The sequence below is a fragment of the Wolffia australiana genome, chromosome 6 (genome assembly GCF_029677425.1).
Source record: "Wolffia australiana isolate 7733 chromosome 6, ASM2967742v1".
Classification (NCBI taxonomy): Eukaryota; Viridiplantae; Streptophyta; class Magnoliopsida; order Alismatales; family Araceae; genus Wolffia; species Wolffia australiana.
The window spans coordinates 6,397,553-6,469,373 of NC_135840.1; the positions used below are offsets into that span (position 1 = coordinate 6,397,553).

The 71,821-nt window shown below is 41.0% G+C and overlaps 4 protein-coding genes across 5 annotated transcripts; 1 reads left to right on the top strand and 3 right to left on the bottom strand.

Annotated features, from left to right (window-relative positions):
- Nucleotides 1-10,140: 10,140 nt before the first annotated feature.
- Nucleotides 10,141-13,889, bottom strand: EMB1006 (Pentatricopeptide repeat (PPR) superfamily protein). The gene is made up of 3 exons (XM_078576794.1): nucleotides 13,030-13,889; nucleotides 10,783-12,216; nucleotides 10,141-10,495 (listed from the first exon to the last, which is right to left on the bottom strand). The coding sequence occupies exons 1-2, from the start codon at nucleotides 13,860-13,862 to the stop codon at nucleotides 10,911-10,913; spliced, it is 2,139 nt and encodes a 712-aa protein (XP_078432920.1). The 5' UTR covers nucleotides 13,863-13,889; the 3' UTR covers nucleotides 10,141-10,495; nucleotides 10,783-10,910.
- A 526-nt stretch (nucleotides 13,890-14,415) lies between these two features.
- On the bottom strand, nucleotides 14,416-20,257 carry LOC144704138 (Regulator of chromosome condensation (RCC1) family protein). The gene is made up of 6 exons (XM_078576401.1): nucleotides 20,090-20,257; nucleotides 19,322-19,584; nucleotides 17,901-18,250; nucleotides 16,141-16,530; nucleotides 15,084-15,456; nucleotides 14,416-14,912 (listed from the first exon to the last, which is right to left on the bottom strand). Exons 2-6 carry the CDS (start codon nucleotides 19,526-19,528, stop codon nucleotides 14,673-14,675), a joined length of 1,560 nt encoding a protein of 519 aa, XP_078432527.1. The 5' UTR covers nucleotides 19,529-19,584; nucleotides 20,090-20,257; the 3' UTR covers nucleotides 14,416-14,672.
- Nucleotides 20,258-31,747: 11,490 nt separating this feature from the next.
- Nucleotides 31,748-34,616, bottom strand: LOC144704384 (uncharacterized). The gene is made up of 11 exons (XM_078576800.1): nucleotides 34,548-34,616; nucleotides 34,290-34,353; nucleotides 34,145-34,206; nucleotides 33,996-34,056; nucleotides 33,820-33,868; nucleotides 33,170-33,259; nucleotides 33,042-33,094; nucleotides 32,899-32,959; nucleotides 32,664-32,755; nucleotides 32,204-32,416; nucleotides 31,748-32,044 (listed from the first exon to the last, which is right to left on the bottom strand). Exons 2-11 carry the CDS (start codon nucleotides 34,326-34,328, stop codon nucleotides 31,892-31,894), a joined length of 873 nt encoding a protein of 290 aa, XP_078432926.1. The 5' UTR covers nucleotides 34,329-34,353; nucleotides 34,548-34,616; the 3' UTR covers nucleotides 31,748-31,891.
- A 2,449-nt stretch (nucleotides 34,617-37,065) lies between these two features.
- LOC144704197 (E3 ubiquitin-protein ligase RKP) lies at nucleotides 37,066-42,137 on the top strand. Of its 2 annotated transcripts, none has more exons than XM_078576509.1 (11): nucleotides 37,066-37,220; nucleotides 37,371-38,950; nucleotides 39,018-39,809; nucleotides 39,873-40,033; nucleotides 40,108-40,246; nucleotides 40,334-40,417; nucleotides 40,517-40,792; nucleotides 40,993-41,124; nucleotides 41,197-41,387; nucleotides 41,445-41,649; nucleotides 41,727-42,137. In XM_078576509.1, exons 2-11 carry the CDS (start codon nucleotides 37,529-37,531, stop codon nucleotides 41,991-41,993), a joined length of 3,669 nt encoding a protein of 1,222 aa, XP_078432635.1. In that variant the 5' UTR covers nucleotides 37,066-37,220; nucleotides 37,371-37,528; the 3' UTR covers nucleotides 41,994-42,137. The 2 variants fall into 2 exon arrangements, with proteins under 2 accessions (XP_078432635.1, XP_078432636.1); XM_078576510.1 differs by having other exon boundaries at nucleotides 41,448-41,649.
- Nucleotides 42,138-71,821: the final 29,684 nt, after the last annotated feature.

Genomic DNA, 71,821 nt, shown 5'->3' on the forward strand with positions numbered 1-71,821 from the left:
ATTAGTAATAAGCTATATGAAAATAGGAAGTGGATATCAGGATAATTATATTAAGACCTTAGTTAGATAGGGAATAAGGAGTTATAATAATGAGATGTATGTAGTCAATTAATAAGAATAGTTTTTGCAATAGGAGGTAAGAGGAAGAATGAAGAATGGGAGTAGGAGTTTGATAAATAGGGAGAGAGTGTTTAATTAGGTGTACATAAGTGTGCTAGAGAAATATTTGTATATGGTAAGAATTTAAGATTAAATTTAAGAGAGATAGATAAAGAAGAAGTAATTATCTAATTTACACTACTAAGTAGCTAGATAGAAAGAGATAAAGATTAAACGCAAATAGAGAGACTAAGAAGAGTAGTAAGAATGACTATATATGATTAATAATGTGATTATACTGGTAGACTATGACTTATATAGGTTTAGTAGTTATTATAGAGTTATATGTATGTATTTATATATTTATATATAAAAAATTAAAAAAAATCCGAAAGAAATAAAAGTAATTTTGTTGACACCCGAGAGGTGTTTGACAGAGTGCCCGACAGAGACCGAAAATAAGTGGATATGTTTATGAATATTTTTTTAGGCTTTTATAAGGTTGAATAAATAGGAACTTAGATAATATGATTGATATCTTTGAATCCACACTACATTTTTTGAAGAAATGCCTAAGCAAAAGCTCATGAAAATTTAATGAAATGGATCTTCTCTTTTATTCAAATCAAAATGAACCATATCAATAGTGTGTATCAAATGATTTTCTATCGGATTCAGCAGAGATACAACCTGATTCGCCTTGAGTCGATGAGCAAGAGTGGTGGCGCCAGTCGCCATTGGCTAACCTTGGTTTGCAACCCCCCTAGATCTTCTACGTCATTGTGGCACAAATCTTTGTCTCCCTAGGCTCTCTCTTGTGCCACCCTGAATGGCTGGAGTTGCTGGAGCAGTGTCACTATCCTCCTCTTGCTCTTGTTACCACTGGAAGTGTCCTCCAATGTTGCTTTTTTTCTTTAGATTAGAGATACCTCATTTAGTCTTCAAAATCTCCCTTTAAGGGATTGAGAGAGGTTCTCTAGGCCCCTCAAGGGATCAGGCTTGATCCAACGGCTCTCCAGGGGTTGTTGGATCAGCCTGTGGTCCCCTTCTCGGTGGCCTCCGCCGACTGACCAACAAGGATGACGGCCAGGGGTGAAGAAGGATGAGATTGCCCCTGGCCATCCGTTCCCCATTAGAATGGGTTCCACGGCTGCAAGTAAATCACAGCTGTGCACCGTTCTCAATGGTGTACCCCTTTAGCCATGTCAGCTCCCTCATCACCCTGCCATGTATCCATTCCTCCTTGAGATTGCCCAATGCGTGTGGCGCCTCCTCGGCGTCAGCACCCTGCAACCAGTCAGAACTCTATAAAAGATAGAAAATATTCAAAATTTGTGTGCATTAAATCTGACCATCTGATATTTTTTAAGAAGATTGGACAGTTGAGATTAGATCAACATCTTTAAGAAGGCCGGTTATGACTCAGGCTTCAAGCCAAGTCGGCTCGAGGCCTATTCAATATTTCTTCTATTCTTCTTAAGATCACGGCCCAAGGGAACGCAATCAATCTTATCCTTATCAGCCCAGCCCAGTGTGGAGCTGAAAGAGGTAGTTAGCTGCAATCCTATATCAAAAAAAGTAGGAATCATTATTCGATAAAACTTTAGCATGAAATTTTAGATAAAAGACTCCCCTCTATTGCACGTGCTGAACTTTCTAGTCCTATACTGGCATGTTGTTAGGCCTTCATGCGGGATAAGTGTGCCAGCAATTGGAACTTGTGTGATGGTGCTCGCTGGCTGCTGGCCAGCTTGAGTGTTGTGTGCTCGCTGGCTGGAGGCTAGCTTGAGTGCCGCAGGCTCATCCTTAGTTAGGGCACTTAAAAACTCTTTTATTATTATTATTATTATTATTATTATTATTATTATTATTATTATTATTATTATTATTATTATTATTACTATTATTATTGAAAACACTTAAAGTTTAAGGCTATAATAGTTTCAAAATATTTTCTGATGGGACAAAAAAATGGCATTCAAGCGCTAGATATGATTTAAGTCAGAAAAATGCCCATGTTGAAGATTTTCAAGAATTAATGCATGGACAAAATATTTATAGTAAAATAAAGGTATAATTAATAAATTATGCATATAATAAATATTAAATGTGTCTATTTTTACTACTACAAATCCCTCTATCAGACCCCTTCATTAATGGTGTACCCCTTATTGCCATGGCGGCGACCCCATCAGCAACCCCATTCGTCCGTCGCCCCATCACCGACTTGTGCTCTAATCGTCTCAACACTTGGCCCCACTGTCTGCTTCATTGGTCATAACCACTCAGAGACCTGACTAGAAAAACAAAAAGTAATTAAATATTATGAAAAAAATCTCACTGTGCAACCATCCTTAAGATGATCGAGCGTGCTATGATCCAGGCTTCAAGACAAGTCTGCTCGAAGCCTGGTATGGCTTCTTTGATATTTTCTTCAGGCATGTCCCATGGGCTCGTGATCGATCTTTCACATTGACAGCCCAGCATGGTGTGAGGCTGAAAAAAACTGTTCTTGAGAATCCCTTATTGAAAGAATTGAAAATAAAAATTACTATATAACAACCACTTTTCTCTAACCTTTGAATTACCATCTTCCCCATGTGTGTGCGGCCCTCTGTGCAGGCCTTGTGTGGGCCCTTAGCTGAGATCTATGAGCCAACCATCAAAGGCTACATGTGTCGTGGCACTCACCGGCTGTTTTTCATATTGAGTGTTGTGCACATGCTAGATGGCGGCTGGCTTCTACGGCTCCCTCCTTCAGCTGCCAGTTCTCAGCCCCTAGAAGACCCCCCATTTTTTGTTTCTCTCACTCAAATTTTTGTTCCCAAAAATATAGAATAACTTATAGAAATAAATTAGCCCATTAATAATTTTAAACTTATTTAGCCTGAAACTAATTGTACGTGTGATTTATGCAAAAATTACATAAAAATTTATTGTTGCAACCAATGACTATATTTAATGAAGGATATTAAAACTCATATAAAGATGAAGATAATTGAGATAAATGATCTAAAAATTGGCATTAGAACATGCATAATTTCATGATGCATTAAGAATTCATCACCCTACATCAACTTGCCCCATTCCAACAGCTCCACCAAGCCAGTGGATCAGCATATGGTCCCCGGCATCACTGGTCCTTTATTGGTCGGCCGACGAGAACAATAGCTGGTGGTGACAGATGGGTTTACCCCCAACCATCCAATCTCCCTTGGATGGTTCTAACAGTTGTGATTAAGTCACAGCCATGAACCCCTTGATTTACCATGTACCCATATGTGCCCCGTTAGCACCGTTCCTTTAGCACGTCCCCCACTAATTGGTCCATTGGATGGCCCCACCATATTTTTTAGCCATCGCCAACAAATCAAAGGCTACCAAAAAGGAAATAACATAAAAAGAATATGACTTATAAAATATATTGTCTAGTCTCCTTATAAATATGGAATAGTCGAGATTGAAACCTTACTACAAAATTGGGCTGTTATAATGCGAGCTTTGGGCTGGGTCAACTCGAAGCCTGTTCATATTTCCTTCAGAATTTTCTAAAGATCCCAACCTGTTAGGTCGCAATCCCTCTTGGTGTTTCTTGGCCCAGCCCATTCACAATGATGAAGGAATCCATTAACACACTATCCCATATCAAAACTTTAAACAAATAGAATTCCTGTATAAATATTGGGTAGGAATTCGAGTGAATTAAGAAAATTTCCCTCTAGTGTGTGTGCACGTGCCTTGAGTGTCTGTGTGTGTGCCTTGAAAATGTTGACATTCAATGAGCTCCTTGTGCGAACCTTTGGAGGTTCCTTGTGCGATGATGCTCTCAAGTTGTTGGCCAGCTTGAGCACTTTGTGCTTGATAGCTTGCAGCTGGCTTGAGCACTACTAGCACCACAGTCTACTACTGGCTCTTGGCCTCTTACAATATTTTCTAATTGAATTTTATTCCCTGCCAAAATGCACAACACTTAGTTATGTGAGAATTAATTCTATTAAAGAATAATTTTGAAACATGTTATAAATGAGAATATATGAATTTCAAAAATTAGGTGGAAATTTCATTAACAACTGTGAAATAAATCTTACTCCAAAAAAATATATGAAATGAGAATTTATATTAAAATGAAGATAAGATCAATAAAATGATGCATGGAATGACTCTAAGATATGTATGTTTTCATGGCTCAAAATAGGTTCATCAGTGCCCTAGAAACATGGTAAAATTTGAACAGGATTTTAACAGTATTTAATAGAGCTGAAGTGGAATGCAAATTTTCAACTAAAATTAATAAACTAGGGATAGTATGTGAGGTTAAGAGAAACAATTTTGGATTCGAAGAAGATAAAACGTAGAAGATGGCAGATAGGGAACGTAATGCAAAATGAAGGAAAAAAGGGGAAACGGATGGGGATGATAAAGCAACTTTCAATCTAGGTTCCTAAAGTGTTGAGTCTCATGTCTTTAGCCCCCAATGTCTCTTCATAAACTTGTATACTTATATTTTTTTAAGATCATGTATTTCTCTATGCAAGAAAAGGATGAACATAGGAAGAACACTTCAAAACACCAGCTTCAACCAGGTTAAAAACTTGTCCTTCTGGACAGCCATTGCTAGATCATATCCAGAATAAGTTAAAGAGAAAGAGAGAGAGGAGGAGACTATTTATACATAGGTCATGATTTATAATCCCCGTCTCTTTTTCTTATTTATTCTCTGTGCCATTTTTTCTACTTTCCTATTGATTGAATTTGAAATAGAAGTTAGAGGAAATTATGGAGGGATCTAGGATGTGGCCCACACCTCTCTAACGGCTCATGTGAAGCCCAAAACTAGAAGTTCTCCTATTTGGCCCAACATCCTAAAGAAATATCTATAAAAATCACATTGAATGTTTTAGGTCATTCATCATCACAAATTTTAACTATTTTTCATTTATGCATACATAGGACTTGCCAATATTTATTATTAACAAAAAATTTTGATATGGAAGTCAAGCAATGTAAGTTAAAAATGGACACAACGTACACAATGTGATGTTTATAACCACTAAAGATGTTAGTGATTACTCCCATGGTACAAATCACATGACTATATAGTATGAATTAGCTATTAATTTTAAATCCAATTAAAAACTTTCTCTCATGTTCACCTTATTTCCTAGTTTAATTCACAAGAGGGAGGGAGTGTTAGAACAGGAAACAGAGGTGAAGTGAATATTTATGAAAAAAGTTTCAAGAATCAGAAGAAAAGGGGGTTCATTTTAATGGTGAATCGATGATACAATGAGAGTTTCTCATCACAAAAAAATTTGTGTCCCATAATTATGTTAAACTCTCAGTGTATCATTCTCATGTCTTTACATTGAAGCATTTTTACTTATATATCCTTGACATTCGTCCTAAATATCCACTCCACCTCTGGTTGTGCCCTCTAATGTCCCCTCCCGGTGTGATTAAAACCAAGAAAGATAGAAAAATATATCTGTATCATTCTCTCACCAAGATATGGCCTTATTTTGCGATGTACTTCACCATAAAATCTGATGCAGGCTCGCCACGAGCTGCCTTCATAAAGAAGCTTGACCAGTCTTTACACACTTTTCTTTTAATGTCAATATATGAAAAATAACATAACCTTAAAAAATATTCATATCAAGTTTTGTTTGACCAAGTAAGACCAAATACTATAAGCCTACCAAATTAAAACATTGGGGTTATTTTAGTTATCTCCTTCATGCATAAATCATGAAACTTTCAGGAAAAAATGAGAATAAATCTATAATATGTGAATTAAAACATGGGTTATTGATTACAAACCAAGAAATAGGAATCAGGTTTTTTAAGACATGATAAAACTTTTATAATTCTTAAAATGGCATGCATAAATTTGATGTGTCAAATATCCTCTCCATGCTAAGGCGGCATTGATAAAGGAGACCCTCATGAATCCCCCTGTGCATCCGCTGCCTGACATTGTGGGTGTGTGTGCCTATCACTAATCCCCTGCATAACTACCATGTTGAAGATCCATGCAACATTGTGCTGCCACTGCCACCATTTGCCAAACATCAAATGATATCAATCGCCTCCAACCCCCCATCAAACACCACCAAGCGCTGGCAGCTACATTTAATTTATATTCCAGTTTAATTAAAAAGAAAACACCAAAAAGTATGAAATTTTTTTCTCGTTGCTCTTTTTGAAGTTTTCGTGGGATCAAATGGAATACATAAAACTTATAAATGGTACCAACTTCCTTCTTCTAATAATTTACTATTTCAATGCATTTACTTCCCATATTTTAACCCTTCCTCTAAACTATGTAAGAGAATTTATAATTTGTTGCATGAAATTTTTAGCTCAAAAAATATTTTTTCACCAAATTGATTTCATCAGGCACAAATCCCCATATATACAGATGCCTAGGGATCTAAAAGACTGAAAATTTAAATTCTAAATAATTTTATAGTTTACATACAGTCATTTGTAACACATACGCACAAACTTGTCTCATAATTATTATTTAAGAAATTTCATCATTTCTCAACACTCGTTCTTAATCAGATTGCCTCATTGCTCCCTATCCCCTTCAGGTCTGCCTTTGTCTCTAAGGACCTTGTGTATTTAACACCTCACATACATCCTCAAGTATGTCTTTGGACCTGAATGGGGCCCTTCCGTGAGACAAGTACTGAATTCTGACACAGTCTAGTTTTCTAAGTTCCAACTCCTTGAATCCTCTCACGTCAAAACCCTAATTCTTTACGAGTCTCCTCCGAACACATAATTGACAGCTTTAAGACTCCACAAATCAATCACAAGGCTCTTCTGAGTCAACAATTATAACATGTGATTATAATATTTTGCAAATTATAATTACATGTCTAGGTTTCTAAGCTCAACTCCTTGAAACCTCAAGTATGTCATTTACCATTATTTGAAGAATTCAACTGATTTCAATCATGCATAGTATCATGTATTTCATACATATGTAAAATATTCATGTAGTTTATAATTTAAAATTAATTTATATAAAAATATCCACAAAATCCAAAAATTATTATGGAAATTTCCCTGAGTCATTGTTTTTCTAGATTATACAGATTTTCCAAAAAAAATGGCATTTAGTTTGTAAGAAATTATTTTTGAGAAAAAAGTTATATATGTTTGTGTATTGAGTCACAGAGCAGGCTTAGGGAGCTTAACAGGTTTACAAAAAAGATGTGTAGTGCAGAGCATGTTAATGGGTCAAATAGTGTGGAAGCATCTTGATGGGCTATGTTGTATTTTGGCCAGTTTTGCTTAACTGGTCGGTTTTACTCAGTCGCAATTTGTCAACCATGACATATGTAAGATGTGGGGTTGATAATATACAGTTTTAGTAGCTTAAATAGAACTTATTTGCATTAAATTAATTATACATCCATGTTATCAAGATTTTAATAATTAGATTTATTTAGAATGATACTCTGAATTTTCTGCATTTTTATCTATATTTGGGGATTTTTATGACATTAAATTATGAAATACTATAATTTTTTGAGTTCGAATATAATTTTTATGGAATTTTTTGACATAAAATTCTTAAAGATATATTTTTCTAACTCGTGATATATATTTATTTATATCTTTGGGGATTTATTTTATTAAATATGAAATTTAAAACATTTAGTAGCATATATATTTTTGTGATGCCACGTGTCATCGTTTGATTTGTCAAAGAAAGACCTACCAGAGTAAGGGATTTGTCAACAGCCAATCATTCTGCTCAATTATTGGGAGTCATCAAATCATTTTACTAAATTGTTAAATGATTTAGTTAAATCGTCAGCCAATCAATTATGGCATCGTAATAAGTGATGCCATAATTGCATTTAAGACTGAAGAATTTGCCTTTTGACTTTTACTAGCAAAGGGTGATGTGGATGAATTGAAAAAAAGCCACTCTATTTTTGCAATAAATGCACATGGAGACCAAGGGTCGAATTTTTAAGAGATGTATTTTTTTATTCAAGATGACTGATCAACAATTATGGCGGTGCCGACGTGTCATGTGTACACATGGCATCACATGTACATGTGGCACCATGTGTACACATGACACGCATGTGTCAGCCCGCTAACTGGATTAAAAGGGGAAGATGCTGGCATAGCACACGCTGACACAACACCACGTCAGCTGCGAGCTAGATATTTTATAATATACATAAATAGCATAGTATTATTCTTCTCTGTTTGTCTTTTTCCCAAGGTGACACATGGCGCGACGAGAGTCATCAATTGCCGATGATGCGAAAGAATCTCAACCAATCATTGCATTAAATACTATGAGGAGAAAAAATTCTTACAGAATGACACGACAGCATTCAAGAGAACGAGGGGAGATAAATATTTTGAATAAATCATGGGCAAGGAATCGTCCAACTTCCAGCATTGATATCCAACAATCCAGAATTGGAATTGGGCTGAAATTTTAAGGGTAGCTTCATATTTATGTCCTATATCAACCATATGTGTTGGATCTATATATTGAGCATCTGATCTTTGTAAAAAAAATCTTTAAGCTCACTTCCTCCTATAGAGGCAGATTGAAAGAAAATGAAGTTTTGAAGGTCCATCAAGTGTTTCTTGGTGTCTCTAGTGCTTGGAGAGGTTCAACATACAAGTAGGGAGGTCGATCTGCATCAGGAAGACGCCTTGATCATAACTGAATATAGGGATCTAAGGTTAACCTCTTGCCTTACGTTAAGTCTTCTAATGTAGATGCCTTGATCATAACTGAATATATGGATCTAAGGTTAACCTCTTGCCTTACGTTGAGTCTTCTCCAACATACTTCAGTAGTTCATCTGTCATCATTATCCATCATGTTCATCCATCACTATCACTAATCCACATCCATCTTCAACCGTCATCTTCCCTATCTATCCTCATCTATCATTCACTTCACGTCCCCCCCTACACTGTAACAATCTCATCACCTACCTCTCTCCTTCCCATTTTGTTTAGGAAAACATACATCACCTACCTCTTCCATTTTAGTTATCGTTCTATCTCATTCTCACTATCCATATCACTATGCCTTACACCCTATTCTTCGTTCCTTCTCTCCTCTCCATCCTTGTCTATCTTAAACCCTAACAAATAAAACCCAAATTTGCCATGTCTTGTCTTGTCATCCACTCCCATCTCGTCTCACATCCTCATCTGACATCACCATTCATGTCTCCCTTCATCCTCTCATTCTACTCAACAATTCACCACACTAGAACTAAGACGCTACTCATCCTTCTTCTTAAATTCCTCTTAACTCTGTATCATAATCACTATCGTTACCCATTCACTAGCTCATACAGTAGATGTAACTCTTCTCATATTCTTAAATTTACCTGATCAAGAGTTTCTTCCCTAATATCAAGAGTTCCCTAGAGACAACCTTCTTACTCGTCACTAGCTAACTAAATTATTTTACAAGTATAGGTTTATAAATATTATTGAGTAAGCTCAATTTCACAATGACATAAATTTACCGTAATTTTGAGTTTATCTGGGGTACGTGTCCAAGATTATCATGATTTATTCAAGAGCTTGAATTATTGCTATCATCAGATTACAATTTGATGGCTTGATAAATATGTACTTTGAATTTTCAGTTTTCAATCTCGTCACGTTTCAGAATCTTATCTAACGTTTCGAAATCTTATTTTGTTCTCCGTATGTTATGATAATAAATAACATATGAAAGCAGTCCCAACCTCCTTCAAGACGGACACCTTATTTTCCTTCAATTTAATTCAGAGTAAATGAGGTGAAAAGTCTTACCAATATTGTAGTTAAGTCTAACTTAAAATAACGACAAAATAACAGTCCTCATTCTAGATAACCCACAACACACTTTGATAAAAAAAAGAGAAACTTGGTGATGAATCCTCTAGAATTTGCTGATGAAAAGTCTTATCAATATTGTAGTTCAGTCTAACTTAAAATAACGACAAAATATCAGTCCTCATTCCAGATAACCCACAACATACTTTGATAAAAAAGAGAGAAATTTGGTGATGAATCCTCTAGATTTTCCCCAAGGTTCAGATCAAAAAAATTATGGAAACATCAAGGAGATGTTTGACCTCTGATGCAATGTTGTTCAGTAAGATACATTAAGAATGCTATCACAAGCAAAATTTTGAAAGTTTCGCATAAAGAAACACCACTCAAGTGCATTGCAACCTGGCGGCAGCGGAGAGAATCCAATATAAGCCCCTCCAGTAAGTAGAAGGAAAGAGCTGAGCTACAAACTGAATTATCCATTCCAAAGAAACCACATCTTGAAGCAAACTTGGGGGCCAATTCAACCAGCCGAATGTGCTCAAATTTTGCCCCTAGGCATCTTCAACTGCCATAAAAATTTCATTTAAATAATGGATTTAATTTGCCTTCAGTATGAGAAATCATCAAATCTATCACATTTGGCCCTCAGATCTTTAGACTGAAATCTATCAAAGGTTTATAGATATCCACGAATAGTTTCGAGTCAATCCACTTTCCCATGCCCTGTTGCGATCATTCATGTTTATTGCATATTATTAGTTGATGGGTAAATTGCATTTACGTGAATGAAACATTTTTTTAAAAGGGAAGCTACATAAAAATATAATACAACTTTTCTCAAAAAAACTTCACCTGACACCAAGTCGAGGATATTACTCCATGGCTGCATAAAATCATCATATCTGGACGCATTTCCGGGGCTTTCATATACAATGGAGCTTAGGAAAAAGGGTAACGCCAAATATTATTTAGGGTTCCCTTCACCTGTCAACAGAACTGCTCGTCCCAGGTCGTTTCTTCTTATGCTTCCAAAATTCATCTTTCTTAACTTTCTTCTTTTTGAACAGGCCTATACTACTGTTAATTATTCCCAGCATGGCACTCTTGTCCCTACGATTCTTAACTTGGGCTTTGTCCTCCAATATTGCACGGAGCTTCCTATAAGATTCCGCATCAGGAGCCAGTCCACTTCTCACCATTTCCTTGTGATAGAAGTGCGCCTTTGAGAAATCTCTTACCCGAACATAGGCATATATCATGGTCATATAAGTGATTGAATCGGGCTTCAAACTAAGTGCCGACATCTCCTTCAGCAACTGCGGCAGCTTGTAATGCTGCCCCCCTCTTCCATACGCATTCATCAACATATTATAAGTCATAACTGAAGGCGGTATACCAATCTGTTCAAATTCTGAAACAACATCCCTCGCCAGCGCGTAGAGACCATTCTTAGCTAACCCATCAAGTACAATGTTGAAGGTTACCCTCGTGCCTTCCACCTTGTCTTTCATCATCATTCTCCAGATCTCCACCAACTTATTTGAATCTCCGGCCCTCCGAAACGCATCAAGAAGCGCAGTATATGTCTCTATGGAGGGCTCTAATCCATCTCTCTTCATGCTCTCAAAAGCTGAAAATGCTTTTTCATGCCAGCCGCCAACAGAGAATGCATGGATAAGGGCAGTGTAGGAATGTGATGTGGGCTTTATTCCAGACTTCTTCATTTTAAAGAAAGCATCAGCAGCCATGTCACTTAGCTTTCTTTGGCGACCATATGCGCTGATAAGACAAGTGAAGGACCTCACGTTTGGCTTCAAACCTGCAGACTGCATTTCTTGCATCAGATCTTCGATGATGTTTGGTTGCATTCTTCTACTGTACCCGTCCATTAAAATGTTATAAGTAGCTGTTGACGGGTGCAGAGACTTCTCTCTCATTTCCTGGAAGAGACCTTCAGCCTCTTCTATGTTATTAGACTTCACATAAGCATCCATCAAGGTGTTATAGATCAATGTATTTGACGGAATTCCTCTCTTCTCCATCTCTGATTGCACGATGAGGGCTTCTTTTTTTAGACCTGCGTCGCAGAAGCATTTGATAAGGGCACCAAATGCCTCAATTCCTATCTTTACTCCTTTCTTGTTCATCAGTTGGAAGAATTCCCAGACCTGTTTTGTACTGCGCTCAGACTTCCCCATTATCGTGATCAGAATGGAACAAGTGACGTTATCTGGTTTGACATTGTTTGCTTCCATTGCCTCGTACGCAGCCCAAGCATCATCATACCTGATAATTAGATATAATTCATCACAGAGACGTGAGGAAATTGTTGAAATAATGCATAGATTAAGCTTGATGGGATAAAAATAATAAAATTACTCGGTTCAAAATCCTTCATCTGAAGAAGTGCCAGACTTATGGTTCAACAATCTCATAAGATTGTTCAGATCGAGACTGGATTGATCGAATATGTAATCTTTGGATTGAGCAAATTCTAGAGAGAGAGAGATCCTTCCCAAAAAAAACAGAGAGAAAGAAAGAGAGTAAAATCTTGGAAGAAAGAGAAGTTTCTTTTAATCCTTATCTATCAATAAAGGATAGAGAAACAGATAATCGATCAAATATGGATTGGGTCAATCGATGAGTGGACCGATTGGTTGATCTGATCGATCATCTGTTCTTGATCATGATAGAAACTAACCCTCTTCTTGTTCTTCTCTCTTCTCCATGTTACCTCTTCCTCGATAGATCTCCATGAGGCATCTATATGGTTGACAGGACTAAAGTAAACCTCCTAAGTTCACAGATAAACAACTTTTGGTGATTTCAACTAAAACCTCACCTTCGTACTTTTAATAGGATATGCTACAAATATTTCGCCCTTTACGATCAATATTTATTGTCTAGTTCTCGATGATAAAAAACTGTGTAATTAATACCACGACTCTATCCATCAAGAATAAGTTCTTGCTACATTCATACTAAAATATAGGCCTTGAACGTAGAAAAACAATTCAAGATTCACATGATTCAGGTGAAGAGCTTGCAAATAAATTTTTTTTTTTAAAACAAGAGCTTGCAAGTAATAATCAAGCATACCTTCCAGATGATGCCAATCCGGAAACTGCCGCGTTGTAGACATGAACATCCTTAAATCTCTTCGACTTGGGGAGATTCTTGAACAGGGTGACCAGCTCCTTCCACTTCCCTGCTCTGCCGAGCGCCGGAAACAGAACAGAACACGACCTCGGTGTCACCAAAGACGGCTGTTGAAGACCCATCCACTCGAACAAATAAAGACATTGTGAAGTCAATCCCTCTTTCCCCAATCTGGCCAGAAGACGAATGCAGTCCCCTTCCTCCAACTTCCCCTCAAAAGGGCCCAACAGTTCTCCCAAGGTAGAATTCTTCGGAATATTTCGAGAAAGCCTCAGAATTTCACCGACGATTCCTTCATCCTCCGAGGGCAAAACTTGGGTTTCAGGTTCGAAGTCCAGCCCTAACGTTATCCCCTCCAAGTCTTCATCACAGGCGTCTAAAGAACCGGCCATCCGCCATGAAGTACGACGGTTCTTCTGAAGGAAAATCGATCCCTCCTGCGCCGGATCCGGGGTTAGGGTTTTAGACTCAAGGAAGCTTCGAATGGGGTCATCGACTCGTTCATCATCATCATAAAAATTCAGCACAGCTTCATCGGAATCTTCACAAACTTCTACTTCTTTATGCAATTCTTCTTCGACCAGTTCAAGATGGCGGAGGAAGACGGGACTAGAAGACTCCGCGCAAGGATTAGAAGAGGCGAGAGGAGAAACGGAATTCAAAATCGAGCTAGAGAGGAGAGTAGGAGAGACTAGACGAAGCGATGGCCGCGAACGCGCCGTGGCGGGGAAGAAGAAACGAAGGGGCTGCCATGGCTGCAGCCGGACCGCCATTAAAACCTCGCTACGAGCTACGCTACCCAATTAAGACAATATTATAGTTCCGGATCGTCCCGGAGGTGGACGATGGACGGGACGGTGATGGTGACGGGCCCCGGACGAGTGACGTGACGGCCGTCATGCCATAACTGATTTTTAAAAATGACCAAAAAAGCTTAAAAATAGTTAGATTTAAGCTTTTCGATGACCAAGATTTCGCCAAAAATGGTGTTGATTTCTTGGCATTTCGCAAAAAAGTCCTTGCATTTATTCACGTGCACAAAAAGATGCCGTCCAAAGATATGCCCCTCTACTTCTCTCTCCTCCGCATGGTTGTTTTTCTCCTCACATGTGAGAGGGACACCACAAACCATGACCGTGATGCTGACGTGACGGATTTTTCTGAAATCCTGGGACGTGTGACAGGACGGTGACGTGACGAAGTTTTTGCCACGTCACCATCCGTCACGGGTCGTCATCCATCCCGTCACGTCCCAGGCATGTCGTTCCCTAATGGACAGAGAGATGAAGAGAGAGAGATAATATAGCTGATCACGAGTCGAGGAGATAGACATAAAGTTCAGATGTAGCATTCAGGAAACGTCTAAGATAGAAAGAGGGGTTGAGGAAGATAAATAGCTGACCAAGCAAAGCAGATGATCTACAAAGGCTAGCAAGCAAAGAATTTGACAGCAAATAATTCCCCCTGGTAGGCCTTGCCACCCCCACACTCTGCATATTTACATGGACAGAGAGAGAGATTGATAGATAGATAGATGTATGGACAGAAAGAGATGGATGGAGATAGTGAAAGAGAGAGGAAGGCTAAGAGAGATCAAGTTGGACCCTCTCCGGCTTGGCTCGCTCGGTCTGGTCAGCGAGCTCGACGCCGAGCTGGCCCTTGTCGCCGGCGCCGAAGGCGTAGAGCCCGCCCCCCTCAGTCAGTGCAAAGGTGTGGGCATTCCAGTATATGGAGTTGGTCAAGCTGATCTGCACCACCTTCTCCTTCACATCCTTGAGCGACTGCACCAGCTCTGGGCTCAGCACATTCGCCTGCCGATTCCCCTGCATTGCCTCAACTCAACTCAAATTTTAAAGGCTGCAACTCAGGTCAGACTCTCTTCGTCTATCTCTCTCTCTCTCTATCATCTCCATCTCGTCGTCGGAGATACTGTTAGTGAGGTCGTGCCAATTCAATTAAATTATGAGAGAGAGAGAGAGATGGGAGAGAGAAACCTGGTCGTGATGGCCGAGGCTGGAGGACTCGCCGCAGCCGAAGGAGTAGACGTCGCCGGAGTCGGAGACGATGAAGGTGGTGTAGTCACCGGTGGCGACATGAACAGCCCGGATCTTGAGGAGAGAGTCGACGACCTTGGGCACAGACTCGCAGTCCTCATTACCATGGCCGAGGCAGCCGTAGCGGCCCCAGCCCCAGGTGCAGACCCGGCCATCCTGGCCCACCACCGCCGCGTGCCACGCCCCCGCCGCCACAACCCTCGGCTGCAGTCTGAGCTCCCTGAACTGCTCGATCCGCCTCGGGTACCTCTCGTCTGTCCTCGTCCCATGCCCAAGCTTCCCCCCCAACCCACACCCCACTGAATACACGGACCTGCACCTCAGACCATGATGATGATGATGAGTCGATGAGTCAATGATTTTGATCATGATGATGATGCTGACAATAATGATGGTGGTAATGATGGTGAAGATGATGTCATTGATGACAAAATGCTGATGATGATGATATGGTAGTAATGATGATGAAATAGTTGATAATAATGATGATGATGATGACAAGGTTGATAATGATGTTCCTGTATGATGATGATGATGATGATGAGAAGGTTGATAATGATGTTTTTTATGATGATGATGATGATGATGGTTGATAATGATGCTTTTTTATCATGATGATGATGGATGATAATGATGATTTATGATGATGATGGGTGATAATGATGCTTTTTTATCATGATGATGATGGTTGATAATGATGATTTATGATGATGATGGGCGATAATGATAATTATGACGACGACGATGAAATGAAATGATGATGGTGAGGAAGAAGAATAAAATGATGATGAAGCAGACAACAATGATGATGATGGTGACGGTGATGAAGAATGAGAAGAAGATGTTGTTGGTAATGATTATGATTATGACAGAGATGAATAATAATAATAATAGAAGAAGAAGATGTTATTGATGACCACAATGAAGGAGAAAGAGAAGAAGATAATGACGCTGTCACTGATGATGACGATGATGGTGATGGTGAGGATGGGCTTACATGCCGGTGGGCTCGCAGGCGAGGAGGAGAAGGTAGCAGTAACCGGCAGCGATCTGGACGACAGGGACGTTCTCCAAGGGTCCGAGCAAGGGGTAGGGCTCAAGGTCAGCAGGTTCGGTCTGGTGCCCGAGTCTGGCATCACTGCCCCAAGAGAAAGTATAAACTGTGCCCTCCCTTGACAGAACAGCAGTAAAGAAGTTGCCAATTGCAGCCTGCACGACGAAGACATCCTTCAATGACTCCACCTTGCGGGGAGTGGTGACAAGTGTGGACCCATCCGCTTCTCCAAAAGAGTCCTTTCCAAAGGTGAACACTTCGCCCTGATCGCTGATAAGCATCGTCCTCCCTGCGCCAGCAGCCGCTTGGATGATCCGGACACCGGCCAGGGACCTAAGGCCCACAAACCAGAGCCCATTATCAATCTTGAACTCGCGGATCGAAACAACCCACTAATCATCGGTTAGTCAACCATCATTAAGGACGACAATTAGGAACGAAGGAAACAGGATGACAGAACAGATGGTGGGATGATTGTGAAACAGACCAATAGAGGGGTGTTTGATGGCGGAACAGAGCGTAACGAGACAGAAGGGGAGTGGTTAAGGGTTTTTGGTCTGTTTTCGTTCCAAGATCACGACGGAAGACTGATAATATACTGGAATCCATCGCGGTGACAGGGACCTCAAGACCCACATACCCGAGCCCATTATCAACCATGAATTGGTCAGTAAGTTTGAGGAACGGAATGGATTTTTGTCAGTCAACCGTCTCAGAGTCTTCAGTTTTGTTCTGTTTTGTCCCAAAGGCATGACGAAACAGGCAACAGAGAGAGACAATTATAGTTCCGGATTGTCCCGGACGTGGACGACGGACGGGACGGGATGAATTTTGTCCCGTCCGACATCCGAATTCAGTGTAGGGATGAAGGACGAGACGAATTTTCGTCCAAAGGTACGAAAGCCATCCCGTCCAGTCCTCCCGGGATGAATTTTCGTCCCGTCCGCAGAAAAAACCGTCCCATCCCTCGTCCCGAACGAAAAAAAACCATTAGATATTTTTAATATATTAATACAGATTTTTCTAAGTTTTTTAGGGAAATGTGGAGGAGAGAGAACCCAAATGGACATATGTACAATTATTTCTGAGCAGCGTCAGTTTGCACGCGCGAAACAATACAGGGACTTACAAATTGTCATAGCAAGGCCACGTGGCTACATCTCAACCGTCGGATGTGAATCCGCCGGTTTTGCGTCCACATTCGTCGGTCCATCGTCCGAGACCTCCAGACGGACGGTTTTTTCGTCCCACGGGACGAAAACCGTCCCGTCCGCTGGTCCCCCGGTCGAATTTTCGTCCATACCATTGGACGGGACGATTTTTTCATCCCGGGATGGAAAAATCGTCCCGTCCGTGTCCCTGAACTATAGAGACAATGGACGGTTTTAAACCTAGAGTAAAACACAAGCAAACCCATGAAAGAAAGTAACAAAACGATACAAAACTGCAGACTCTATGCGGGTTGACTGTCAAAAATCGGTCCCATCCCTAAGCTTTACTGACTAATTCAAGGCTGATAATGGGCTCTGGTTTGATGGGTCTTGAAGTCCTTGACAAAATTCCGTTTTGTCCGAGAGAGACGGTTGTAAACCTAGAGAAAAACACTGCCAAGTGCCAACCCATGAAAGAACAGGACAAAACGGGACTGAACGGAACGAAACGGGACGGAAGATACGAAGACAAGAGAAGAGAAGAGGCCTTACTTGACCAGGCGGGGGCGCCACTCCTCTTCGAGAGTGCCATGGCCGAGCTGGCCCGAGCTGTTGGAGCCAAAGGTGTAGACTTGGCCGCCGGAGGTGACAGCGATGCTGTGGCCGGGCCCAGCCAAGGCCTGCGACTTCTCTCTCCTCGTACAGGCCTCCCCGGCCAGAAGAAATCTAAGGACCAGCTTCCACGAGCCACCGCACCGGCGCTTCAGAACCTCCCCTTGCTCCCCCGTAATGGGCCGGAATATGGCCCTTTTCCGGCACATGTCCAGCGCCGCCAGCTCAGCTATGGACAGGTCGCTGTCTGGAGGGAAGTTTGCCGGCTTGCGGAAGAAGGAGCAAGTGGCCTGAAGAACAGAACAGACGTCAATCCATACTGTTCCTTCATCATCTCTAAATTTTCTATTTAAGTTTATATATTTTCACTTATTGCAGAAATACATCATCAGTCAACAGGAAAAAGTCATCCCACTTAACCCTCATACGTTATACACCAGCTACGTCTATCGATAAAAGTAGAATATGTACGTGCCTTTTATTACAAGATCTAAATTGCTGTCAATAATCGTATAAAAATACTCTAATTCTACTAGGAATAACTCCATTATCTATTTTCACTCATGCAGAAATACATCATCAATCAACAGGAAAAAGTCATCCCACTTAGTCCTCATACATTATATACCAGTTAGGTACATCGATAACAGTAGAACACGTACATCTCTTTTTAATTACGAGATCTAAACTGCTGTCAATAATTGTGTAAAAAATCTATTAGAATAACTCCATTTTTTTCACTCATTAAAGAAATATATCAACAATAAACATGAAAGAGAACTGTCAACTCTAAATACTAATCCCACTTATTTCACATATATTATATACCAGTTTGGGTTTATAGATAAAAGTAAAACAAATACATCTGTTCACTTATAGTATCCAAATTGTAGCCAATAATTATATAGGTGCTCTCTAACTCTTCAAAAAAGTAAGCATCTTTTCATTCATTACAGGAAACACAAAAGAACAATAAAATCTAAATCGTAATCCTACTTAATCCTCATGCATTACAAAATACTCAGGTAAGGATATAAAAGTAGGACATCTAAATCTGTTATAACTACAAGATCTAAATTGTTGTAAAAAATTGTCTGGATACTCTTTAATTCTACAAAAAATAACTTCATAATCCACTCTCTCTCATTAAAGAAATATATCATCATTAAACAGGTAGAAGAACTCTAAACTCTAAACAAGAATCCAACTTTATACATATCCATTATGTAGTATATGAGCAAATCGATAAAAGCGGAACATATGCATATATTTAATCTTTGAGCATTAGAGATACTACCCTTGAATTATTATGCATGAATCATAGATAAAATTAGAAGGATTAGGAAAGATTGGGAACTGGCCTCAAGGTTGGCGAGGTCTTGAGGGTCGAGATTGCAGCCGGTGAGGACGTGAAGAACAATAGATGGCTTAGCGGCTAAGGGGAATTCCCCCGGTGAAGAGTCGCCGAAGCAGTGCCGTTGCTGTCGTTGGAATGTAAGAGACAGCGGCTTGTCGACGATGTTGTGGTACTGCACTTGATGGCCGGAGCCACTCGTGGTGGCGTCCATGGCCTAATCGCCGCTGCCAGCAGAGTTCTTCCCCTCGAAGCTCAAATGGCGGCCTTCTGTAGAAGCCCCTCGCGCGTTATCGGAAAGGACGAACGAAGAAGGATGGGAGACCTCGGAACGGAATCGGAACGAGAAGAGGCAAATACGCGAGTTGAAATTTCAGATCTAGAGGGAAATTTCGCAAGACATCGAGGATCAGAGACTGATCATGAGAAAGGGAAAAGGAAATAAATGAGGAACATGTGGAAATTTTTTCGTTACTCGCGGGGGAAATAACAGAAAAACCGTCGCATTAAATCACGATCGGTGGTTCATTTGAGATCGGAGTCATTTAACAACGATCGGACGGGAGAGGCAGATCATCGCCGGCGGAAACATTGGGGGGAAATCAATGATTCAATTGTAAAAATGTGAGACGAAGGATGTCATCCATAAAAGCTTCGCAGATCCCGAAGAACCTCAGATCGGCAAGGGAAAACGATCACAGAGTGGAGAAAAATCGGGAAACGGAGAAGAGAATCGATCATAGTTGATAGCGGAGTGATCGTAGCGGGGAATTACCGTCGGATTACGATCTAAGAGGGGGATCTTGGATCGATCTGCTGTTCATCGGCCCCTTTTTTGCTTGTTGGCTTGGTTTTCCACGGGCTTTTTGCCCTCTCCCTTGACGTCTCAACGTCGGCGTGAGGCTTCTCTCGCTCCTCTGCAATCGCCGTATTTAAAGGAGAAAGGGAGGGGTGAGATGATGAGGGGGCCTCCAAAGAGAGGCACAGACGCAAGCAAAGCAACAAGATCCTTCAATTCATACACGTAGAGCGTCCGCCACGTCAGAATTCCTATATACGCATTATATATCTTTCACATACTCTCTCTCCTCTCTCTATACCTCTGCCCCTCTTTCTCTCTCCTCTCTCAGTCTCTCTACCTATTTCCCTCTCTCAGTCTCTCTACCTCTCTCTTCTCTCTCTACCTCTGTCCCTCTCTCAGTCTTTCTACCTCTTTCCCTCTCTCAGTTTCTCTACCTCTCTCTTCTCTCTCTATATCTGTCCCTCTCTCAGTCTTTCTACCTCTTTCCCTCTCTCAGTTTCTCTACCTCTCTCTTCTCTCTCTATATCTGTCCCTCTCTCAGTCTTTCTACCTCTTTCCCTCTCTCAGTTTCTCTACCTCTCTCTTCTCTCTCTATATCTGTCCCTCTCTCAGTCTTTCTACCTCTTTCCCTCTCTCAGTCTTTGATGCAGGACAACTAGGGGAAAGACGACTGTGGAGATAGGTTGGATATCGACGGGGGAGGATACAGGACAGGTTTGGATGGATTGGATAAAACAGACCACAGAATCCACACGATCGAATTCGAAACTTAAAACCGATGAAATACTGGTAGTGCAGCCCCGTTCCTCGTCGAGGGCGGGAGTACTGTCTTCAACCACCACGACGATGCCGAAGCACCAAATCGAATACTCGAATTCACGTCCACAAGAAATCTCACGAAAGGGGGAATTTTGAGGAAAGAAAGAGATATTCAAAATCAAGTCTGACGGCAGTGGACGAATTCTCGAGGAATACTGGACAGAGAACACTCGACACCAAAGAGTTCAGGCGTACCTCTGCACGGGGGTGCGTGATGAGGCTGCGGGAAATTTGGGTCGTGACGTGACTGGGCGATCCGGGCGTTGTAAGGCCCACTAGACGAAATATATGGACGTTCCGGGTGTTGAGCGGCACTGGCAATGAGACGGTCAGATTAAGCCTGATTGCTCAGTGGCTGGAGTGCTTGGGTGTGGGGCGTCGTTGGTGGGATGATTGATATGCGCTTCGACAGGGTGTCGCGGATCCACTTGCGCCGTCAGTTGACGGGGGGTCAAAGGGGGAGTTGCCCCCTTGCGGGATTTGGGGCAGTGCCCCGAAACCTAAACGGTATGCGCCGTGGTAAGAAGCCTCGAGGGCGTCTGAAAGCGCAGCAAGTTGCTTCGAGGGCGTCCGGAGGCGCGGGCGGCCGTGCGCTGGCGTCGATGAGCGCTGGCCTCTGCTGGCACTAGCGCTAGCGGTTGCGGGTGGTCGGCGCTAGGGCACGGGCGCAGGCGGCCCAGGGCAGGCGGCCTGCGCGAGCGCTGGCGCTGGTGACCCTGTGCGGGTGGCCGGCACTAGGGCGCAGGTGCGGGCGGCCTTGAGCGGGCGGCCTGCGCTGGCGCTGGCGACTCTGTGGGGGCAGTCGGCACTAGGGCGCGGACGTGGGCGGCCTTGAGAGGGCCGCCTATTCTGGCGCTGGCGCTGGCGGTTGTGGGTGGGCGGCGGCTACTGGACGCCCTTGGGCGGGCGGTTGGAGCCACGTGGCCAAACCCTAGGGCAAACGGACCAAGAAGAAGAGGGGGATGGCGAGAGAGAGAGAGAGAGAGGGAGAGAGGGGTGACGAAGGAAGAAGAGAGGGAAGAGCAGGAGGGAGGCCGGCGACAACGACGATGACGGCGGCGGCAGCGGTTGGGAGAAGACGGGATAGGGGAGGCTGGGCAATCCTCCAAGAAGAGATAAAACAAACTCAATTCTTGAGTAATGACTGCATAACTGTTTCTTAAAACAATGGCCTATACATATAGGCCTTGGAGGAAAGAGAAAATACAGTTAAAAGAAATGAAAATAAAGACGAGCGACGTGACGAGCGGCATGGTTTCGTGTCACGTCAAGGGGCAGTTCTGGATCTGCCTTTGGCGACGTGTCAGGACGCGCGAAGGGGTGTGCGTGGGTGGAGACGTGCCTGACGTTGGCTCGTTGATTTGATCCGGTGACGATGGTGGCATGTCTTCAGCAGTCGTGTTGACTTCAGATGACGGTGGTGACGCGTCCCGTGTCACTGCGTTGACGTTGTCGCCACCAGTCTCTCTACCTCTCTCTTCTCTCTCTACCTCTGTCCCTCTCTCAGTCTCTCTACCTCTCTCTTCTCTCTCTACCTCTGTCCCTCTCTCAGTCTTTCTACCTCTTTCCCTCTCTCTCTACCTTTGTCCCCCTCTCAATCTCTCTGCCTCTCTCTTCTCACTACCTTTGTCCCTTTCTCCGTCTCTCTACATCTCTCTCCTCCCTCTACCTCGGGCCCTCTCTCCACCTCTCTATCTACTCTCTCTACTTCTGCCCCTATCTCTCTCCTCTCTCTACCACTGTCCCTTTCTCTATACCTTTTTCTCCTCTCTCCACCTCTCTCTCTCCTCTCTACTTTTGTCCCTCTTTTTGCATCTCTCTCTATCCTCTCTCTACCTCTGTCCCTCTCTCCACTCCTCTCTCAACCTCTGTCCCTCTCTCTCGTACCTCTCTCTACCTCTGATCCTCTCTCCCCCTCCCTCTATCAACCTCTGTCCCTCTCTCTCCTACCTCTCTCTACCTCTGATCCTCTCTCTCCCTCCCTCTCTCTACCTCTGTCCCTCTCTCTACCTCTCTCCCTCCCTCTCCCTCTCTCTACCTCTCTCTCTCCCTCTACTTCTCTCTCTCTCCCTCTCTCTACCTCTCTCTCTCCCTCTCGCTCTCTCTCTCTTCCTCTCCCTCTCTCTACCTCTGTCCCTCTCTTTGTACCTCACTCTCCCCTCTATTTTTCTCCCTCTCTCTACCCTTCTCCCTCCCTCTCTCCCTATTTTTCCCCTCTCTCCCTACTTTCCCTCTCACATCCCTCTCTCCATCTATCTCTCTCTCTCCTATCTCTACCTCTGTCCCTCTCTCCACCTCTCTTTACTCTCTATGCATCTGTCCTTCTCTCTACCTCTCTCTCTCTCTCCCTTTCTCCCTCTTTCCAGCTCAGTACCCCTCCCTTTCTCTCTAATTTTCTCTATCTTTTTATGATGTAACACTATGGACGCCGAGATCAAACGGCTCGTGTTACACCACAGGGAGGGCGCTGACAGTCATGTCATGTAGTGGAGAGGACTAATGTGGACATAATGTGAGTGTTGATGATGCATCGATGAAATCAATGAGAAGTACAAATCTGGCATCGACGGACACCAACAACCATTAGGCTACGATAAGCGTGACCTAGGAATGCTACAAGGCTCCCGATGATCCGGACATCAGGTTGACCATTAGGTACGTGCTCGGCTACTGCCACTTTTGTGCACGCCTTCGCCGGTCTCAACCAAGGACGCACCAAATGAAATCCTAATCCTCATAATGTGAATCCTATCTTTCACTAATCTAACCCCCGGCGGTGGAGAAAACATTTGGAGGCACTGAAAGAAATATATAACGTCGAGAAGGAATTGATGAGCGTACGAGGAACGGTAGACTCGGGCGGTGTCTGATTTAGCAGTAGTGGAAGGTGAGCAGCATGTAGACGCGATGACGATGAAGGTAGGTGCGGCAGCGCAAGTAGGCGTGGCGGCTCAAGTACGCGTGGTGGCGCAAGTAGGCAGTTATGCACGGAGACGCGTGTGATGGATATTATGTGACCGTCAAGCCAATCACAGTACCATGTTTATTTAAGTTCATTGAATAAAATATTTGCGTCCATTATTATTCCATGTGATGTTTATAATGAAGTCCATGAATACGTGCAATGACTTAGTGAATTATGATGAGATCATAATACAGTGATCAGTAGTCTTTAAATATGTATTAAAAATATTCCTATTCAATGGATAGTTGAGACGGACATCAAATTATCCGGATAGAATAACACTAGCTGATCCTACTTATACGATAAGTATAGCTGATAATGTAACTATTAGTGTGACGACACTAAGGACAGATAATGGGTGCTCTTTAGAGAAAGAGTTGACTAAATTGATCCATAGAATCCCTAAATGGTATTATACATAAATGTCAATCAAGTTATTCAAGTCACAGTTGTATAAGTGATCCACTGACCTGAGACACCAAGAACATCTCGTGAGTGGACGACTACGTTTTGACTATGACTTACGAGCCTCTAATCATGGGATTCAAATAAGTTATAGATCGGATGTAGCAAGAAGCTTACGGAAACGATTGAGTGGTCAAGATGGGATCATCCGCCCTCTGTATAAGTGGAGATTGACTCGAGGAAGACAGTGTAGAAAAATCCCTAGCCAGGGTAGTGAGGATATTGGAGAAGGCATTCTCCAATGATCCCCGTTATACATCAGTACTAATCGAATGATGAATTAGGATTTGACAATAAACCATACCCTAAGTCATTCGAGAGTCTCGCACGGATGATGGATTATACATATACGGTAACCGATGACGGTAAAGGTTCCATGAGAGAGTTTGAGACTACTCGGTATCTTCTAGAGCACGAGGTGTAGCTTGGCACCCCAAGGGCTGGAAACTTAACCTATCGATTGGGTTAAATCGATACTTATTTAATTAATATATATGTTGATATAGTTAAATAATAAGGTTGGTCAATAAATGTTATTGGGCCATTAAATTTATTAACTAGAATGATACATGGGTCTAGAGGGTCACACGCACAAGGTCATAAGGGCATTGGTGGATATATTTTACTTTGGAGGGTTTTTGATAAAAACCTTAAGTGAAATATAAAGAGGAAAAGCGGTCTCATTTTAAGCACCCATGCAAGACTGATTTGAGAGCCACCTCCTTTCTTCATTCTCTACTTCAACTAATGAGAGAGTCTCCAAGGAGAGTTGAACAAGAAGAGGTGGAGATCCAAGCGCCGAGTGATCGCGTGGATACTTCTAGAGGTTGGACGCGTGAACGGCTTTAGAACAATCTTGGAGCGGCAAAGACAAGGGTGAAACGAGTTCCCCCAAAAGGTAATTTCAATGTTTTGTTTTAAAGATCGATTGAAAATTGATTGACACCGTTCCACATCTATGGAACGTGTTTTCCATGGACGAACCAAGGCACCGAACCCAACAAGGCGTGGCGACGATGAGTTCGGTGGCAATGGTCGCGACTAGCGTAGATCGAGATGGCCAAGCAATCTGCGGCCCAGTTGTCGACCAGCAGCTACAATGGGCCGCTACAGCAGTCTCTAGGATTGGTGCAGGCGCAATGGACTGCGGGGACTACTAGGATTGTTGGAGGCCGCAGCGGACTGCGGGGGCCGCTAGGGTTGCGACGACCACGGGCTATTGCGGCGATCGCATATGCAACGGCTTCGGCGGCTCCGGCGGCCGCGGGTGGGCTGCAGTGGCCATGGGCAGCTGTGGCGGTTGCTAGTAGCTGCGGCAACCGCGTACGGCTCTGTTGTCCACAACTGCTGCGGTGGCCGCTGGTTGCCGCGGCGGCTATGGGCTGTTACAGCGACTGCGGCTACTACGACGACGACACGAGCGACCCAGGGGATGACGATCACGGGCAGGAAGGTCGTAGGAAACGGCGACCGGAGCTCCGACGAAGGCAGCGGCGGTGGCGGTTTTCGCCTAACTCTAGGATTTTTTTGTCTCTCCTAACTTTGTAGTGGCATTTTTGTAAATTTTATGAAAATTAAAAAACACAAAAAAATCAGTAAAAATCCTTAAAAATCACACTTTTTCAATATTTCTTCTCTCCTCTTCCTATGGACGGGCCTCACTTTTTATAGGGGCAAATATTGGCGTCCCCCCTAGAAATAAAGGGGAGAAGGCCTAATTAAAAGTAATTAGGGCCCCCTAATAGGAAAGAGAGACACACTAACATGCCCACACATGCGCTAACACACGCGCAAATGTGTAGGTCCGTACATCGGTCCAAACACGTGTGAATAAACAAAAACAAACACATACCCGGCCCACATACATGGCTTACTAAACGAAGAAAATATAAGGATAGATAACGTCAAACCTTTGTGGCTCATTGACGAGGCCCGGTACTCCGAAGGCTGGGTCTCGCGCGTGAACCCTCGCTCGACAAACTGGTTTGATGGGGTCTTTGAAGCTGGCTGGTCCCCCATCACTCTACCTCACTCTCCCTCTCCCTCTATTTTTTTCCCTCTCTCTACCTTTGTCCCTCTCTCCACCTCTCTTTCCTCTCTCTGCCTTTGTCCCTCTCTCTACCTCTCTTTCATCCTTTAACCCTATTTCTAGCTCTATCCCCTCCCTCTCCCTCTATTTTTCTCCATCTCTCTACCTCACTCTCCCTCTTCCTCTATTTTGTTTCCCTCTCTCTACCTCTCTCTCTTCCCCCTATCTCTGTTTTTCCCCTCTCTCCCAGTTTTGCTCCATCTCTCCCTCCCTCCCTCTCTCTTCAGCTCCCTCTCTTTCTCCTCTATTCTTCTCTACCTCTCTCACTCTTCCTTTCCCTCCACCTCCCTCCCTTCCTCTCCAGCTTTCTCTCTCTCTCACACCCCTTTCTCTTCATATCTCCCCACTCTCCCCCCCCCTCTACCTCTCCCTCTTCCTCTACCTCTCTCCCCTCTATCCCTCTATCTCCCCCCCCCCCCCCTCTCCCTTTCTCTACCTCTATCCATCTTTCTCTCCCTCTCTCACACACTATCTATCTCTCTCCCTCTTTCCCTCTCTCCCTCTCTCTCACACGATCTATCTCTCCCTCTCTCTCTCTCTCTAATATTTCCCTCTCTTTCTTTCCCAAACTCTCTAATGTTTACCCGTCTCTTTTCATCTCTCTCTTATGTTAGTATATCTATCTTTTCATATCTCTATCTTATGTTTATTTATCTTTCTTTCCCTCTCTCTCTTATGTTAATCTATCTTTTCCCTATCTTTTTTAGTTCTACAGATGTATAAAACATATTTATCTCTATATTTATTTAAACATCTCTCATTATATTTGCCTCTATTTATCAAGACAATCTATCCATATTGATCTATCCTTGTAAATATCAGTCTTTTAATCATCTGCATATCTGATTATATCCTTTTATTTATCAAACTGTCCATCATTTAAATTATAATTTTAGAGGTATTGAATTGTATTTTTGAATTAAAAATTAAACGGCTGCCCTAGAGTGGTGTAACATGCTGCTTAAGACTAAAATAAAAATAATTGGCCCCGGAGATATTCTATTTAAGCTGGAAAAGTGAAATTTGAAGCACATGCCACCTTCCTACATGATAGATGTGTATGATGGTACCTTTAAAATGCATTAAAAAATTAACTAGTGGGAAAATAATATCTTGATATAAGGTGATTTATGATGGTTGGCGCAATGATTGAAATTTATGGTTGATGAGAAGTTCAAAATTTTGAAATGAACCATACCAAGCCGCCCATTGCCCTAATGCCCAACTCAGGACCAACATTACTTTGAAGAATCACAACACTGTTTTTGGGTGATTCAAATGAAATAGATGACCAATTAGTTTGGAACATGGGAGGAAAGGTAACATTAGTTCGTAGAAAGGATTTAGATTTGAATTCAATATATGTTAGAATAGATGCCTCTCAGTTTGACCTTGAAAACTGAAATTGAATTTTCAGTTTTACACACAATAGTTGATAAATGTTATATTTTTCTAGTCCATTCCGGAGGGTTTTTAATTTTGCTCAAATTCATGTGTCATACTGACGTAGGACAACTAAGGAAAAGGTGACTGAGGGGATGGATGGATGGATGATGATGGGTAAAGGGTAATAGACGGGTTTGTAGGGAGGGATAAAACAGCCACAGAAATACACGCGGTCGGATTCAGACTTTAAAACTGATGAGAAATTGGTGGTGCAGCTCCGACCATTTTCGAGGGCGGGAGTACTGTCTTCACCCACTGCGACGATGCCTAAGCACCGAAATCAATATCCGAATTCGCGTCACGAAGAAACACTCGAAAGAGATAGAGGAAGTGGGAAATCCAAACCAAATCTAATTCTGACGGCGGTGGAAACTTCTCAAGAAAACACTGGACGGAGAACACTTTCAACACCAAAGAGTTCAGGCGTACCTCGGCACCGTAATGTGTGAAGAGGATGCGGGAAATTCCGATTGTGACGAGACTGGGCGAATCCAGGCGTTGAGCGGCCCACTGGACGAGGAAGATTCTGGGCGTTCTGGGCGTTGAACGGCCCTGGTTGAGAGTAGATGTCATTGTCGCAGAGTCAGGCGTAGGCGAATACCCGCGCGCAAAGCGCGCGTAGGGTGCACGGAGCACGCGAAGGAGCGCGCGCGGGCGCAGAGCGTGCGGAGCGCCGGCACGCGCGTGGAGTGCGCCTCGAAGCGTTGGATGGCGTCGACGACGAACCATCGGATGGCCTCGACAACGTTGGTGGCAGGCGTGCGGCATGTGCGGGCGTGTGCGGGCGACCGCGTGCATGGCCCGGGCAGGCGATCAGCGCGCGGCGTGCACGGGCAGCCGCGTGCGCAGCGTGGGAAGACGGTTGGCGCGCGGTGTGCGCGGGCGGCCGCATGCGCAGCGCGGGAAGGCGGTCAGTGCACGGCGCGTGCGGGTGGCTGTGTGCACGGCACGAGCAGGCGGTCGGCGCGCCACATGTGTGGGCGGCTGTGAGGCTGGGAGAAGAGAGAGAGAGAGAGAGAGAGAGAGAGAGAGAGAGAGAGAGAGAGAGGGGGGGGAAGAGGTGGAAGGCCGGCGACACAATGTGGCGGCGGCGACGACGACAACGGCGGTGGTAGGGTTGAGGGAGGATAGGGAGGCTGGGCAGTCCTCCAAGAAGAGTTAAACAAAAACTCAATTCTTGAATAATGACTGCCTAATGTTTCTTGAAAACAATGGCCTATATGTAGGCCTTGGAGGAAAGAGAAAATGACGAGAAATTAGAGACGAGAAAGTAAAGACGTGCGCAGTGTCACACGAAAGGGCAGTTGTGGATCTGCCTCTGGCGTCGTGTCATGACGCACGTAGGGACGTGCCCGGGTGGAGACGTGCTTGTCGACGGCTGCAGCGTGTTGACTTTGGTGTTGACTTCAGTTGACCATGGCGGGTTGACTTCGGTTGACTTCGTCGTTGGGTCCATAGCAGGCGTGTTGACTCCGGTTGACCGTAGCGACGCGTTCGACGGTGATGTGTTGGCGTCCTCGCCATCACATACAATCATGACTGGAAAATTAATCCGTGCACTTTAATTGGGAATGCAGAAGAAATGTAAAATAACGTCTTTTGAGATGAAAAAATAAGTAAACACATTGATGTTAATATGTATAAAGATTTTACACAGAACCCTAATTTCCTTGATTATTTACCCAATAAATGCACATCTCACAGATGCTACCATCTGAAACGTTAAGTTCCTTTAAAAAACTCTTGTGATTAAAATCGCTCATATGTTGATACACAAATTAAATTACCCTAAAAAACTGAAGAAGAGAGAAGCTCAAATCAATTCACTAATGAGAGACATTTTCTGTTTATTCTAAATTATAACGAGTGACATTATTCATAATGTTTTTCATTTATAGATTTATGACACATTTATTTGATATCTGGTCTTGGTTTTTCATAGTGGATGCATTCATTTTTTTGTGGTAATTTCACTTTATAGTTTTATTGTCATATATTTCTTATTTGTGGACTGACAATACCAAATAAGTGTTAATATTTTTGTGCTTTTATAAGTCTACTTTGGAATCAGAAAAAAGATCAGGCATAAAAACATGTTTAAGGTTGGATTTCGAGAGATATCAGCCCCTCAATTCCCAAGAATTAGATCTGAAGGCTAAGAACATTAGGGGTCTTGTATTTAAACTCTCTCCTCCTGCTCTATTTATCACATCTTGAGATCAAAAATGATTGGCCGAATGAAATAGAATTTCCTTAAGATCCATCCTTTCTCCTTAAGAGTGTGAAGTGGAGTAGAGGCTTTCATTGGGAGTGATAATGAGGATGGTTAGATTTTCCCTTTCCCCTCTTTTTTCCCCTCTTTATTCTAGGTTTCATTCCTGGAAGATATACAAGATCTTGGGATTTACAATGCCTTAAGCCCCCTTAAAAAGCTCATGTATTTAACATTACAACTGACTTCTTGCATGTTACGCTGAGGCCCACAAATTCGGCATCCCACTTGCGCAGCTGCATAGAGATCATGCTACTGCCCACACGATCCATTTTTGGTTCAAACTAAACAGAACCAAACCAAATTTATTTTTATCTACTTAATTGACCTAGAGCCAACCCATATTTCTTCAGTGCCTAGTGATCTCAACAGTTGCATTGCTATATTTAAAGTTGACAATGAAGAAAATATATTAATTGTTCTCTTCTAGCTTCATTATTGCATAAATCAGTTTATTGTTGAGTTGGGCTTAAACAGAATGTTTGTCTAATGCAATCACCTTTCATTATTCATCTTGATTCCTACAATTCTTTAAGAATCAAATGATCAAATAATAACACAAACAGATCCACAGCAGGCACGGCACCAGGAATAAAAATGTCCCAGACACCAAGGAAGATCTGATGGACACCTTGTGTAGGTCTTCCCCCCAAGGAATAATCTTGCAAGGGTAGTGAGAGAGATAAGGAGAATAGTAGAAGTAACAGTGGTTGCAGGTTCTCATCAAAGCCTAAGCCTTCAATAAGCCAATTTTCATGGAAATCCGCAGCTTCGCCTGCGCATTTTCTGAGTAGGTTTCATGTATTGAAGGGTCGTAACTTTTCCAGTTCTAAGCACAAGATCAAATACCTAAAATCCTTTCTGATAGGGAGTGGAGGAATTTACAGAATATACAAGTAATGACTCTCTGGAGTTAACTCACCTGTCAGGGATCATAGATCGAATCAAGATCAATGAGCTAATCTTACATGAACCTAGAGGTAAGAAATAAAGGTTGGTTAAGGGCAATGCAGTGCACACTGGTACAACTCTGATAAGAACCTCGGTCTGGGTTCGTATCGGAAGGAGGTTAGAGGGCAAGGCGAGGTAGACGTTCTCGGGGTAGGAGAGTCGAAGCGGGAATGATAGGAGAGGTCAAACATATGGGACAGGGATCAACCGGGGACGAGCCGCCTGATGACGCGGTGAAGGGTGGACGGTCGCGGGGTAGGGGATCGTCGGAGGCTAGAAGGGAACCGAATGGCAAGGGTAGGGATCGGATTGGAGGGGAGCTGGCTGAAGATCCGGTGAGATGATCACAAGGTAGGGGATCGTCAAACGGTCAGGGGGGCGAGACTGAGATAGGGAGGATCGAGATAGTGAGCCAAGAGGCCGATCTTACCTTAAGTCTTAACTGCCCTCCTCAAGGGAAGGCTACACATATTTATAAGAAAAGGAAGCAATCTACCCTAAACATGAAATTACTAAAATACCCCTAGTGGGCTAAACTTCCTAAGATACCCTTTGCGGGGTAGAGGATCGTATCAAACTCCAAAACTTGAACCAGGTGGTCATCTTTCCCTACAACTCCACAAGGGTTTCAGAAGCTCCTTCCATAAAAGAAAAATTCCATTTAAGTTTATACATAAATTTGCATAGTGGGCTTACCCTATAATAAAACAGGCCGACCCACAAGGCAAATAGTAAAATTATCCCAACTTCTTGGCACAAACAAAGACATTAGCCAAGGTCAGAAATGGACTCCAAGAGACTTTCTATGTCAGGGGTCACGAGAGCACGGCTGTTGAGCTCGCCGAGCAGGGAGCAGTGCTTCTCCTTAGTGTTAATTGCCATGAGATCCTGGGCAAAAATGCATTTAGATCCTGCATTGACCTGCATCTCCCATTACATCTTCGTCAGCAGATTCAACCCTCAGGAAGATAAAATTTAATCTCTATATGGAAATTAATAAACAGCCATAAAATATTAAAAAACAGTGCAGACGAGATAATCTGATATGAGTAAGATTAGAGAGAAGGGAGGAGAGCATACGTCAAATAAAGCATCCCCAAGTCTCATCTTGATGGCGCCGCTTCTGTAAACAAGTAACTTTCCCATGAATCCACCGGGCAAATCCTCCACACCGCCACGTTTTTCTGTTTCTTTGCCCTTGTTACCGTCTGCAACAACTGGCGAAGGGGTCGCCATTAATGGAAGAGATGCGGGTAATTGGAAGAAAAGCATCCTTGGAACCCCTTGATCGTCCTGGAATAAGTAAGACAAAGATTTTATGAAGAAGAATAGTTTATAAAGAAGAAGAAAAAGACTTTGTGAAGAGTAAGAAGAGTTCCTAAATAAGAAGAAAAAAAGAGTTTATGAAGAGGAAGAAGAACTCATAAAGAAGAAGAGTTCATACAGATTAAGGCTTCATAAAGAAAATGAGTTCATGAAGAAGAAACATAAGAGAGTTCAGGAAGAAGAATCCACAAAAAAGAAGATTTCATGGGCTGACCCTCAAACCCAGCTCTGTGGCTGAGTCTATGCGAGCTTCGTCAACTTGTGAATTTTCAGAACGCTCCCCAAACTCCTCCTCGTTAAGGATTTCTGAAAGTAGACCCCACTACAAGGATTAGACATGATCAAAGCCAGAAGATCTTGCTGTTCCCCCAGATTTCTACACGAGAAAGGTTAATATATTAATGGAGCAAATTAAGGTTAATTGTCATTGCCAGGGCAATTGAGTTTACCTGGGTTCCCAGAATAAGGCCTCCGCATGGGAAGGGTGACTGGATAATAAGAGTAGTAATCCTAAAATAATAATGAGAGAGGCATTAGAAGAAGAGAAAAATAAAAGAGAAAGACTGGGGATGACTAGGAAGAGAGAACAGACCCATGGCTCCACATATTCTTTTTCAATGACTGGGCCCGGCCCATCCTCACCCTCTACAGAGATAATTTATGGAAAAGTTAGAAGGAATCGAGAAAAAAAGATGAACAAGAAGGAAACTTGATGCAAACCTTCAAACTTGCGCAGAGGCTTCGCAGTACCAAAAGACCTGACGTACGCATTTGCACTCTGATGCCCAAAAGCAACCTGAATTGGGGCCGCTGCCACAAAAAAGTGTTAGATATTATCAGTCTCAGATTGCTTTACATCGTTGTAAGAACATGGGAGTAAATCTAAGAATAGCAATAAAAAAAATCCAAGATCTGGGGATTTGGTTCATCAGTTATTGATGACAACTCAACAGTATCAACCCTCGTTGATTTAATGACAACATTGACGCCGGTAACAACAACGAAAATGATGAAATTGATGAGATATCACTATTGGTTGACACAATCATTCAACCTCATCCGTCAACTTAGCATTGAATTATTGTTAAGAAATGTAAATCCCCTTCAACATAAACATCAGTTTCAACATCAGCAGGCCTAGTTGGGGATGCAGATGACTGAAAAGTATGTATTCTGACGGCGACAAATAGATTGAAACCATTGTCAAACCTTCAATGTCACACCAACGTAGTCAAGATGTGCCAATCCTAATCTGGGGGCAGAGATCCTCAGCAATTTTTAGTTAATGAAAGAAGGAAAATAAGAAACCACAGATAAAACAGTAACTAGTGATGAACTGAAACCATGGTGCATTTCTTCAACCCTCTCACCTTTCTTTTCATCCCTGAAAGCTTTTCTCCCGGGGGCTAGCTCTGCTTGCTGAAGAAAAAAACCACCACCATTGGTTCGAAGGATTGGAAAGAAAAAAATTTAGAGAGATCACAGGAATCAATAGAGAAGGAGGGGGTTGAATATGAAGAGGAAGAAAGGAGAAGCCCAGCCTCACCTTGACTCGTCTCAGTAACTCATGATCTACCACAACGCTGGAAGCCTCCTCAGCAACTTCTCTGATCCCAAAACAAAGTAGAACAAGGACCAGGATATGAATGAAGTGGAGTGGTTCGAATTCTACCAAGAGACAGAGAAAGTTCATACTTTTTCACTGCTTGGCCTGGCTTTGGCGGCTTGCGAATAGGAATTTTAGGGGCGAATTTAAGCTGCAGAAGAAGAACAGAAGGAAAATTCAGCGAATTCCGCTGAATTTTTTAAATAATAGAAAAGAGAGAAACGACCGACCAACCTTCCTGGGACCGATTGTGGAAGACAAATCGTCACCCATTTCCCCTTACGAGTCTCTGGGATCACTGAAACGAAATAAATATTCGAAAAAATCTCTCACAAACAGTTACGTGTGGGTAAAAACGTATGAATGAGACGGCGTGATCTTAGGAAATCACTAATCAATGCCGAAGTAACGTGAGACAGACGAAACGGAATTATGATCTAGAAAGTAAAGCCAATGCAAGTTAGAAGCAAGAACCGATCGATCGAAACAAACCTGAGGATTGCAGTTGGCGTGGGCGGCGAACTCTCCCGCTGATAACGAGTTTATCGCAACAAAGCCAACGTCTGGCACAAAGGAGGTTTTAGTACAGGGTTTTTGACAAAAATAGTAGGCCTAAAATGATGAATTAGGCCCCCTGAGCCCATTAACTAAGCCCCCATAAGAAAATAACTTTTTTTAATTAACCGTAAAAAAACACGTTGCCCGGTACGACCAACCCGAGAGCCATGCTCAGACCGATAGAAGGAAAAAGACATAAAGCAGTCATACCTCGGTATAGTGTTCACCCGTCCCGATACTGGTATCGGATTACGGTATCAGGACGAATGCTGTACTGGATACCGAAATTCAAATTTTCGGTATCTGTTTTTTCCGATATCCTGAAATCGGATATCCGTTGCTATATTAGCGATGACCGATATCGGTATTCGTCTCGGTGTCGTCATCTGCCTCGGTCTCGCGGGAAGGATGACGATATCGGAAATCGGACATGTCGTCATTGCCCTCATGGAGTGTCGTCTTGGGAGCTCAGCGATGTCAATGCCTGCATAATTACAATTGCCAAAATGGAATAGACAGCTGAATTTTTTTTCTTGGGACCTAGAGTCATATTGTTGAATAATGCTCTGGGGTTTGCTCACATTGTTCTAATGGTCGGTTAGCTTGTGCAGTTGGCCGAACAAAACCCGTGATTTGATTTAGTCCATGAGCCAATCATTGGGTCGGATCGTCTCGAAAGATCGGACCCATTGAGTAAAAAAACTGAATCATGACAAGTCGAACTATGCAGTTCGAACCAAATTGGATCGGATCGGATAATTCTATATAAATAAAATAAAATAAGTATCATACTATATACATGAAAAAATAGTGTTAAAGACTGAGAAAAACCTTAAGAGTAAAAAAAATCAACTATTCTTTAAAAATTAAAAATATTTTTTGCTTTTCCCTCTCTCACAAAGATGGGACACATCAATAAAATTAAGGAATTTTTTCATGGGTAGATCAGATTGACTTTGTGCACTTTGCCTAGTATAACCGCCGGATCGGGCATTGATCATCTGCTAGGGTTGGGAAACAAAATTTTGTACATACGCGAACATGCGAACGTAAAAAATTGGGCACGAACATGTTCTCGAACTGTTTGCGAACATGTTAGCTTCCCAATGCACCCCCCCCTGTTCCCCCCCCCCCCCCCCCCCCTCCAGCGGCTCCCTTCTCCTTCCAGCTCCCTTCTCTCCATCGTTCCCAACTCATCCCTCTCCTTCCTCTCCTTTCTCCAACTTCTCCTTCTACGGCGGCTCCCTTCTCCTTCCAGATACATTGATCAGATATATGTATCTGATCAATGTTTTTCGGATTGTCCTAAATAAAAAGTTCATTAGGATATGAATCTGCTCAATTAAGGAGATAAAATGCATTTGATAATATTTAAATTAAAAATCACAGTCTATTGCTAAAGCAATAAACTGTGGAGCTCTGAAATATATTCTTCTCACATTCAACTTTACAAATAGAGAGAACTACATGAACCTTCCCAAACTTGGCCTTAATTATTTTTTTTTTGCATTTCTCCTTTTCAAATACTTATATAATTTGAGGCCACTTCATTTAATCTAGAAATTACCTCTCAAATTTTTTCTGAAATTATATTATTCTCAATTTTCATTTATCACACCATTGCCAGAGTATTCAGGTAAAGTAATTTCGTTATTTTCATTTATTAAAATTAAAGGTTCCAGATGCACGCCTCGTTCGTGTTCATTCGCGAACAAGCACGAACCGAACACGAACACAAACACAAACACAAACATGAACATGAACACAAACACAAACACAAACACAAACATGAACACGAACACAAACACAAACACGAACACGAAGACGAAGACGAAGACGAACACGAACACGAACACGAACATGAACACGAACACAAACACGAACACGAACACAAACACAAACACGAACACGAACACGAACACGATCAAGAACACAAACACAAACACAAACACGAACACAAACACGAACACGAACACGGACACGAACACAAACACAAACACAATTTTTGTTCTGTTCGTTCGTCGTCGAACAGTGTTCGTTCGACGACGAAACACAAACTTCCTTACCCTAACACATCGGCCCACGCACCTCAGTGGATCGACTCACCCTGCTCCGTCATTGTTCAAGGCCAGCTTTATATTATGGGTTAAATTGTTTTAAAATATTCGATCTGAGCAGGAAACGGAAAGTGGACTGCCTCTATTCATTTGCTAAATTACATAATGTTTAGTAGCTTACTCCCTCTCTTTATTTCCCAAGATAAAGAAAGGGGATCGATCGACTAATTCGATCAGATCGAATCAAAGCATCTCGGAACCGATTCGACACGTGTCCGTTGACTAGGAAATCTCAGTTTTGGGGTAAAAGACAGAAATAGGTCTCTTCTTAGATCCGGTATTGGGTACGTGTCGTATTATCCAGGCTTTATAAAGTTCGGTAGTTAATTTCCGAATGGTATATTCGACTTTAGGGTAATTTCCTCTTCCCTCTTTTTCCCCCTTTCTTCTTCCTCAAAACATACGGCGTTCTTCCTCCCCTGATTGATCAGACGACGAGCCCTAATTTTCTATCGCCATGATCAGAAGACTGTCCCGCGGTGATCAATCCGTAAGTTTTCTCTTATTTTTGCAATTCTTCCCCGTCTTGTTCTTGGCGATCTTTCCGAATTTGATTCCACGGATTCCCCGGGAGGCGGCGTTTGCTGATCAAATCGCAATGTTCTTTTGCTTTTTTTTCCCCTCGCGGTATTTGCTCCAGGATCCCCGATACTTTGGCAGGGTGAAAGTTTGATTTTGCGAAATTTGGTGGCGTGAATGGACCTGGAGGCTCTTTCGTCGCTTAAATTGGGTTCTATGCTGCTATCTTGGTTGATCTTTATCTGATTTCAACACACAAGGGAACTAAGACGAGGGCTGATGGGGTCTTCTTGTGCGGCCAATTCCGGGCTCGCTCTTCTCTTGTCAGGGGAAGAAGATGGCACTAACGATCTACATAGACCACATATAATCTCGTTGTTTGACGAAAGCCGATCCATGTTGGTTGAGTCTCTGCTCGAACACATATTCAACCTGCCCAGAAAATCGTTAATTCCCTCGAAGCGGCCCGTTGATGTCGATTTCGTGCGGATGATCGTCAGAAATAATCAGCAAGATCAGCAGAATTGCCAGCGTGTGGCAGCAGAGGCAGTTCAGCTGGACAAGAACAGCATTTGTGGAGAGCTAAAAGGAGGAAGACACCCCCTGAAAGTAGAAGGTGTTGGCATTTTCAGCAGTGCCAGAGCAACTGCCTGTGTTGAGAGAGGCAAATGGATGTACGAGGTGGTGTTGGAGACTGCCGGAGTTCAACAGCTCGGGTGGGCAACCCTCGCCTGCCCATTCACTGATCAGAGGGGCGTGGGCGATGCTGACGACTCTTACGCCTTTGATGGGAGGAGGGTGAGGAAGTGGAACAAGGAGGCAAGGGCCTATGGTATGCCGTGGGTCGTCGGTGACGTAATTGGCTGCTGTATTGACCTCGAGGAGAGGGAAATCTCCTTCTACAGGAATGGGGTGTCCCTTGGCATTGCATTCCATGGCGTCCGCTGCGGTGGTGCCAAGGCAATTGGGTACTACCCTGCCATATCTCTGTCACAAGGAGAGAGGTGCGAGCTCAATTTTGGCGGCCGGCCTTTCAAGTACCCGGTCGACGGATTCCTCCCTTTGCAGGCCCCTCCGGCGCAGCGCTCGGCCGTGGCACACCTCGTTGAGTGCCTGTCTCGTGTCTTTGAGTTGCAGAGACTAAACAGCAGCTCCGGGTTTGTCTGTTTTGAGAGGCTGAGGGAGATGAAGATGTTCCCACTGCTGGAGGAGCTCTTCTACCCCATCTCCCGTGGCATCTGCGAGGAGCTCTTCTCAGTAATTGGGGAGGAAGATGTCGATATGGAGTACTTGGTGCAAGGATTTCTGGTGCCGTTTTTGCTGGAGCAATTGTCCCCGCGGCCGCCACATAATTCCACTGCCCTGAATCGCGCTATTGATCTCTTCCTCGAGCATCCACGGTCACGGGTGCTGCTCTGTTGCCTTATCTTGGTCCTTTCGCAGAGTTGTCGAACAGCGCCGCTGGTGTTGCTGGACTGCCCTTTCTCCGGCTCTTACCCGTATCTCGCTCTGGCCTGCCGTCTTCTCCAGCGGGAAGAGTTGATACACCTCTGGTGTAGTTTGCCAGATTTTGAGCTCTCCTTGGAGGGTTTCCTATCTAGGAAGTGCCCTAGCAAGCAGGACCTACAACAGCTGATTCCCTCAGATGTACAATCCAGCTTGACGCTCACTACTGCCACTCTCTCTCAAGCTGTGGACAAGGTCCGTCCCTCTCACTCTTTATTTTGTAAAGATCTCTCCTTTAACTGATTTTGTTTATGGTGAGAAGATCGAGGAGCTGCAGCGAGAGCTGTGCCAGATGGTGATGAAGTTGGGCCAGTCGCCTGGGTCAGTGTTCAGGACATTCGTGCAGAATTTCGTGGCAAAGGTGAGAGCAGCGGAGCCAAAGATGGCGTGGCCGGGGGCGTCGAGCAGCTCAGCCCTGGTCTCATTGTACATGGTAATCCTGCATTTTTTGTCTGAAGGGCCAAACCAGGAAGAGATGTATGACAAGGCAGAGGTTAACAGAGGCTTCTTGCACCATGGTGGGATCCGCTGCTTCCCTGCCTGGCTCCTTTTCAAGGATGATCCATACAGGGCAACCATCCCTAGGTTGGGGGGGTCCTTTTTCCATTTGAAGAAGGCCCACCCTGTGACAGTGGAAGCGTCAGAGGATATAACCTGGGAAGAGGGGTGCTTGGACGTGGAGGAGACAAAGGTGAGCCATGCCGGTGCAGAGAAACCCTGTTGCTGCTGCTGTTCTGGGTCTAATGGTGAGCTTATGAAGACGCTGAGCCCAGGAGGGTACCCAGTAGTTACCGAGCACCAGCAGTCCCCAGGCTGCGGTGACATTGGGGAGAGGTCGTCGGCTGACTGTAGCGCTGGAGCATTGAATGACGAGATTGTGGAGAAGCCCCAAGGCCATGACCAGGCCACGGCAATCCCAGGTTATCGACCTCTCCAGAGGCTAGATAGCCTTCCAAGCACGAGCCATTCATCTTTAGGTGTGCTTAAGGAGGATGAGCTTTTGGATGTTTTACTTCTGCTCTTCCACTTAGATGTTTCATCGAGTTTTAAGCAGGTGCCTCATCTCTCTTACTTTCGTCTTCTTTATTTACCACCTAAGGTTTGCGGGTTTGTGCAGGCGTTTTACTACAAGTCTCATTACGCATCACTGAGTGGCATGCTTGATGAGGTTGACAAACAGATGAGAGAAAAGCCGTTTGGAGAGCATCACAGGGCCCTGAGAGAAGCTCGCAATGTCTACCGCGAGGAACTGGTGGATTGCATTAGGCAGTGTGCATGGTATGCTTAACTAGCAATGTCAGTCTCCTTGCTGTTGGGAGGAGCCTTTCTTGATCTTTTTTCTTCGGTTCTAGGTACCGTGCCTCCCTTTATTCTTGGTGGAAGCAACGGGGAACTTATGCTTTGTGTGTCTGGGTGGCAGAGTTGCTTGCTGTACTCAGCCATGATGACCTGCACTTTGCTTACATCCCAGAGTTTTATCTCGAGACATTGGTTTGCTTCCCATTTTAGCCACCATCACAATCATCATCATCATCATCATCATCATCATTATCATCATCTTTCTCTCTCTCTCGACAGGTTGATTGTGTGCTGTCCCTGTGCAGAAGTGACCCACCGTTTGCCTCCCCTGAGATCCTGATTAAGCAAGGACTGTCTTCCTTTGTACGTCAACTCTACCCACTCATATCTCGCAGATTCGAGGACTTGATGGAGGAAGATGTCTGCTCATATGGGTTTCGGATTGCTCGAATACTCTCGCAGGTGACAGTGGTGGCGGGCCACTTTGATGATCCCAGAATTCAAAGCATGGATCTCAAGGACCTCCTCCTCCAGTCCATCGCCTACCTTGTGAGGCATAGGGACTACGTGGCCGCCTTTGAGAGGAACAAGATCGCAGTTGAGAGGATGCCCAGGGCGCTGCTCATGTCCTTCAACCATCGGTCATGGATTCTCATTGCCAGTGTGCTCAACCACCTGTGTGGTGGCTCTGGCTTCAGCCTGTCCAAGCATGAAGACTCGTCCTCTCCCCTATTCCAGGTAACCTTGAGAAAATCTAACTCGATGTAGTGGTATATCTGTCATTTCAGCCTCCTAGGGTTATTTGGATCTTTCCCTTCATCCATGTTTCCCTTTGGGGGCACATCTAAGAAGCGTTTGAACATTTCTGTCTTCTTTGATCTTTTTCTCTCTCATCTTTTCTTTCTGAAAAAAATCTCTCATCTTTTTTCCCACTGTAGGGACTGTTGCAGGAGGCTTGTCTTGATGATGAACAGCTCCTCCCCTCCTTCCTAAATCATCTGTTCAACACCCTTTGCATGATGATAACTGAGTTCTCCATCCTCATTCGAGACAGCCAGGACAGCTATCAGGTGCGCTCAATGGGTGATGAATTGCGGGTTTCTCTGAAATTTCATTTTTTCTGATGATTCTGTCTTATGCAGTTGGTGGATCCGCAGCAGAGAAAATGCAGCATCATCTTTGATCTCTCATGTGGGCTGGCACGGATCCTTGAATTCTTCACCCTGGTGGTTCCCCAGGCTTTCCTGCTGGGACCCGACATGAACCTACGAAGGCTGACTGAGCTGATTGTGTTTGTGTTCAGCCATTTAATCTCTACACCGGACGCAGACTTGTAAGCCACATGACTTCGCCTTCAGGCATTGCTTCTTCTCTGTCTGATCTCCAATAGCAGGTCATTTCGTCGCCATGGGCAGCCCGCGGAAAAGACCAGCCGGGCCATGATGCTTGGCCCTCTGGTGGGGATCATTGTCAACCTTGTAGATGCAGGGGACAACTCCATTCAAAATGGGAAGAACGATTTGGCAAGAATTTTTGCCTCAATGGACTGCCCGGCCGTTCACCTTGGATTGGAGCACCTCTTGGGGTACAGCTGGGTTAGTCTACTTAAACTCCGAACCCTAAACTCTAAATTCTAAAACTTAAATTGAGTTCTTCTTCGGTTCATTGCCAGGCTGGGGACAATCCCTCCCCACTGAGGTTGGCGGCATTGGAGAGGTTTGTGGGTAGAGTAAAGAGCATGGAGCGGAGCAACGGGGGCGAAGATGGTGACAGCAGAGAGTGTTGCTACATTTGTTGCGCGGCGGAGGCAGATGCAGTGTTTGAGCCGTGCCGCCATCAGTCCTGCTTTGGGTGCATCACCCGGCACCTTCTCAACGGGAAACGCTGCTTCTTTTGCAATGCCACTGTCATGGACGTGTTGAGGTTAGACTCACCCTAACCTCTCTTGTAAAATACAGATATCATTAAGTATATAGTGCACAATGCTGGTCCTCGTTCCAAGGGATTTTTTCTTGGTGTGGCCCCTTGGGGAACCTGTAACTTGTAAATTTGAGCCATAAATGTGAAGGAGCATCTTTCAATCTATCTATTCCTTCCCATCTCTCTTTTTCTCTCTATTTATTTATCATTGATCAGTCAACCCCACCTTTAGTTGACCTGAAGCTTGGTTGGGCTGACCCAGACCTAGGTTGAGTCGACCCCAGACTTTATCATCATATTCGAGTCAAGTAGTTCGATTTATGGTTGTGTCAGCTAGATATCCTCGTTATCATCGGCATTGGCTTTCTTGTTTCTGTTTATTTTCTTGGATTTCCTTTCATCATTTTGTTTGTCTTTCTTGTATTTATATTTACTAGTGGGGCCGGCTCGCAATGCTCGTTTAAAATAGTTTTTCGTGCCTTTGTGTGGGGTGCGGTGCGAATTTTGTGATTGTGTGGGGCGCGGGAGGTCGGGGGAGGAGGACGGGGCGGCGGCAGGGAGGGGATATCTCACTCTCTCTCTTCTCTCTCTTCTCTCTCTTCTCTCTCACTCTCTTGTCAGCCAATCAGCGTCCATAAGGGTACACCAATTTCACACATCGCACCACACAGAATATTTGCTCACCACACCGCACACGCCGCAGTTATGTGCACACGCCGCAGCCCTGGCCCTCCCCGCCGCCGGCCCGGCCCTCTCCCGGCCACCCGCACCCCTTCGCCGCCGCCCGCGCCTCCTCCCCGTCACCGCGGCCATCCTCCCCCGGCCGCCTGCACCCCCTCCCCGCCTCTGCCCCGCCCTCCTCCCCCGGCCTCCCGCGCCCCCTCCCCACTTCCCTGGGGCGGCTCCGTCGGCCTGAGTGGGTTGACCTCCGCCCGGCTCGAGCGGCGGCGGGGAGGGAGGGGGGGGGGCGCAGGCGGCGGGGAGGAAGCGGGCGGCCGGGGGAGGAGGGCAGGGCAGCGGCGGGGAGGGGCCTTGGGAGGCCGGGGGAGGGTGGGGCGGCGGCGGGGAGGGGGCTCTCTCACTTTCTCTCTCTCTCTCTCTCTCCTCTCTCACTCTCTATCTTCTCTCTCACTCTCTTTTCAGCCAATCAGAGGCCAGAAGGGTACACCAATTCTATTATACTAGTATAGATGTAAATGACCCATTTATGCTGGCCCCACCATGTAACCCCATAAGAACTATTGGGGCCAGTCATTAGGGTTTGTTTAGAACCTCTCTCCACCAAACCCTAGAAATGGAGACTACCTAAAGGCTTGAGGAGAAGGAGCAGAATGAAATCATAACATGATATCAAAGCATCTACATAGAACGATCATTGTCTTTTTCCTCCTCGTGGTGTTCCAGTTGCGGTGGTGTGTCCCTCTTTTGTAGTTGAAGAACGATTGTTGGCTCCAACTATAGAGAATCTTCGTGTGTAGATCGATGCTAAAGTCTGCGGCAATTGTCTCAACCTCGTCATTCTCGACGATTGTTTGCGTACCAGCAGTCCAAAGTTACTAGGAAAGTACAAAGGTGACCATTGCTCCATATGGCAGTGACAAACCAAAATTTGGGTTAAATAATGCTCTGATTTATGCAATAATATCTATAAAATTGAACTTACTTGGTGTAGGGCAAGGGTAGAATCCACAAGGAGCAGGTAATGAGAGAGTAATCTATTTTTTAAAGAGCAAAATCAATGAAATGAGGGAAAACTAAAATAAATTATTATAAATGAATGTAATAAATATTTATGTTATTTAAAATAACATTTATTATGACTTTTAAGAAAACATTGAGATTTTTTAGGGCAAGAAATGAATGTTAAGGGCAAATAGGACCTTAGGCCGCCGTTTCCGCAACAAAATCTATGAGTGACTGTGCTGGAGCCCACAATTTGCAGGTGATGGCACATCGCAGAGTTGTAAAATTGGGCATCAACAGGTAGTGGATGAAAAACACTATATATTTTGCTACAAGAGGAATTTTTGAGTGCCGTATGTGTTGGAAAGCTTGAATTCTAGCTACCCATTGGAATGACCTAGAGAAAACTATGAACAAATTTAAATCAAACGTTCAGGATATCACACAAAACTTGTTGTCACTTCCCCAAGGGCCAAGTGGTGCTTTTCTCCTAGAATCTTAATCACGCTTGAACTCTGATGGAGGACCATCCGGAAGATCAAGCCTGGACTCGTCAACAGCAGCGTCGCAGAGCCTGAGCTGACGTGAAGAACCCAAAATTCAGATATCAGGTTTGACGACAACGTCCTAGCATCGTTTATTTCTCGCACGTGTCATTTCATTTGACTTTATGGATGCCCCTTCCCCCATGTATGGGCATCCCATGTCCGTTTGTTTTCTGTAGTTTGTATTTGTTTTGATCAGTCCTTAGGGGAGAATGCTTGTTTGGCTTGCATACGAGGTCGTGGTCGCTGCTTCTTCTCCATCTTCAAGGCCGACTAACCCTCCCTGCACCGTCTCTGCTCGCACCGAGATCTCTCTCGCCCTGGATTTCTTCGTCACACAGCGACGGTCCGACTAGCCTTGAGCGTCCGGGCCAAAGTCCACAGGTTACATCCTATATCTCCCCTCGTAACAATATTATTACTTTCGTCAGTACCGATCTCGTTTGCTCCTCTACCGAAAGTTTTTGTGTCATAGGACTAGCCATGGAAACTTGAGTTAGGGGTTTATTCTTTGGTGTCGGATCTGCATCGCTCTTGACGATGGTCCGGATGCTCACGGACAGTGATTGTCCCCCATCAAGTCGGTCTTCAAGTCAATCATCTGGGTCATTGGGAGCTTGTCCTTGCCATGACCCCTCGTGCCGATTATCTGGACAACCATCTCAGGTCAGTAGGTTTATCGTCATGCTTCTCATTGATTTTAAAACTTGTGCATCATGTATCCTCGTTCGCATCACGCACCTTCATCCTTCCCCATGGTGTGATACGAGCCGTTCGATCCCGACACTTTGTGTTACATCAAACTCTGTTTCCCACACTCTTGTAGAACTAGACTGGATAAAAAAATCTGATGCACTAGGCCTAAAACAAAAAAATGGGAGTAAGAATCCAAGATGGTATACAAAGAAAGGGAGAAGAGATTAAGTACAAGTGTCCTAACTCTCCCATCCATTGGATTTAATTCCTAGGGTTTGGTGGGCTAGGGTTATTTGATTCCCTGACTAGATCCACATTCACTCCATACCAGATTTGAAAATAAGCCTTTTAAATTTATATTGAGGGTTAGTTCCACAATTCTTGCTTTCAGTTAACCTGGTTCTTAAAGAGGTTTAAATGAACTTCCATAATGGGCTTCTCGTGTATTGGGCATCTTCTTATTATCAAGGAGATGGCTTGGGATTTTCCTAAAATGATGAATAATGCCAGTGGAAATATAAAAATAAATGGTAAAAAAAATAAATGCGTTCTTTTATTGATCTAATTTTATGTTATCACACAGTCAACCTACCACGGAGGAAGAATTCATGCAACGGTGAGAACCTACTAAATTTTGGATGAGCACTAACTAGGATATTTGTTTACTTCTGAACAGTGTGAGACAATCAAAAGCTGATTCTTTAAGATGCGACATGGTAGAGGAAGCAGGCCAGAAACTCATCCTTCAAACTAAATAGGATGGATGATCGACGGTAAACCAGGTGCTCTTTCCTAATGTACCAGAGGTATTTAAATTCAATGGCTTCAATCTTCTTGATTGGAGCGAGTATATTGAGATGGTGCTTTAGAGCAGAAGACTAGACGATCATATTACGCATTAGGTAGACCCAAGCAATTGCAGATACAAAGCATGGGAGCGAGACAATGCTAATGTTTGTCAGTGGTTGCTGAGCTGTATGGCTGGAGATCGATTTCGAAAAATACCTCTTTTTAAAGACTACAAGGAGGATTTGGGACCACCTTCAGAAGACTAATGTCATGAAGAGTACATTTGAATTGGTGACGAAGGTGAATATGCTGGTATATGGTGAAATGTCAGTTGAAGAATACACAGAAGAATTTGAAACCTTGTGGCTGGTGATTGGCCCTTTCAGGACAAAAAAAATCCTGAAGTGTGGCAATCAGCTTTAAAAGTTTGCATGTTCAAGGTTTTGATGGGACATGAGTACGAGAATTTATGAAGTCAGATCCTTAATCGTGAATGTGTGCCTAACCTGGGGGAAGCTTTCCGAATTATTTTAGTTGAATAATATCACATCAAACTGATCGCTAGTATTGTTAATGACAAAGATGGGGCAAGTTTTTCTGTGAAGACAAAGCAACAAAAAGGAGTGTTTGAAGGGCATGACAGTACAAATGACAAGGTGGTAAATATATGTCCATCCTATAGTGCTCCTATTGTAAGAAGAGAAGCCACATGAAAGAGAATTCCAGGATTTTGAATCCATGCCTCGGACCAGTCCAAGCTCATGCAACAAATGCTAAAGAAGCTGAATCTGAAGCTAGGGAAGGATGAGCAGAAGGTAGATGGACTATACATGTTGAAGATTATGATCAGTTGGAGGAGGAATTTGAGAAACTGAAGACTATGGCCTGAGCTGGTGAGATAACATCGTATTCTCCTCATGGTTTTTCTGACTGAATTGTTGATATGGGTGTCACCGATCATATGACTCCCTACTATATGAAGTTCCATAACTACGCTCTATTTGAATGGAATAGAGTGTTTATTGCACGAGGGGAAATTCTGTGTGTCACAAGGATAGGCTACATTAAAATTTCTGAACTGGGTATTATTAAACATGTCCTTTATGTTTCAGGCCTTCGGACACAGCTTATATCACCCCAGATCTAGTTAAAGATTTACACCTTATATTTACTACGGCAGCTGATGGGTGTTTTGATATGATAATGCCAAGAATGTGAATACTTAACTCTTTACAAGAAGAATGGGCTCATGTACGTAAGTGATCTTGCTAGTAATGATCACACATCGAACCTTCCTGCTAAGGAGCAGGAAAATTTTTTCATGAGCATATGATAAGGCAAAAAACAGTCGGATAATGATAACAGTCGGATAATGATAAAAATTCTTCTACAAGACATTGGCATATTTACTTGATCAGGAGGGTGTTGTTCGTGAATCCTCATGAGCATATAATAAGGCAAAAAACAGTAAAAGTCATCATTAATTCCTAGATTAAACAACAATTTTTTAAAATGTTTCCTTATTAAGTTTAGACTTGAGTAAGGGTTAATCCACAGTGAGCCAGAAATCAATTAGAAGATTGTTTGATGTGCTTATATATATAAATAGTTTTTATAGATAAGAACAAAAACAAACTATGAGAAAAGCAATTGTTTATTTGTCTAAGCAAATGGAATAAAGAAATACCTAAATTATGTTATAATACTTTTAAAGATATTTTTGAGATTTTTTTTGAATATTCTAATGATAAGAAATCACATAATAACTAATTAAAATAACTTAAATTAAATTTGGCAGAGGCAGAGGGTGCCAGGGTTTTCTCGCAAGAGCACCTCGAATGTGGCATGGTGGTGCCATAAAATATGTGGGGATCTCTGGTTTTCAGTATCATTAAAAATGAAATAACCTGAGCTTTAGAATAAAATTTTGAGTCTTTTTTGTGGAGTCGAAAAGCATTGAATCTTGGCTATTATTTCCTGCAAATAACCAACCAGAAAATCAGTTGTGGATGTCATAAGCCTCCGACAATGCACAAACGTATGGTGTCACTCCTTTTTGGGCCATGGATGCACTCTTCTTCAGTTTAGTCGAAATCTGATAATGTGCTTCTCTTCTTCACTCAACCTGACACTCAAAAAGAATGGATCCAAGAATCACTGCTTCAGTCAAGGTAGACAAAACAATGTTTGAGAAAGAAATTCAGGGATGTTTACAATGTGGGAGAAAAATGTATAAATAAGGATCCCATATTCTCAATGCGAGAAACCTAGAATGTGTGGCCAGGATTTCATGTGACAGGTCAATTTTGTGCCCTCCTTTAGAGGGAGGAAATAGAAGCCTCCCACTTGAATTTCTCCTTAAAAATAGGCTCCTCCTTCGATTGGGCTTAAGCTCCTTTTGGGATCCGGATTGGGCATGCTCCATACTGGACTTCATGCTCCATACTGTACTCCATCATTATGATATCATTTATATTCTAATTACCTAAGTCCTCTCATAAAATGGAACTCCAAGGAAATCATGAGAAAAATAAACCACTTGAGTCAAGAGAATCAAGTGGGGTTAGTTTACAAATTGTTAAATGACATTAGTGAGGACCAATTAAAAATCTAACTGTTAATTTCATTTTCGATATTAATAAGTGATAACTTTTGTACATATGCTTGATATAAATAGTAAAATAAGTCATAAGACAAATATGTATCACTACATATTTGATATCATTAGTGAATACTCCTCTCTACTACCCCACAAAAAAATGGGGTATTATAGAGGAGGATAGGTCATGTAGCTACAATTGCTCAACCATTGCTCTTGCATTATGAAGTGACCAAGCATTGGAAACTTACCTGATAGTTGAGGGAAGGCAGTATTTATAGCTGTGCATATAAGCAACATGCTACCATCAAAGACACTGGGCTATGAGAGTCCTATAGACCTCATGATGAAATGTTATTCTCATGTACGATTAAAAACTGGTCTGTCCCCTATAATATTTGATTGTACAGTATTTTCTCATATTTATAATATAAATGATTAATTCAATCGCTAAGTCATAACATGTGTGTTCCTTCATTATTATCATACTTAAAAAATGGTATAAATGTTACCACCCAGCCTCAAGGAGAATGCTTTTTTCTGCTGATGTTACATTCAATGAAAATACAAGTTTATGTAAAAATCAGGAAAAATAAAAGTGAAGAAATATCTGAGGTACCAAGAGATTCCAGGAGTTTCCAGGAGTTACGTGGAGCACAAGAGATAATGAGGAGACATCTCCCTCCTATTTTGAAAGATATTCTATAAATTGCAGCTGCTGATTGGAATGAAGGAAAGTCAAGGGTTTGCCCTGAACAAGCTGAATCATCAAGAGACACAGGTGGAGATGAAGAGTTGAAGTTATAAAATGGATGGATGAAGACATAAGTGAAATTCTTGATTGGCCATCTAAAGTAGAAGAAATGAGAATGGATGGCCAATTGCCTTGAGAAAAAGAGAAAAAGGCAATGTACTAAGAGAAACAAATATCTCCTCTCTAATGTGGTGAGCTATCAGAAACTGGGACATAATTATAAATATTTTTTACAGCTCCCAAGGCTGTGGCTTTCCGTAAACACATGAGGAAACACCTAAAGTGGTGAACTGCAAGAAAGCAATGAATATTCAAAATATAAGCGTTAAATAAAAATAACACCTCAGATATTATGGAGGCTTTAGTTGGTAAGTGCACAGGAGGATGTAGTTGGGTATTTTGTCTAAAGTCCAAGCTGATAGTCCTCTAGAAATATTAAAGGCAAGACTAGTAGTGAAATGATATAGAGAAGCCTATGGAATAAACTATGGATGGAATTTTGCCCCACTAGCTAAGTTGAATACATTACGCATATTAATTTCTCTAGCCAGTAATTGTGATTGGGCACCACTACAATATGATGTGAATAATGCATTCCTCCACGGTGATTTAAATGAAGGTAAATATATGAAGCTACCTACTTGATATTACAGAGAATAGTATGGCCATTAAATCTGTAAAATGCGGCAGGCAATACATGGACTTAAACAGCCCCCCAGAGCTTAGTTTGACAAATTTTCATGCAGCTTGATAAATATGGGTTATAAAAAAGTAATCACGACCATATGTTGTTCATGAAAATTTCCACTTCACAAAGAGTTTCAATCTTGTTAGTGTATGTGGATAACATTATCATCCCAAGGGATGATGAAGGATCGAATTAAGCCTTGAGCACTAAATTGTCAAAGTTTTTTGAAGTCAAATCACTTGCAAGGTTAAGATAATTTCTGGGAATTGAGGCGGCTGAAATTTTTTATAATCATGCTAATTTTAAAATGATGCTAATTTTTATACTACTTTCATGCACTTTATGTGTTTATTCTCCTTGATATAATCATAAATCCATGTGATTAGAGTTTAAAATGATTTAGTTGACTGTTATGATGAGATTCCAATTTTTCTTCATTTTATGGTATTTTAACATAATTTTATGACATCAATTTGATGAATAAAATACTTTCACAAGTTAGAAAATATATATTTAGATATTTAAATATTAAAGGGGTTTAGCATATTTTTAATATGATATTCTGAATTTTATGTATCTGCTAGTATTTTTATTGGATTTTCTAAAGTTAAAATTTTATAATTAAAAAAATATAACTTTGAATATTTAAATATTTTTAATGAATTAATCGAGTTTTTCCACTCTGCCATACAATTGGATAGAGAGAAAATCAGATGGCTCAGATTGCTCTAAATTGAAATGATGATATCTAATGATCAAGAAGTAAGTTTGGGCTACAATTTTTAGGCTAGATCCACATTTATCTCCTGTAATTGTGAAAAAGTCACCCTTGGATTTTGTTCCTAACTGCTATTAGCGGAGTATTTTGCTCATTGAAAATCTTTTTTGGGTCCGTTTATGTACTCCAAGAGTGAAGGACTGAAGGAATGACGTTGAGATCAAGACGTGAAGAAAAATCACCACTTGGCCCCTTGGGCACGTGATAACAAGGTTGGTGTGATCTTCATCTTTTTCAAAGCATGTCTTTGTCCTTTTCCTAGGTTATCATTATCGGTAGCCTACGTTTCCATTGTCTCACACACCTTATTAAAGTCCAGCACTCATCGGTGAACATCCACCTCCATCTCTATTGCCCTAATGACCGTGAAATTGTTGTCACTCGCCCCTCGCTTGTCGACATTTGTCTGCTTTCATCTGTGTCTAATCAGCACAATATCTCTTCCATTTGCTCCACTCCACTTACGCCCATCTTTGTCCATTGTCACCCATCGCTCCCAAAGTGTTGGCTAAGCTTAACGTTAGTTAGTATTTTTCTTCTATAAAGTCATATTGAATTCTCAAAATTAGGAAATATGAGTAAATTTGGTTAAATCGGATTAATGTTTTCTGACCTTCCTGTACTTATTTCAAAAAAAATTTCACTATTTTTATTTTGTTAAATTAGATTGGTTTCCTGAAATATATATTAAATCTGCAAAAAGTAGAAATCAAAGATAAATTTACTTATTCAATACTTCCTCTTTGTGGATTTAACCCTGACTTGTTCTATGCTCGTAAGTAAATTATAAATATTGTTAAATAGACATACACCTCAATTGACATATTTAACCCTAATTTCTAGTTTTTCAGTGGCCTGCTCTCTACACAGGATATTCATATCTCTATATAAGTTTATCCTTGATCTGTTAAAAGAGATGGAGATGTGTAGGTACAAACCCTCTCTTGTGTCAACATACCCTTATATAAAATTGAGTATTCATGAAGAAGATTTATCAATAGATAAAAGGCTAATAGTATAGGCTGATTAGGAAACACATCTATCTTAATGATAAATGAGTAGATATTGCACTTGCATTCGGACTATTGAGCAGATTCATGGACAATCTGAGGAAGTTTCACTTAGAGGCTGCGTATTCGGTATTGGCGTATTTGAAGAGGTGTGCAGGTCATAGAATAATATTTTCTGGTCATGGGGGAACTGAAGTGAAGTATACATAGATGCAAATCAGGGAGGGTCACTGGTAGATAGAAGGTCTATATAAGGCTACCGTTCATTTATGGGAGGAAATTTAGTCACTTGGAGGAGTAAGAAGCAACATGAGATTTTTCTCTCTTGTGCTGAAGTAGAATACATGACATTGGTTAAGGGCATTAGAAAGACTGATAGTATGGAAATATGCATGATTTAAAACATAAATAATCCAATACGAATGTTTAGTTAAGCTACATATATATAAAATAATTGGAGTTTCTGTCATTTTATTTCAATGTTAGAGTTTAGTGGGCTACTTTGCAAGATTCCTGCTTGCTTCAACAGAAAAAAAACAGGTTCTCAGGTGGAGTGGAGTAGCAAGCTCACAAGTAACCTGCTTAACCAGAACAGAAGGGTCAGCAGGGGGATTAAGTTAACATGCGACATGGGGAGTAATATGAGCATAAATATTCTTTTTATTAGCACTAGTAAACTTGACTTTTGAGAATAGAAAGATGGGTACTCTATTTTACCATCAGATTTTTGTTGTATCTTATTTTATTGTATCGTGCGTGCACTTAGTCAATTTTTCAGTTATGCAGAGAAGCACATGAGAAAGGATGCAGCCCGAGCTGGCGGAAGAAGATCCAACGGCTGTGTTTTTTTAGAAGACAAAGAATCAACGATGGAAAAGAAGGAAAAGAAGAAAGGCGGGAAAGAAAAAGAAGAAAAGGAGGAAAGGGGGGAAGCGGTGAGAGTTCGGATTTTTGTGGAGACACCAGCAGAAGGAAGAGGGCGGAAGAAGAGAAGGGCCGTCGCCCCCTTGTGCGGAGATTCTTCCTCGCCAGCGCTCGGTCACGTGGTAAACTCGCCAAGCTCCAGGCGTGAGGTATGGAGCCGTGAAGAGAAGGGCTACGCAGAGGAGCATCCCCAAGAGGTGGTGAAAGGTACCTGGGCATTCAAACCAACCCAATCCTTGTTTCGGACCGAGCAAAACCGATCTTTTGGTTAGTTATTAAATAGTTTTTTTTCTTTGCGTTTCTGTTATCGTTAGAGTTATGTTTCCTTCTATCCTAATGTCTATGTAAATCGAATTCAACTTTATTAGTTAAAATCATCAATTAGGATCCATGTTTTAAGTCAGCGTGAGTAGCTGCAGAAAAATTTTGAGTCTCAATATTCAACCCCCTCCTTGTGTTCGATCTCAAACTCACCATAAGCAGCTCCACTAAGTTAAATGATAGACTATAGTGAGTATTGTCTAAGTTGAAGCATACTACAATAAACGGGAGCTTAAATTTCAACTTAACAAAGACCATGTGGATTAGAAGTATCCTCACATACCTAGAATTGGAACAAAATAAGCCCACAACTCTATATCGTGGCAGTGAATCAGCAATTGATATTGCCCATAACCCTATTCTTAATGATAGGACCAAGCACATTGAGCTAAATAAGCATTGGATATAGGAGACGATTGACCACGGATGTGTTTGGATCTGATATGTCAAGTCAGCCTGCCAAATTTTTGATGTGTTCATTGAAGGACTGACCAGAACACTCTTCGATTGGTTATTGAGCAAGCTTAGGATCAGGAGCATCTGTTCACCAGCTTGAAGGAGGTGTCAACAAGAGAGCCCCATCATCATCAGCATTGGCTTTCTTGTTTCTGTTTGTTATATTGAATTTCATTTCCTTATTTTGTTTCCATCTTTATTTTATTTCCGTTCATGGAAATGACCCATTTATCTTGACCCCAATATGTAACCCCATTAGCAATATTGGGGCCAGTCATTAGTGCTTTAGTTAGAGCCTCTCTCCACTGAGACTGCACATAATGCTTGATTAAGGAGTAGAACAAAATCATAACATGTTGATGAATCTAAAACCTATTGGGCAATCCAATCCAACACCACATCAACCCTGTTCCAACCTGCTGTCTAAATGGGTTGAACGTATCTAGTGGTTTTGGGAAGGGTTGGCAGTTGTAAAGTTTGGGGTGGTTCATTATAAACATTCAAATTTTCTCTCACACAACCCAGCAAGGATTCACCGTACCCAATGTGCACAATATGATCTGGACAAAAGTTTCAATGTGTGCCAATTTTATAATATATACAATTAATCTGAAGGAAAATGCACAGGTGGTGGGTAGTGGATTAGAGACCTCTCTACATTGAGTGTGTAAGTTCAAATCTCAGAATGATCATCAACATTCACTTTAGCTACCATGTCTCATGTAATGCTACCACCACCCTTACCCTGCCACTGTCCCAGCCGTGACATTGCTGCCACAGTTTGGCCTGGGCTAATCAATAATTTCTCTGCAGTCCCAATACCCCTCCTAGAGCCCTGAGGTAGGGCAACATTTGGGCAATGGGCTGTTCAAATTACAGCCCCAAGTTTGGATCGCCCATTGCTCTGGTATGTTTAGAGAGGTAAAATTTAGGCTTGTATGTTTGAATATCAACCAAATCGTGCAACCAACCGTAACATCAAGTTATCTCTCTCTCTCTCTCTATATATATATATACTTCCTCCCCGAGGACGTAGAGATATTTCCTGTGCGTGTGTGTAGATATGAACTACCTCCCCGAGGATTGCTCCGCTTGTCAGGTACCCTCGGCCAGGAGGCCTCAAGGATCGCATCGCTTGTCGACAAAACCTCAGCATTTATCTTGCAAGTCGAAGAAATTATGGTTCCCCAAAATCTCATTGTCAATGCAAAGTGCTAGCTGTGCCTTGTCATCGGCGACCGACCGACAGACTCCAAACTGGTAGAAGCAGGTTTGAGGAACTCAAAGTTGGATTTCGCAATTCTTAGACCTGGTAAGTCGTCCCGGTTTTAAGATTGCAATTTTCGATTTGAGTTTCCCAAACCTAACCGGGAAGAGGCCATATATAGATATATATATATATTATGTCACACTCTATTTACATGTATCTCTCTGTATATATTTCTCTTCCTCCCACTATTTGTTAGGGGTTGTTTCACACCATGTGCAGCGTAGGTAGGCCATTCATTGAGGGCTGTTGAACAACATCTTACATAAAATTTCATCCATCTTGTCCGCAAATTTATATCACAAGTGGTGGACTATATGTGTGTGTAGATATGCAGACTATTTCTAAATATATCAAAAATACCAGAAGAATATAAGCCATGCTATTGCAAAGCCCCCCTTGCTTAATCAATGCAAATTCTCGCATGCTACCTATGAACCCTTCTGGTTGCCATCATTTCACCCGTGGAGGAATACATTATTCACATCGTATTATTGTAGTTCCCATCATAATTACTGGCTAGAGCAATTAAGATACAAATGACAATGTTTACAATGATCATTTGCTGCTTTTGCTACTGGCCGCCTCTGCCGCTTGGTGGCCGATAACCATGGATATCATGCTATTTTTATGAATAATCTCATGTGTTTTATGTGCTTATTTTCATTAAAGTGATAAAAAATCAATGTTCTTAATGATTTAAATCATTTATTTCACTTTGTAATGAATTTTCAGGTTTTCTTGAATTTATGGAATTTTAGCATACTTTTCCTATATTAATTTCATGAATAAATAATTTTATAAGTCAGAAAATCTTAATTTCTATTTATATAATTGATTTATTATTGTATCTTTAAAATGATATTCTATTTTTTAAAAAAATTCTAGTATTTTTATGGAGTTTAATGAAGTTAAATTAATTAAGAAAATAAATTCATAACACATAAAATATATGTTTGAAGTTATTTGAATATTTTAAATGAATAAATTTAGTTTTTTGCTCCTCAATATTCTTGCCATGCTTAGAATCCGCCTTAACTTAAAATATATAAATTCAGAGAGAAAATATGATGGCTAAGATTGTTCCAAATTTAAAGGTGGATATCTAATGCATCACAAGGAGTTTCGGCCTGAAATTTTGAGGTGGTTCCACATTTATGTATTCTATCCATCTACTATCTTGGATCTATAAATAGTGCTCCCATCAGTGTAAAAAAGGCACCCATGTGTTTTTTCTAATTAGGATTAAAAGAGTGATTTGCTTATTCAATATCCCCTTCAGGTCTATTCTTGTTCTCCTAGAGCAAAGGATTCAGATAAAATTACAACATGAAGAAAAATTATCACTTGGTCCGTTAGGAACATAACAATGAGGTTAGTTTGATCTTTGCCTTATTCTGACTCACATTTTCATCTTTTTTCCTAGGTTATCATCAGGAGTATCCTAGGCTTCCACTCTCACTCACACAACCTTCAAATCTGCCGCCCGTCAGTGCATATCTGCCTTAATCTCCGTCACACTATCAATGGTAAAACTGATATCACTCATTCCTGCTCCGCTTGTCATCGGCGTATGTCCACTATCATATTGTTGCAAAAAGTATGGTATCTCTTTAATCTGTTCCACTTAACTCATGTCCATCTCCATCTATTGTCATCCGATGCTCCCAAAGTGTCGGCTAAGGTATTTTAAATTAGAACTACTTTGATATTTTCTACTATAATAATATATTAAAATGCTGAAAATTATTCTACCAAATCTGAATCCATTAGGTTAAATAGGGTTAAATATTTTCGTATGATGATTTAGAATTAGTTTTCCTTGTTTTATTTATTTAATTAGCTTCAATTATTAATCCAAAAGTTCAAATCAAAGATAAATACCCATCTATAGTTACACGAAAAGGCTACTTAGTTTGTCCATATGTCGAACAAGTAAAATCACTAATTTAGGACATGAATCTTCTATGAAATGAAGATAAATAGATTCTCCAACACTTTTCAAATATTATTGTAAATTGGACGTCATTTGATTGGTATAGTAAATTTGTCAAATTCACAACTACTACCTTTTGTTATTTAAAGCTGAAAATAATGATGATTTGATGAAGATAAATTACATAATATTATTATCTAATGGTCATATCTTGAGTAAAATGGTGTTCTAAACAAAAACTGAATATTTCAGATTATTTTAAAGCTAAAATTGGTGGCATAATGGCTAATTTTTACTATTAACACTAAAGTGGTATTTTGAAAGTGTAGTAAAATAGTAAATATAAAATAGAAAATTAAATATATTACTATTTCATAATATCTAATTATAATACATACATGTGACTATTGGACTGTTGATAATTTGGCATTATGCCCTTTGAATTTCTAAGTTCATATATACAGTTTCGAGCCCTAATTTCAAAGTCCCCTTCTCCTTGCGTGCGCTGCTTGGCCAAGTCGACACGCTGCTCTGCTATCCGCTTATCTCTGCACCATCATGTGCTCCTCCCTCAAGCCACCTACCGCCACTCGCATTAGCTGCCTGATCCCGCCGGCACCGACCCATCCTAAGGATGCATCAAGCTCGACTGATTGTCCTAGCCACCTTACCGTTTGCCAACACTCCTCATCCTCGCCCCCAGTCCTATATCTTGCTCCAGCACTGCCCGTTGCCACCTGTTGAACGCCGATGTGCCTGCGTTCGGCAAGCATCCATTGCACCTGCCCGCATCGCTCCGCGCTGACAAAGACACTAACAACGAGCGACAACACCAACGAGGCACGTCGTACCCCCTTGCTCGTCAGTTACATTACGTCTTTCATTATATTTTCGGCTGCACTCCATTGCGCTCGGGTTAGTTTAGGTGAGAGATTATATCTTGAAAACTACGAGCCCGTCCGTTACATGCGAGCATCAACGTAATTATTCTGTTCGACGTCGTAGACATTGTCGTCGCTCTAACAAGGGTTAGAAGGTCACCGTCACCATCAGCGGTCGCCCCTACCAGGGAGCTCAGAGCTCGGCAGAATCCCACGAGTTGGGGCTTGCATGTACATCCGCCCAGGGTTCATTGCATCATGTAGTTTCATATCCTTAGGAATTTATTCTTCGGACGACATCATTGATGACGTCCGGCATCATATTGATATCTGAGCATCGTCTCAGTAGTGTTATGACGACATCTCCGATGATTTTTGACATCAATAATATTATAGAAAAATGGAATTATCTACTTTAAGAATGACACAATCCATTTTCCCACAGGGTGATCCAATTAATACATTATCTAATTGTAAATCTAAGAAGACATGTTCTAAATAGCTTTATATTTATCATGAAGGGCTAGAATCATGACATTAAAACTCTCAACTTAATCCTTTAAAGATCTCATATTTTATCAATAGAGTTCCTGAACCTTTTTTATTTTCGGATCTGATTCAGAAGGGTAGGCCTTATATATTAGAAAATATAACTATCTTTTTATTCCCACTATGCCTTTACGTTGCTTTGGATTCACCGATGCATTCATTGCTCTCGTTGATGCCTGCATTAGAGAGAATCACTTCTCTCTCTTGGTGGACAGAAACTCCACTGGCTTCTTCACGGCCACGCGGGGTCTAGGGCAAGGTTATCCCATATCACCCACCCTTTTCATATTGATGGAGGAGGTCTTCATCCGATCACTCACACGAGTGATCGCCCGCGGCCTCATCCAACCATATTTTATGAAAAGGGGATGCCAGATCCTCTCGCACTCCTTTTTTGCAGATGACGCCATCCTTTTCCTTAACGGATCTAAAAAATCAATAAAGGAACTCATGAGTGTTCTCACTACGTACGAGCGGGCTTTTGGCCAGCTCGTCAATGACTCAAAGAGCAGCTTTATGGTCGGTCCATCCACCATGTAAAGCGCTCTCAGATTATCCAACACTATACCCAATACACACGAGGATACCTCCCTTTTGATTATCTTTGATGCCCTATCTTTCTTGGACGGGCTAGGCATCATTATTTTGATGCCTTGTTGGCAAAATGAGAAAGAAACTAGAGGGATGGAAACTTCATTTTCTATCCCCTAGAGTACGCATCCAACTTATTCGACATGTCCTCAGGAGTATCATGTTGGATACCCTAGGGATTCATTCATTATCATTCACAGTCCTTGGCTTTGTGGAGCGACTTTGTGCACATTTCTTATGGTTAGGTCATGACAAGGGAGAGAGTCGCCACCACTAGGTTTCTTGGGAGAAAGCTTGTCGTGCGATGGAATAGGGGGGGTCTAGGGATCAGGCGCCTTTAGGACATCCAAGACATGCTTAAGAAGAAGCTTGTGTGGCGTATGCGTACCACGCACTCCCCATTGAGGAGTTTCATCTCAGCCAAGTATGGTCAGTGGGCTCATAGAGAGATGGATATCCAGGGCCATTACAGATGGAGGACTTGGCAGTGACATTGGCTAGAAATAGCTAAGGTCACATGTTGGCATCTTGGCCGAGGTGCGGTTAGTACCTGGTATGACACATGGCTTGCAGACGAGCCTTTAGCCCATCAGCCCCACTTTGTTCCACGTCACCTGCGACTGATCGTGGTGTAGTTGCTAACGGGCAACATGTGCTGCCTTTGGGAACAACATGGCCTCCCAATAAACATGTGATCCCAGGCTTAGCGTACTCCCATTGGGATCACTCACGACCGTACTATTAAGACACTTACCCTCGATGGGTCCTACTCTTGTAGATCTTCATGGGAGCATTTCTGTGAGAAATCCCCCATCCAGCCCTAGGGTCGCCGCATCTGGCATCCGGCGATCATTGCTCGCGTCTCCTTCTTTCTATGGAGACTCCTGCATCGTGGCCTCCTGACTGATGATCGAGTGACCCATATCAGTCACTCCCTCAATTCGCGTTGTTATTGTTGCCCTGCATCTTCCCAGGCTGAGACTATGGAGCACCTTTTCTTCCATAGTGAGACAACCCTAGACTATTGGTGCCAAATCACACAATATTGGTGTCCACTCGTTGGTACCTCCTCTACTCTGACACCATTAGAGTGTTTTGGCAAGATGTATCTCTTGCCAACATGCTCTAAACGGAGCCCCTTCCTCCACATCATCATAGCTTACTTAGTATGGGAGATATGGAAAGGGAAAAATTCTTTTTGTCTTGCAGGAACTACCATGCGGGCCTTGGATACCATGAAATGAGTCAAGCAATGGATACGACACACCCAACATCTTCTACTAGTTCGCACCCATAGCTCAGCCCTCGCATGCAACCTCTTTCACTCTTGGGGCATTTCGGTGACCCTCGCCTCCATTCGCATTCAGCTACAGGTTGTTCGTTGGCATGCACCACCAATCGACACCCTCAAATTGAATGTGGCTGGTGTGGCCAAAGGAAACCCGGGCCAAGCCGGGGGAGGCCGTATCCTCTGTGACCATACATGGAGTATTATCTTTGCATTTTTGGTTTTTTTATGGCATTCAGACTAATATTGTAGCTGAGGCTATGGTGATACAGGATGGTTTACTCTATGAGGAACAAAACCTTCACAATATCATCGTAAACTCGGACTTACATGTATTAGTTGACAAGCTTCGTGCAGGAAAATGCTCCTAGTGGCAGCTTGAGCGCTTATGGCAGGACATCATGCGGTGTCGCCCTCGCACAACAAGTGTTCATCACCAGTTACACGAGGGAAATCAGACAACAGATGCCCATGCCAATCATGCGGTACACACACGAACCCCTACCATGTTTTCCTTTCTTTGCAAGGACTCCCTCTGACAGCTCGTGGATGCTATCGCATTGAATGCCTTGGCTTGCCGGCTCTTCGCACGTGTCACACACTGTCGAAGAAGGGGCCAAGGGAGTGGCAGATTGCATGGAGCACTAGAGGCGGGAGAGCTCACCCTCTCGCTTGATAGTCTGACTTGTCGCACACCTCAACATTGACATCAGCGGACGATGGGTTAGACTACGCACACTCCAAGCATCGCATCTGCTACGCCGGCTCCACACACTCCTGCTGGCATGAATGATCCTTTTGATTTTTATCAGGGATCACATCCTGAATATTAATGTCAAAGGTACAAGGGAGTTATTTTTTGTTTCTCAATTTAAACATGGCTACTTATTATTATGGCTTTTAACTCTACTTAACATACACTTTCTATTTCTCAATTTTTTTTAGTAGATGCCACGACGCAAGATGATTCAATATCTTTTGGTGTGTTGATCGAAGCTCATTTTTCTTTCTCAATTTGGGCCATGTTCCTCCTTACATCTTGAAAGTTATCCTCATTTGTATAGGTTCTCCCTAGTTATATGTATCATATAATGATTAAAGTGTATGTTAGTTACCTGCATAAGCTGAAAATTGAGTATGATAATTTTTTTGTGATTAAAGGTTTGAGTATTGTGATCTCCACAGAAATGGAGATCTGCATCTCTTTCTGAAGTTGGAATTTCTCTGATTTACTTATATTCCATTTGCATTGATAATGGATGAATTAAATATAAGTAACCTTCTCCAGCTCTTGACACTCTTTATTTGCATAAATCCTAATAAGGCAAGTAGCAGAACAAGAATTTGGTACATGATAAATTTTTGGCTTACTAAAAGTAATGTTAAACATTTCTATGTCTCAAGGATTTGAATAACATCCGTACTACTCGTATTTGGCACTTCCCTCTCCAATTCAAATTCCATACCTTCAATATCTGAAATTGTTTGACGTGGGCCCTAATATTTTCCATTTTATGTCCAATTTATGAATTTAAATGTTTACCAGTATATGGATTAGGGCCACCCCTAATCAATAGTTTTTTCAAAATATGATACAGATACACATCAGTTGCTGACCAGATCTTGAAATTTGTTGCAAGCATAAAAATGACTTGTAACCTTGGAATAAAGTCTGAATGGCATTTCTATGGTGGATATTATATGTGGCACACAAGCCAATCACACATTCCACATCTCATGGAGCATTTATTCATGGAAGTAGGATTCCTTACAATACACATACACTGGTTAAACTGAATTTTATGATTATGTGTGATGATATTATAATGATATCATAATGTAGTAATTATTTATCTTTAAACATGTATTGAAATATCTACTTATGCTCATATGTTAAAAATGTTGATTCCTTTTCTGATGACAAAACTATCCCCCTTGATAAAAAATAATTCATTGAATTAATCTAAATTAATGCCAAGAAACATTGTGTTGTATAAATAAAAAATTAAGGTTAAACTGCCTTTTTAAGGTTTTGATGTATGAAAACACCTGTAACTATATCTTTGCATCATTAACAAGGGGGTATTTTAAATATAGTTTTTATAATTGTTTAATATTTTTTGAATTATGAAAATTTTATAGGAATAGCTTCAGTAGAAACCAAAGCAAACTAATTCAAGCTAATTTTTATGAATCAAACCAGAGTAAACCAAAGTAAATGTTTATTTTTCATATTCTATGATAATGTTTGAAGAGTTTTCATGGAATTTTTTGGGAAATAAGTAAATTTTACATAACTAATATACGTCCAGTGACATTTAAATGCGGTATATATGAGCACCTACATACACATGAGGTGGTACTTAGGCGTGAGGGCGTGGCGAGTAACAGAAAAATCATAACTGAAGATTAAGCTTTAAGGGCAGTTAAGTAAAATAATTTTATATGTATTTTGATGAATTTTATAAGTAATATATGCCTTAATCGGGGTTGTGATCCAGCACAAAAGGTTCACAGTCAACCAGTTGACTAATTGTAAGTGGAGATAAAATACCGCCCTTAGTTATATTAAAAGGCTACTTAGTTTGACTATATGGTGAACAAGTCAAATCATGTATTTAGGACTTGTATTTTTGTTACATGAAGAGAAACATATTTTCCAATATTATACGAAGATTTTTTTTATTTGACTTTGGTTGATTGTTTCATTAACTTCTTCAAATTCCTAACTACTTCCTTCGAGTATTTAAGGCTGAATTTACTGATGATTTAATGAAAAGTAATTACATGAAGCTATAACTATCCAATGGTGATACCTAGATTAAAATGATGTGGTACACATATCTAAAAGTTTCATATTATTTTAAAGCTGAAATTAATCCTTGGCATAATGGCTAGTTTTCACTCTTAACTCTCGAAATGTATTTTAAACTTATCGCAAAATAGTAAATATAATAATTCAAAATTAAAATGATTATTTTATATTGATGAATCATAATCAATACATATGAATGGTGGACTGCTGATAAATTATCATTATGCCCTTTCAGATTTCTAAGTCAATATATACAGTTTAAAGGCCTATTAACAAACTCCAAAAGTTTAAAAGTTAAAGAGATCTTTCAATGCCAGGATATATTTCAACAGAAAATTTTTGATAGCATAAATTCAAGTCCAAAGAACTTAGAATTGTCATTTTTGGTACAGGGTGATTCAAGATTGATAGGAAAGAAGGCTGGCCTCCAAAATCCGCTCATCCTCAACCTTGTGATAATTTTGACATTTTTAGATAACTTTTATATTTATTTTGAGTTTTTTTTTCAACTCATGAATAGTTTATAAAATTATTTGAATCCAAATAATTTGGAATCACATATTTTGGTTGAATTTTGAAAGTGTAATAGGGGGTTTAAGTTGGACGCAGAGGAATCAGGCGATAAATAGGAACATGGAATCATTGATCTCTGGATATTTATCTGATTCAATTTTGAAAATTTTGTGTGACATAAAAGTAGTGTAAAATTGTGCTAATTTTTTTTTTCAGATTGATTTTCCTATTTTGATACAGGAATGAAAACAATATTTTAGTTTTAAGCACCAAAGGTCAAACAGAAATCAAGGATCTTCATCCAAATAAACATGGAGGAGAAGACGACTTGTGGAAAGAATGACCACAAACAGGGAGGTATTACTACAGGGAAGTCCTAATTATATTTATGAATTTTTATCTTTAAATTAGTAAATTTCTTATCTAAAAATATTCTTGTTGAAATACATGAAATGATGCCCTTTTTTGACTACTACTTAAGGAGTTGTCTTACTGAGTGTTGTTGAAGAAAAGATATTATTCAGAAATATATTTTTCTTGGTAGAGCTTTGTGGTCAGTCAAATTTTGGGGCCATAAGAAAAAGGTTTTGGGGGCCAAGTTGAAGCAAGTCAAGCAACATCATTCCATGGAAGACTTTGGGGGTTGACGACGACAAAGCTTCATCGACTTTTTCCCTTTTTTGGTATCTTTGTTCAGGCTTACTTCCAAGTGATTTGCTTGGGGGTATTCACAAAAACACGTTTAGAGCACATCATCACCTCTGGACAGATACCCTTGAACAACATTAATGATTTGCCTAAGCTATCTAAAAATAATAATTATGTCTCCCATTTCCTCTACCTCATTTTATCTACCTAATTCACTCCCCTCTTAGGTTACTCCTTACCCACTTGAACTAACAATAGCATTTGCTACAATGAAAATTTGGAAAGTTTGGAATCTAAGATATGGTCCTACTCGTAGAAAAAAATATTGGAAAAAACTTGTTAAAATTTAAATTGAACACATAAAGATGGTGTTATTTCTACATCTTCTTGAAATCGACGGAGTTCAAAAATCCTCTCTTAATTTTTTACTGTAAAACTCTGACGGAACCAACAAAATTAATGCATTATGGCTTCCAGCAAGGTTTTAGGATATTATTCAAGGATGGGGAATAAAAGTTTAAATATAATATCTTTAATGTTCTTAGTCCTTTGATATAGTCCCAATGAATTCAAAGTTTTATATATTGTGAAATACATCCTTGATATATATTTTTTATTTTTTTTCCAACTTGAAATTCAACTTTTAATTTTAAGTTATGGAGTTCAACAAATCATGCCCCCCTTTGACATGGGTTTGTAAATAAGGTTATGTTTTAGTCTTTTATCTGCTTCCTTCGCTATTGGGCCTGCTAATGTGGTCAACTTCATGATTTTAGCATATTATACATCCCATTTGGAAGCAAAATTTAATATTTCATTGATCTAAATCCTTTATTTAGCCCCAGGAGAAAAGTATCGATGTCTCAAGAACTTATAAATTCAATAAATTAGGGTTAAATATTTTTTTCTATTTTGAGCTTAACAATGTATAATATGCATTAAAGAAATAAAAGTGATTAAATAATGGATCAAATAAGCCATATATTTATTGTGCTCAAATACCCGAACTAAAATTATTGGTAGTCCCTTAACAATGTCATTGAATTGACCTTGGGTATTCGTGCGTCCTTGACAAAAAAGAGTAGTGAAGCTAAAGTGTTTTAAAGAATATCAATTATAATGTAAAAACATACTTGCAAATAAATGACATCTAATTCAAACCCCTTTTAGCAATAATAGAGCTTAATGAATGATCGGGTGATAGACTGATTTCTCTGTGTTTAATACAAAGAACAAGTGTAACCTCACAGATCACTTGACGGTAATATCTCCCTCTTTTAAGGGTATTTGAGTTAGATGTCTCCCCAATATTTCATTTTAGGTTAAAGGAGTGGATATTAATGGATTTGATGGCCTTGACATGGGTGTAGCTAAAGAGAGTCCTGCAATGGAACAATTTATACATAATCATAACAGAAATCAAAGTCTATTAGTCAAATGCCCCATGCACAGATCAAATCCATGATTTGTTTAATTCTTGAGTGAGACCCATATAGCCCCTCAAGGCCATAGAATCCAAGATTTTTTGTGGGGCCTTACCTATTTTTACTAAGTAAGACTTTTCATAAAACTCTAAAAAAATCTTCCAACGTCTAAAATATTATTTTGGGATGACCCTCTAGGGTCGTGTATCAATTGAGTTAACACATCCAATGACCTAATAATCTTTAATGGACTTTAAAAATATTTGATTATATCAATATATACATTAATTAATCTTGGGTCAATTTAATCGAATCACTTGGTCGAGTTTTCAGCTAGTGGGTGCAAAGCTACACCTTGTGCTCTCGAGGATACACATGCGTCTATCGACTCACTCATGGAACTTTTCAATCATTGGTTACTATGTTTATATAGTTCCTCATCTTCTTAATTATTCTAGGATTTCTAAGGATATGAAAAATGATTAAAGACTAATAATTAATCACCGAGTTAGTACTAATACATTCAGAAAATATGAAAGAATCTTCTCCTGTATTCCACTACCTTGGATAAGGACTTAATCACATCATCTTCGTTGAGTTTTCTCCTCGTACACAAAGGGAAGGTGATCCCATGTTGACCACTAAATCATCGTCATGCGCTTTTTCCTGCACCTCAACTAAGAGAGTTTGGAGTTTCAGTAATAGGAACTCCTAGGTCATAGCCAAAGTAAAATTGTCTATCCAAAGATGTCTTTGGGAGTGGAGGTATAAGGATCACTCACACAACCAAGAGATGAATCATTGAAATTGAAAATTTGGTATCTAACCATTCATAGATTCATAAAAGTCAATATAGAGAATATTTCTGATAAAGAGCAAGCACTATATTTCCTTAGCCACTATAAATCTAGAGATTTGTTTTTATTGTTTATGTTTTTTAGAAGGGTTACAAAATTTTAAAATGAATTGAATAAAAAGACTAACAATTAATGGACAGAAATTTCACTATCAAGTGAAAAGACATGACACATGTATGGCATTCCAAAATCAATGGTATTTATAGTGCTCTCAGTCATGCTTTTGTAATAGGAGTGTAGAAACTTCAACAATAGAACCAACATATCTTCTTTGGAGAATGTAATACCTTCAAGAGAATCACATAGGAAGATGAGGTTGATAAGATGATGATTTAAATTAAAAAATAATAAAACCAACGAAACATGATTTTGATATCATTTGTGAAGTAAGTGAGATAGGCAAACTTCAGAGTTAAAAGTCCTATGAGGATAGTGATATAACTGAGAGAGGGGGATAGTTTCTCATTTGCTCTTTATGTTTTCTACATTTTTATGGATATGTGGATTTATTGTCACAATACATCTATCGGGTTGTGATGGAAATTCCTTGAATCCTTATCACGGAAACCTGTTCTGTACATACTTCATTTTGGTTATAAGACTACCTTGATATGAGATACATAGAAAGCTGTCACACCTACTATAACTTTACCCACTCCTCAATTGCCCAACACCCCTACTCCCATGAGTTGAAGTCCTTACTATGATCCTGCATCACCTCAGACTTGCCTTACCTCCTCTGGGCATGATTCACAACTTAGGTGACATCTCTTGTAATCCTGAAACTTATGATGCACAATGAGCCTCCGGCCCATAATAGAAAAGTTTAATAAGTGTGTATTTATAACACCTGGGCTCTCTTTTTATACCTGATCTCTATGGTTTGACCCGTATCACTTTACTATATAGGGAATTTTTAACCTTGAATTAATGTCTTAAGCCCTAAAATATGGTTCTTCAATTCGTAATTATTTAATAGGTTGACTCATGCCATGGTCACTATGGCATGAGTGGTTCTTAGAAGATAGATTATACATACATTGTTGATGGATAATTATGTTTTGTGGATAAACCTCGACTACTTATAATGGAATTGAAAAAGTTCTATCTCAGATTAAGGTATAAGTCCACAATGATATTGTGTGGTTTTTATGGGATCCTTTGCCCTTCAAATAAGAAGAGATTATCAAAAGGAAGAGGATGCAATCTTGTCATTTTTTTACCATAGCCAGGTATATGTCTTGATTTATTGACATGGAAAATGTTACCTATTTTAAGTAATAATGTCCTGAAAAAGGGGGTTTAAGGTTACCTTCTAGTGGGCCAGCACTAGTGCATGTGCTAGCTTAGCCTAAAAGTTGGGCAAGATCTAACTGCAAATATGGTGTTAGACATGACCTCTAAGTTATAAGGCCCGAATGTAGCAGAGTCTAGATGTCACAGTGGAGGAGGCAAATTACATAGTTAAATTTTAATTTGTTGTTGTAAAATTAATTTGCCTGCAATCAAATAAATTTGTAATAAAGTATAGAAACTAGCTCAAGTTTATAGCGTGAGTAAGGTCGTGTCCACAGGGACTGGCCTTTAGGTATATATTCAATAAACGAGTTTTCAGTAATTAAGATATAGTAATAATACTAAAGATAATAACTATAAGAAGAGATAAGTAATTCGTAAGTAGATAGAAAATAATAGATTAATGACAGACGTAGAGAAGAGAGAATATCTGATATTATATTTATATATTTTTTATAGACTTTAAGAATAATAAAGAATTAAGAGATTAAATATTATATTTAAGATGATAATAATATAATTAGTGAACAAGTATAAGAGTAATTAGTAATAAGAGAATAGAAGAAAGAAGAGGAGTTAGATAGATGGGCATATCTATATTAAGAGAGAACAAGAGGGTTAAGTAATATTTCTATATACTAAGAAGATATGTAAAGAAAGAGTATTAAGTAATTATCTAACTATAATATACTAAGAGTTTAGATAAATGTAGAGAGACATTAAGAAAGGGAAAGAGGTAGTAACAGTAATAGTACTTATAGTAATATGAAATGACTTATAGGTATAGAATACTCCTCATATAGGTTCAGTATTTATTATAGAATTAGCATAGGTAATTTTATATATTTTTATATGATTTATATTTTTATATAATTTTCTATAATCAATTTAGGGAACTAAGGGGTCGATTTAGTCGAACACCCCAAGGGGTGTTCGACCAAATGCCCTATAGGAGGGTCGAAATGCCCTATAGGAGGGTCGAAATGCCCTATAAGAGATTTAAATAGTTTAATTACTTATGTTATGATTTTTATAAGTATTTGATATAGGTTTTATATAGGAAATCGATGGTAAGGGGTATTTCTGTCAATGACCATGAGGAGTTCGACAGAATGCCCGAAAGAAGTTGAAATTAAGGGGGGAGTGAATTTTTTTCAAATTTTTATAAGATTTATAAAGTCATACTTATATAAATTGAGAAAATAATCATCGAACATGTGAAGTGTTAAATGAAATGTCACAGAGAGTTCTCGGTAAAAAATTCAATGAAAACAAGAGAACTAAGTTAATTGAAGTTGAAATTAAGTGTATAGAGTGATATAAAACATGAAAATTAGCTGAGGAAATACATAGAATAACGTGAATCACCCTGATTTGAAAAGAAGGGAGTGGCGGCACAGATCGCCACCACCGAGCTTCAGTTTAGGGATCCCCTTTCTCTTCTCCTCTATACGGGTGCGAATCCAGGCTGCTTCTGAGCTTCTTCGGCTCCTTCCGCGCTGTCCACAACTGCTGGTTTTGTCACGATGTTGCAGCTTGCTTCCAAACACGGAAGGGATCTCCGCCGTCCTACGGACTTAAGGTCGAAAGATGTGAAATTAGGGGCTCTTGGCTCCTTTTAACAGCCTGGGAGGGGCCCCATAGGCCGTTCGATGGAGGGGGATGGCTCTGGGGGTCCTCTGCTGTTGGATTGCCTAGTGGTCCCCCCTCGCCGGCCAAAAATGGCCTCTGGACGCCGGTGCCGACAGCCAAGGGCGAGAGTGGATGTAATTGCCCCTAGCCGTTGGATCGTCTCCATCTAGGTCCAATGGCAGCGATTAAATCGCAGCCGTCGACACGGTGCATCCGCCTCGGCCACCTCGGTGTGTTTTGATTTTTCCGCTGAAAGGGTCCCACAATCCGCATCAGCGATCACGGCCAATCAAAAGGCTTGAAATAGAAAGAAGATAAAAATATAATAAAACGGGATAGATCTCAACGTCTGATCTTCGTTATGAAGATCGGACGGATGAGATCATATCCGCCCTTCTAAAATGGCCTAAAAAGACATGGGCTTTGGGCTGGGTTGGCTCAAAGCCCAGTCTCTTTTTTACTTTGTTTTCATAACATCGCGGCCCATCAGGCTGTGATTGCTGGATTAGCTATGGCCTAGCCTGCACGATTAGCAAAGATGAGGCATACCTCATCCCATATTGGAAATTCTTAAGAAATGCATCACTAAAAAAAATTGAACAATCATCTCTTATTGCCATACCTCCTCCTCGGGCGCGTGATCTTCGCTGTGGGCCTGTACTCCTCTTTATGGCCGGCTTGAGCTTGCCTACCGAGCGCGCTGCCCCTTGCCGGCCGTGGGCAGGCTTGAGTGCCCTGCGCACTCGCCTGCTTTGGGCTGGCTTGGGTGCTGGTTCACCTGATCTGCTCTTTAGCCGGCCATTAACCATTATATATATATTCCTTTCTTCATCATTTCATTAATTTTCTCTTTTTCTTTATTCTTTTTATCTCTCCAACTTCATTTTCTTCCCCGCAATAGCATAGATACCCACTAAATAGAACATTAGACATGCGAAATTCTTGAGTATGTATAACATGCATAAAAAATGACATAAAAATGCATTATTTTATCATTTGCTCTATTTAGTGTATGAAATGTAATATTTCATAAAATTGGGGAAAATACACATGAAGTTATCCCAAAATGACTTTAAAATAAATATAATTGCATGACACATTTTGGTTTTATCACACAAGTCAAGTCTGAGTGAATCAGAGAATTGTAGACCTCATTCTCTAGGCAAGGCCATGTGGTGCATATAAGGTTTGACTTACTTTCTATGAATCTTAATATGGGTGTTGATGATGGACACTTGGATTCAAAAATTCATATTAAATTTAGTTATGTCCAGAATTTCTAAATAAATATGTATTTTGACATAGAAAAATCATATCTTTGCAAATTTAATGTCAACAAATGCCAAAAAAATTATATTCTGGCTCAAAAATTATATTATTTTAAAATTTTAATGCCAAAATATACTTTTCCATTTATAATTTAATTAACATAAATAAAAAGGTAATTATGGTCATATTATGCTACTAAAGATGCAGGTTATCAGTACTCGTAATAATGATAGGACCATCAATTTACAGAATGTCTTTGGTGTCTTATGTTGCAGAATCATTTTAGAAAGCTATGGCATCAATGAAACAGAGAATATTAAAATCTTTATTTTATAAATATCAAAAAATACTAAATATTAAACCATTGAGAGATCCATATAGATCAGTTAAATGATCTGCTTCTATAATGGCCCAACTATCTCTCTCTCCTTGATATCTCCATGTAAATGATTAGATGATAAAACATACTCATCACATCTGGATATTTGGATGTCCACATGTGGATATTTTTCTTTGGTGCCACATTCTTATTCTATCTGGATATTTTCATGCCCTTCTCAAATAATCCTATGAATATGACTGTTTTGAGTATATGCTTAACCATAATTCAGAATCCATTATTGAGTATATGATCTCATTTTAGTCCACTATTGATTATACATATTAATAGAATCCATTATCAAAATCCCATGTGAATAATATGAAAATTTTATCTTTAAAATTTTAAATGAGACTTAAAAGTGTGCTAGAATGTAGGCCATATAATTCTATCAGGACCTACTTTCCAATACTAGCATTAAAAGGAGGTTTACCTTCTAAGAACATAATGAAATATCCCACTATCACTTATGTTCTTTTCTATCCCGTCATACACATCATTACAATACCTAGAGGCATATTCCTTGCCAAGATCATTGGATAAATAGTGTCAGTATTTAGAACTACAAAGGTCATACACTCCATGTACATGTAGGTCACTACATCTATATCTAAAAATTCTTCTACATAATACCTTAGCCTCTATAAACTTTAGGGGCACTTGATGTGAACAACCTTAAACTTTCCTGGTCATAGCACAGCCCCAAGATAGCTTGTTAATCATTACATTTATATCATCAATTTTGCAAGCTTATTATAATAGCTTAAAGAGAAAAATATAATTTTAAAATGAGTTTCTAACTTTTGTGGATTTTTTGTTATTTTATGAAATTTTATAATATGATATTTGTCAACAAAATATTTTTTTAAATAAATAAACAATATATGTTTAGAAAAAATATGTTTTTAGTGGGAATATATATTGAATAATTTTTATTAATAAAAATATACATTCTTGAATTATTTATAGAAAATTCCCAATTTTTTCTAGATTTATTCAGGTGTCGTGATGTGTATAATCCTACGCAATAATGTTGCAACTAGTCATTATCCCTAACCAATCAAAGTAGGAGCCAATGATGGACACTTGGATTATCAAAAAAAGGTATCATTAAGGCATTTGTGAATCATCATCACATAATAACCAATAATATTATGCCTTAATTTTTGCTATGGAGGACAAGGTGCCGCCATAAAATAAATCCATTTATTTAAATCACAATCTATGCAATTTGAAAGTTGAAAAAAAGTAGTGACATA

Bases quoted from the DNA above. Each gene is read 5' to 3' on its own strand.
- EMB1006 (XM_078576794.1), bottom strand. From the start codon at position 13,862: ATGGCGGTCCGGCTGCAGCCATGGCAGCCCCTTCGTTTCTTCTTCCCC. The intron at 12,217-13,029 runs GTATGCTTGATT...TCTAATTATCAG, and splicing joins GGATTGGCATCATCTGGAAG to GTATGATGATGCTTGGGCTG.
- LOC144704138 (XM_078576401.1), bottom strand. From the start codon at position 19,528: ATGGACGCCACCACGAGTGGCTCCGGCCATCAAGTGCAGTACCACAAC. The intron at 16,531-17,900 runs GTAAGGCCTCTT...TGTGGGCCTTAG, and splicing joins TGGCGCCCCCGCCTGGTCAA to GTCCCTGGCCGGTGTCCGGA. The intron at 14,913-15,083 runs GTTTCTCTCTCC...GAGGCAATGCAG, and splicing joins GCCTCGGCCATCACGACCAG to GGGAATCGGCAGGCGAATGT.
- LOC144704384 (XM_078576800.1), bottom strand. From the start codon at position 34,328: ATGGGTGACGATTTGTCTTCCACAATCGGTCCCAGGAAG. The intron at 34,057-34,144 runs GTATGAACTTTC...TTTTGGGATCAG, and splicing joins CCAGGCCAAGCAGTGAAAAA to AGAAGTTGCTGAGGAGGCTT. The intron at 32,960-33,041 runs GTCTGTTCTCTC...TTATTATTTTAG, and splicing joins AAGAATATGTGGAGCCATGG to GATTACTACTCTTATTATCC.
- LOC144704197 (XM_078576509.1), top strand. From the start codon at position 37,529: ATGGGGTCTTCTTGTGCGGCCAATTCCGGGCTCGCTCTTCTCTTGTCA. The intron at 39,810-39,872 runs GTGCCTCATCTC...GGGTTTGTGCAG, and splicing joins TTTCATCGAGTTTTAAGCAG to GCGTTTTACTACAAGTCTCA. The intron at 40,793-40,992 runs GTAACCTTGAGA...TTCCCACTGTAG, and splicing joins CGTCCTCTCCCCTATTCCAG to GGACTGTTGCAGGAGGCTTG.